Genomic DNA, 72089 nt, shown 5'->3' on the forward strand with positions numbered 1-72089 from the left:
TAGAGATTTGTAAAGCACACACGGATCTGAAAGGTTTAGACCCGTTGACTATAACCTCTCTCACAAGCATAACATGATCAAACCCAGAACTCATCGAGTGTTAATCACATGGTAAATGTGAACTAGATTATTGACTCAAGTAAACTCTTTGGGTGTTAGTCACATGGGGATGTGACCTTGAGTGTTAATCACATATCGATGTGAACTAGATTATTGACTCTAGTGCAAGTGGGAGATTGTTGGAAATATGCCCTAGAGGCAATAATAAATTGATTATTATTATATTTCCTTGTTCATGATAATCGTTTATTATCCATGCTAGAATTGTATTGATAGGAAACTCAGATACATGTGTGGATACATAGACAACACCATGTCCCTAGTAAGCCTCTAGTTGACTAGCTCGTTGATCAATAGATGGTTACGGTTTCCTGACCATGGACATTGGATGTCGTTGATAACGGGATCACATCATTAGGAGAATGATGTGATGGACAAGACCCAATCCTAAGCATAGCACTAGATCGTGTAGTTCGTATGCTAAAGCTTTTCTAATGTCAAGTATCATTTCCTTAGACCATGAGATTGTGCAACTCCCGGATACCGTAGGAGTGCTTTGGGTGTGCCAAACGTCACAACGTAACTGGGTGGCTATAAAGGTACACTACGGGTATCTCTGAAAGTGTCTGTTGGGTTGGTGCGAATCGAGACTGGGATTTGTCACTCCGTGTAAGTGGAGAGGTATCTCTGGGCCCACTCGGTAGGACATCATCATAATGTGCACAATGTGACCAAGGAGTTGATCACGGGATGATGTGTTACGGAACGAGTAAAGAGACTTGCCGGTAACGAGATTGAACAAGGTATCGGGATACCGACGATCGAATCCCGGGCAAGTATCGTACCGCTAGACAAAGGGAATTGTATACGGGATTGATTAAGTCCTTGACATCGAGGTTCATCCGATGATCTCATCGTGGAACATGTGGGAGCCAACATGGGTATCCAGATCCCGCTGTTGGTTATTGACCGGAGAACGTCTCGGTCATGTCTGCATGGTTCCCGAACCCGTAGGGTCTACACACTTAAGGTTCGATGACGCTAGGGTTGTAAAGGAAGTTTGTATGTGGTTACCGAATGTTGTTCGGAGTCCCGGATGAGATCCCGGACGTCACGAGGAGTTCCGGAATGGTCCGGAGGTAAAGATTTATATATAGGAAATCCTGTTTCGACCATCGGGACAAGTTTCGGGGTCATCGGTATTGTACCGGGACCACCGGAAGGGTCCCGGGGGTCCACCGGGTGGGGCCACCTACCCCGGGGGGCCACATGGGCTGTAGGGGGTGCGCCTTGGCCTACATGGGCCAAGGGCACCAGCCCCAAGAGGCCCATGCGCCTAGGGTTTAAAAGGGGGAAGAGTCCCACAAGGGGAAGGCACCCCTAGGTGCCTTGGGGGGAGGGAAACCTCCCTTGGCCGCCGCCCCCCCCCCCTAGGGGAAACCCTAGGGTGCCTCCCCCTTCCCCTTGTCCCTATATATAGTGGGGAGGGAGGGCCTCTCAAGACACACCTTTGCCTTTGGTGCATCCCTTCCCTCTCTCCCAAGTCCTTCTCCTCTCCCGTGGTGCTTGGCGAAGCCCTGCAGGATTGCCACGCTCCTCCACCACCACCACGCCGTTGTGCTGCTACTGGATGGAGTCTTCCTCAACCTCTCCCTCTCTCCTTGCTGGATCAAGGCGTGGGAGACGTCACCGGGATGTACGTGTGTTGAACGCAGAGGTGCCGTCCGTTCGGCACTTGGTCATCGGTGATTTGGATCACGACGAGTACGACTCCATCAACCCCATTCACATGAACGCTTCCGCTTAGCGATCTACAAGGGTATGTAGATGCACTCTCCTTCTCCTCGTTGCTGGTCTCTCCATAGATAGATCTTGGTGACACGTAGGAAAATTTTGAATTTCTGCTACGTTCCCCAACAGCATCTTCACTAGGAAGGCCGGTGAATTGATCTTTCATAACAAGATTCAACAAAGCAGTATTAATTTCACAAGATTCAGCATCGGTAAGAGGAGCAATTGGAGTGCTAAGGAAATCATTATTATTGGTATTGGTGAAGTCACACAATTTAGTATTACCTTGAGCCATCGCGACAAACAAGCAATCTAACACACGAGCAAACAAGAGCAAACAGGCAAAAGAGGCAAAAGTAGAGGGAGGATAGAGAGAGAGGGCGAATAAAACGGAAAGGGTGAAGTGGGGGAGAGGAAAACGAGAGGAAAATGGCAAATAATGTAATGCCAGAGATAGAGATTGTGATGGGTACTTGGTATGTTGACTTTTGCGTAGACTCCCCGACAACGGCGCCAGAAATCCTTCTTGCTACGTCTTGAGCTTGTGTTGGTTTTCCCCGAAGAGGAAGGGATGATGCAGCAGAGTAGCGTAAGTATTTCCCTCAGTTTTTGAGAACCAAGGTATCAATCCAGTAGGAGGCCACGCTCAAGTCCCTCGTACCTGCACAAAACGATAGCTACTCGCAACCAACGCGATTAGGGGTTGTCAATCCCTTCACGGTCACTTACGAGAGTGAGATCTGATAGATATAATATTTTTGGTATTTTTGATATAAAGATGCAAAGTAAAAAGTAAAGGCAAAGTAAAAAGCAAAACAATATTAAAGTGATGGAGATTGATATGATGAGAATAGACCCGGGGGCCATAGGTTTCACTAGTGGCTTCTCTCAAGAGCATAAGTATTCTACGGTGGGTGAACAAATTACTATTGAGCAATTGACAGAATTGAGCATAATTATGAGAATATCTAGGCATGATCATGTATATAGGCATCACGTCCGTGACAAGTAGACCGAAACGATTCTGCATCTGCTACTATTACTCCACTCATCGACCGCTATCCAGCATGCATCTAGAGTATTAAGTTAAAAACAGAGTAACGCCTTAAGCAAGATGACATGATGTAGAGAGATAAATTCATGCAATATGAAATAAACCCCATCTTGTTATCCTCGATGGCAACGATGCAATACGTGCCTTGCTGCCCCTTCTGTCACTAGGAAAGGACACCGCAAGATCGAACCCAAAGCTAAGCACTTCTCCCATGGCAAGAACTACCAATCTAGTTGGCCAAACCAAACGGATAATTCGAAGAGACTTGCAAAGATAACCAATCATGCATAAAAGAATTCAGAGAAGATTCAAATATTATTCATAGATAGACTTGATCATAAACCCACAATTCATCGATCTCAACAAACACACCGCAAAAAGAAGATTACATTGAATAGATCTCCACAAGAGAGGGGAAGAACTTTGTATTGAGATTCAAAGAGAGAGAAGAAGCCATCTAGCTACTAACTATGGACCCGAAGGTCTGAGGTAAACTACTCACACTTCATTGGAGGGGCTAGGATGATGTAGAAGCCCTCCGTGATGACGGCCCTCTTCCGGCGGAGCTTCGGAACAGGCCCCAAGATGGGATCTCGTGGATACAGAAAGTTGCGGCGGTGGAATTAGGTTTTTGGCTCCTGTTTTGATCGTTTGGGGGTACGTAGGTATATATAGGAGGAAGGAGTACGTCGGTGGAGCACCGAGGGGCCCACGAGGCAGGGGGCGCGCCCTAGGGGGGGCGACTCCACCCTCGTGACCTCCTCTTTGATCCCTTGCAGTAGGGTCCAAGTCTCCTGGATCACGTTCGGTGAGAAAATCACGTTCTCGAAGATTTTATTCCGTTTGGACTCTATTTGATATTCTGTTTCTCCGAAACACTGAAATAGGCAAAAAAACAGCAATTCTGGGCTGGGCCTCTGGTTAATAGGTTAGTCCCCAAAATAATATAAAAGTAGAAAATAAAGCCCAATATAGTCCAAAACAATAGATAATATGGCATGGAGCAATCAAAAATTATAGATACGTTGGAGACGTATCACATACTCAGGGAGAACACTTGTACTTTGATAATTTAGTGAGGGATCATCTTATAATGCTACCGTCAATCAAAGCAAGATAAGATGCATAAAAGATAAACATCACATGTAATCAATATAAGTGATATGATATGGCCATCATCATCTTGTACTTGTGATCTCCATCTCCGAAGTACCGTCATGATCACCATCGTCACCGGTGCGACACCTTGATCTCCATCGTAGCATTGTTGTCGTCCCGCCAATCTTATGCTTTCACGACTATCGCTACCGCTTAGTGATAAAGTAAAGCATTACAGCGCGATTGCATTGCATACAATAAAGCGACAACCATATGGCTCCTGCCAGTTGCCGATAACTCGGTTACAAAACATGATCATCTCATACAATAAAATTTAGCATCATGTCTTGACCATATCACATCACAACATGCCCTGCAAAAACAAGTTAGACGTCCTCTACTTTGTTGTTGCAAGTTTTATGTGGCTGCTACGGGCTTAGCAAGAACCGTTCTTACCTACGCATCAAAACCACAACGATAGTTTGTCAAGTTGGTGTTGTTTTAACCTTCGCAAGGACCGGGCATAGCAACACTCGATTCAACTAAAGTTGGAGAAACTGACACCCGCCAGCCACCTGTGTGCAAAGCACATCGGTAGAACCAGTCTCGCGTAAGCGTACGCGTAATGTCGGTCCGGGCCGCTTCATCCAACAATACCGCCGAACCAAAGTATGACATGCTGGTAAGCAGTATGACTTATATCGCCCACAACTCACTTGTGTTCTACTCATGCATAACATCAACGCATAAAACCTAGGCTCGGATGCCACTGTTGGGGAAGGTAGTAATTTCAAAATGTTCCTACGCACATGCAAGATCATGGTGATGCATACCAACGAGAGGGGAGAGTGTTGTATACATACCCTCGTAGACCGGCAACGGAAGCGTTGACACAACATAGAGGAAGTAGTCGTACGTCTTCCCGATCCAAGTACCGAACATACGGCACCTCCGAGTTCTGCACACGTTCAACTCGGTGACGTCCCTCGAGCTCCGATCCAGCAAAGTGTTGAGGGAGAGTTTCGTCAGCACGACGGCGTGATGATGGTGATGATGTTCTACCAACGCAGGGCTTCGCCTAAGCACCGCTACGATATGACCGAGGTGGAATATGGTGGAAGGGGGCACCGCACACGGCTAAGGAACGATCACGAAGATCAACTTCTGTGTTATGGGGTGCCCCCTTGCCCCCGTATATAAAGGAGGGAGAGGGGGAGGTGCGGCCGGCCCAAGGGGTGCGCCTGGAGGAGTCCTACTCCCACTGGGAGTAGGACTCCCCCCTCTTGCCTTGTTGGAGAAGGAAGGGGGAAGGGAGAAAGAGGAAAGGGGGACGCCGCCCCCCCCTTCCTTGTCCTATTCGGACTAGGGGGGAGGTGGCGCGCGGCCTACCCTGGCCAGTCCTCCTCTTCTCCCTTAGGGCCCATGTAGGCCCAATAACCCCCGGGGGGTTCCGGTAACCCCCCCGGTACTCCGGTAAAATCCCGATTTCACCCGGAACATTTTCGATATCCAAATATAGGCTTCCAATATATCAATCTTTATGTCTCGACCATTTCGAGACTCCTCGTCATGTCCGTGATCACATTCGGGACACCGAACAACCTTCGGTACATCAAAACACAAAAACCCTAATTACGATCGTCACCGAACTTTAAGCGTGCGGACCCTACGGGTTCGAGAACTATGTAGACATGACCGAGACACGTCTCCGGTCAATAAACAATAGCGGAACCTGGATGCTCATATTGGCTCCTACATATTCTATGAAGATCTTTATCGGTCAGACCGCATAACAATATACGTTGTTCCCTTTGTCATCGGTATGTTACTTGCCCGAGATTCGATCGTCGGTATCTCAATACCTAGTTCAATCTCGTTACTGTCAAGTCTCTTTACTCATTCCGTAATACATCATCCCACATCTAACTTATTAGTTGCAATGCTTGCAAGGCTTGAGTGATGTGCATTACCGAGAGGGCCCAGAGATACCTCTCCGACAATCGGAGTGACAAATCCTAATCTCGAAATACGCCAACCCAACAAATACCTTCGGAGACACCTGTAGAGCACCTTTATAATCACCCAGTTACGTTGTGATGTTTGGTAGCACACAAAGTGTTCCTCCGGTAAACGGGAGTTGCATAATCTCATAGTCAAAGGAACATGTATAAATTATGAAGAAAGCAATAGCAACAAACTAAACGATCAAGTGCTAAGCTAACGGAATGGGTCAAGTCAATCACATCATTCTCCTAATGATCTGATCCCGTTAATCAAATGACAACTCATGTCTATGGTTAGGAAACATAACCATCTTCGATCAACGAGCTAGTCAAGTAGAGGCATACTAGTGACACTCTGTTTGTCTATGTATTCACACATGTATTATGTTTTCGGTTAATACAATTCTAGCATGAATAATAAACATTTATCATGATATAAGGAAATAAATAATAACTTTATTATTGCCTCTAGGGCATATTTCCTTCATTCATCTCCCATACTCCACCATCGCAGGTGCTTGCTCTAAGTTGATAGTGTGATAATTGGTTTCATGTTGCATATGTTGTCTAGCCTGTATTTCTTCTTTTGATTAAATTGCACATGCTGAGTTTATACGTTATACATGTTCATATGACATGGCGTTCTGTGTCTAGAATACACTGTATCTATCTATCATACCATGTTCTTACATCAAAGTACTGTTGTTGTGTGCCTGCATCAGTCACTCGTGATTGGATGCTTTTAACATGGCAGTTTGATAGTGGTTGCATCTTGCATTGGTTTCTACGTTGTACTGCTTCTAATTTTTCGAATTGCCACTTATGACAAGACACTTTTAACTTGGCAGAGTAATATTGGTTGCATCTTTCATATGGTGTCTAGCTTGCGTTACTTCTATTTTCTTGAAAATCCTTCTGCTTAGTTTACACATCATAGATGTGAATATGTCATGCCGTCCTATTTTTCTTACATATTCCATCCTCATACGGTTGTCTTACATCAAAGTATTGCTTGTCTGTATCATGCATCAATGAGTTCTGAAGAGCGATTTTATTCTTTTGTGTTGTGGGTATGACTTGACATGGCAAAGTCAAAGAAGAGCAAGGAAAACAATATAGTAGGGAGTGGTGTTACTCATCGGGTGAAACGGAAAAGGATTTGCCGTCCAGATTCTGCTGGTACTTATAGTGCAGTAGAAGGTCCAAGTCCACCGGCTAAATCTACAAACACAGTATCACCTGCTCCACCAGCTGCAGCATCCGCTTCAACTGTACCAGCATCTCAACGAGTTACTCGTTCGTTTGCTCCGAAACTGGCCAGTTCCCAAGCTGCCTTCACACCTAACACTACTTCCGAAGCACTGCTGACACAACAGGACTTGGCAAGATCAGATGAACCTCATGAGCATCAACACCAAGACGGTACCTAACCGAGTCAAGTTGTAGTTGCATGCTCCTTTATATGTACTCTGACAGATTGATGTACACTAACACTTTCCATATTCTTTGTTGAACTAGCACCACGGCGCAAGCGGAAATAGACATCAGGGATAATGCTTGTCAGATTAACAAAATCTAAAGGAGGAAAAATGGAGATCCATTTTGAGGTAGGTTTAAAAAGGCCACTTGATGCTACAGAGTCAGCCAAGTTAGTATCAGAGGCAGCCGTTGCCGTTAGGTGTCATGCACGTATCCTCCCAACGTGGATCCAGTACGGGAATGAAAAAGACAATACCCAGTTTAACACCTTCCTTGACCATTTATCCGTAAGTAATGTTATTCATCGCAATTAGTAATATTGTCTTGCTCTGTCCCATAATTTCTAGCTTCCTCCTAATAAGACTCACATTCTTTTTTCAACATATGAGGTTCAAATTGGATCCGAAAGATGATGCAACTAAATAAGCATGCACTCATGTTTTTCAGTCTGCTCTGTGACAGTATCGGTGCCACCTTAGAAAATCTCACTTTAAGGCAAGGCTAACAATGAAATCGCCCAAACATCTCCAGTGGAATATATAACAGATGAAGACAGGACAACCCTCGTTAAACACTGGTCTGATCCAAAGTATCAGGTAGGCTATATGTAGTTGATCAGACCACATATTGAACTTGTATTTATGTATGTGCCTTACAAGTGTATCTTATTCTAGGCTAACTGTTTGAATAACAAGACCAACCGTTCTAAAGTGAAATTCCAACAGACAACAGGATCTCGTAGCTATATTGCACACTGCGAGGCTCTTGTAAATAGCTGCTACTTCCTTCTTTTTTCTGTGCCATATTATCGTATCTATATTGACTTGTTCCAAATACATACGAAAGCCTGTGCGGACCAAAAAGAACCTGAACCGAATGCAGCGCAAATCTTCAAGGATTGCCACACCAGCAAGATGAAGGGCATGAGCACACCAGTTCAAGCCGCTGTTGTAAGTCCTAACTCCTCCTGCCTTTGAACTGATTGGTACTGTGATGTGTTCATTTAACTACTTGGTTTGCAGCCAATGTCAGTTACTCTATTCACTTATATACACAGTTGTCTTAACGTATCATTTCACCTTACATGGTTTAAAAGAGATGAAGGATATTGTTTTGGTCTTGATCTGTAATCTAGTTGTTATGTTCACGTGCGCACATAATGATAAAATAGCCTGTTTGTTTTATATCTATTTGCCCATGATATGAATGATGTCATACTATGTTCATCATACTTTAAACCATGTATCTTTATCCTTAGATGTCAACGGATGTGAGGAAATAGACAATACAATAGGCATGCTACATGGACATATGTCCCGAAAGTGATTTTATTATGTAGTTGGCAATACAATACATGCTAATGTATTACAATAGTTCACCAAAATAAGTTATGTATAAATGTGTAACCTACTTTGTTTGTTTTTGTCTCATTAGTAACTTATCTGGTACACTAATCTACAAGTTCAAACTTTCAGGAAGCTATGGAATAAATGATTGAACAGCCACAACCACCTGAAGGTGACGAGGCTACCACAGGCACAATGTCACCTCTTGTTGTAGTGCGTCAGTATCTCTCCACTAACAGTGCAAAAAGCACCTTCCTGCGTAATTCTGGGTTGGTTGTCAAGGTAACCTCGTCCAAATCGCCTACTGAACAAAATCTTCCTGCTAGACAAAGTGATATATCTGTGCTCCAGACACAAGTCCAATCCCTAATGGACGTCGTTTTGGAAACAAGAATAGTGGTTGACAAATGTCGTCAAGATATGAATGGTTTTGAAACCAGACTATCAGACATTCGCTTCGTTGTTCAAGAGCAATGGCGGAAAAAGGTGAAGATCGGGCTGCTCCATCAGATTCTACAGCCTGAAACATTAGCACTGAGGTTAAATGATCTGTGCTTCTATACATCTGATGGTGCTTTTATCTGTAAGGACTATAAACTTTATGCCAACAGGCCTTTTGTTGTATAGTTGGAATTTATTTTGTTGTGATACAACATTTATGATGCTGCCAAAGGCTGCAGTAATTACGACGTTATTTTTGTATAGTGTAGGTTTATCTTAGTAATGTATTCGGCCGAAAGCTTCATAGGAGCCCAACATGCCAACATTCGTTGGGCCCATTCCAATTGGGCTAAAAACGATTATGGGCCGAAATTTGCATGTAGCCCGCTAAAATATTTGGGCCTAAATCAGCATAAGCTTTCATATTTTTCTGGTAGGCATGTGCCCATAGTGGGCCTTTAACAGGCCTAAACATAATTTGGGCCCTCGGTAACAATAGGTCATTTACATGTGTAAATATCTCGAGCCCATAAAAAACATGGGCCTTTAATAGACCGAAAGTGAGATTGGGCCTGATTGTGCCAAATAACCCACTGGTCTTAGCAGGCCGAAATGGTGGCCCATTTATGATGCGGATCTTTCACAGGCTAAAATTCGGACGGGCCGTAAATGCACCGACCTAATACACGAGCCTTTAACAGGCCGGAAGTTCGGTCGGGCTAGATTATCATCATTTTTATATGGGCCGTTAATGGGCCCGATGTGACGTTGGACCACATATGGCCCATGGATTTCGTCCGACGTTAACAGACCGAAAATCACAACAGGCCGGAAGTGGCCCAAATCTATAGTGGGCCTCTAATAGGCCGAATGTCAGACATGGCCGAATATGACCCAAATCCTTCACGGTCGTTTGTGGGCCGAAAGTTTCAATGACCTGTAAATGGGCCCAAATGAAGCAGGACCTTTAATAGGCGGGAAATACACCAGGCCATAATTCAGCCCATATACTTAGCGGACTATTAATGGGCCAGAAGTGACCATGGGCCGCGATGATGACAAGTTTAGGACAGGCCGTTGACGGGCCGATTTGACACTAGCCATACAGGCCTTAACTGAGAATGTTGGGCCTTTAGCTGGGCCGGCCCATTATGGTCTGCAAAATCTTATGGGCCTTTAGCTGGGCTGGCCCATTATGGTCCGCTAAATCTTGTGGGCTTTTAGCTGGGCCGGCCCATTATGGTCTGCAAAATCTTGTGGGCCTTTAGCTGGGCCGGCCCATTATGGTCCGCTAAATCTTGTGGGCCTTTAGTTGGGCCGGCCCATTTAAACTTTATGGGCCACTTTTGGGCCTGTCCACGTGTCAACATATCATGGGCCCATCTCAACCATTGGATGAGTGACACCTGTGCCAATGCGGAGCTGACGCGTGGTTCCGTCGGCCAACGAGAATTTTACATGTGGAAAATCGGCATTGGTGGTGGCTGTTAGCGGGTTATCGGATTCAAAACCGGACCCGATAGCTTAACGGCGTCCCGTTATGGAGGATGCCACGTGTCGGTCACCCTTGACGAAAGCACTTCTATGACGCGTGATTTATCGTCATGGAAGTGGACACTTCCGTGATGATAGTTTTGGTAATGACATGGAACACTTCTACGACAGCATAGGTATGACTATCTTCATTCTGTCATAAATTTGTCATGGATGTACATGCATGACAGAAAACGTGACCTACTGTGACAAACACGTATCGTCACAGAAGTGTATTTTTTGTAGTGATACAAGAAACCAAAGGATTCAGAAGAACCAACATGCAGCTCAGAGAGACCAAGGCCAAGCCAAAGAAGCAAGATATCGCCAAGAGAAGGGCCTCCTATGCCGGACAGGCGAGCCCGGCAAGGGACAAGGCCACCCCCAGAAGCAGACGACCAAGGCACCCCGGCAGGGCCCTGCCGAGGCTCGTGGAGGCAAAGCCGCCTCACCAACCACTCCAGCACGACCCACGTCATCCATCAGTGCGATGTCAAGCCGCAAGATGATTAAGTGGCAGCCATTCGCCACATGGCAGCCATTTCCTACAGAAGAAACCCTCAGGTGACACCCGTCCTGCGACGTGTCAAGAGAACAGGTGTGGAGCTGGCAAGACAGCCCGACAAGCCTTGCCGGGTAACCAGCGATGTGACACTTAGCGATGCATTTAACGCGCCCTATCAGCCCGCAGAGTTAGGTATGATAGCACTGTTTGCTATCATATCAATGCATAATGACTACTTTGCCATTGTGGTGACCCCTTAATCTATAAAAGGAGGCCCGTGGCAACCGTAGAAAGGGTTGGAAAGTTGATGAACCCACACACCCATACGCGCGTAGTCGCTGCTGCCCTCAGGTGACCCCTACCGGGCAAGTGTACTATGCATCACCATCTCCATTCCACCATCAATCCACCAAAGCAGGAGTAGGGTTTTACACCTCACGGCAGCTCGAAACTGGGTAAGTTGCTTGTGCGTTCTCTGTCGTGCTGTTGTGCGCTGGTCTGCTCTTTGTGCAATGCAACGTCCCCCTGCCGAACCAGCAAGGGGCCTCCTAGTCCCATAGGTGGTCGTGGATATCCCGCGACAGTTGTCATTTGATGAACGAGATCACATCATTAAAGAATGATGTGATGGACAAGACCCATATGTTAGCTTAGCATAATGATTGTTAATTTTTATTGCTATTGCTTTCTTCATGACTTATACATATTCCTCTGACTCTGAGATTACGCAACTCCCGACTACCGGAGGAACACCTTGTGTGCTATCAAACGTGACAACGTAACTGGGTGATTATAAAGATGCTCTATAGGTGTCTCCAAAGGTGTTTGTTGGGTTGGCATAGATCAAGATTAGGATTTTTCACTCCAAGTATCAGAGAGGTATCTCTGGGCCCTCTCGGTAATGCACATCACTATAAGCCTTGCAAGCAAAGTGATTAATGAGTTAGTTTTGAGATGATACATTACAGAACGAGTAAAGAGACTTGCCGGTAACGAGATTGAACTAGGTATGATGATACCGACGATCGAACCTCGGGCAAGTAACATACCGATGACAAAGGGAATAACGTATGTTGTTATTGCGGTTTGACCGATAAAGATCTTCATAGAATATGTAGGAACCAATATGAGCATCCAGGTTCCGCCATTGGTCATTGACTAGAGATGTGTCTTAGTCATGTTTACATAGTTCTCGAACCCGTAGGGTCCGCACGCTTAACGTTTGATGACGATTTGTATTATGAGTTATGTGTTTTAGTGACCGAAGTTTGTTCGGAGTCCCGGATGATATCATGGACATGCGAGGAGTCTCAAAATGGTCGAGAGGTAAAGATTCATATATTGGAAGGTAGTATTCGGACATCGGAATGGTTTCGAGTGGTTCGGGTATTTTACCAGAGTACGAAGGGGTTACCAGAACCCCCGGGGGAAGTATTGGGCCTACATGGGCCTTAGGGGAGAGAGAGGGAAGCCCGTGAGGGGTGACGCACGCCCCCCTCCAAGAGAGTTCGAATAGGACAAGGAGGAGGGGGCGCGACCCCCCTTTCCCTCTCTCTCTCCTTCCTTTTCCCCTCTGGTAAGAAAGGAAGATGAGGGGGGGATCCTACTAGGAGTGGAGTCCTAGTAGGACTCCCCCCATGGCGTGCCCCTCCTGGCCGACCGCCTCCTCCTCCCCTCCTTTATATACGGGGGCAGGGGCACCCCATAGCACACCAATTGTTCTCTTAGCCGTGCGCGGTGCCCCCTCCATAGTTTACTCCTCCGGTCATAGCGTCGTAGTGCTTAGGCAAAGCCCTGCGCGGATCACGTCCCATCACCGTCACCACGCTGTCGTGCCGATGAAACTCTCCCTCAACCCTCTATTGGATCAAGAATTCGAGGGACGTCATCGAGCTGAACGTGTGTTGAACTCGGAGGTGTCGTACGTTCGGTACTTGATCGGTTGGATCGCGAAGACGTTCGACTACATCAACCGCGTTAACCTACCGTTTCCGCTTTCGGTCTACGAGGGTACGTGGACACACTCTCCTCCTCTCGTTGCTATGTATATCCTAGATAGATCTTGCGTGATCGTAGGAATTTTTTTGAAATTGTATGCTATGTTCCCCAACAGTTTATCCAAGACGGTAGTTCGGAACATGAAACATGATCCCTATCAATTGATCTGGGTGAATAACACAAACTTCTGATTATTAGTGCATACTCAAATTTAAAAGTATAATAGGAAGAAATAACATTATTCATTGTCACTAATGATTTCACATCCTAAATAGATTTTATGCCATGCAACTTGACATCATCGGTCAAACATAGTACATGCTAAATACATCATTGATTACTTTTTAGGCATCTGGATAGTGGATATTGCTCGAATATGTCAAACTATTGTTTTTATATTAGTGGACATTCTAAAAAATTTACAAGCTTACTAATAGGCATGACAAGAGTAATGCAAACTTTTTTGTAAAGAAAAGCAGCAACATAATCTTTTCGTATTTCAAAGAAAGCTAGATTTCATCAGCTTGAAAGTGGACGGCGTTTCTAGATCGAAGCCGAACATGAAAGCTTTCATCGATATCGCTCTGCTCCAAGTCTTTTGTTCTACTCCGAGTTGTAGAAGGACGACTCGCTCTACTCCAAGTCCTAGATGAATCAGTTTTTCACATGAAAAATATTAAAATCAGAGGTGTTTTTGTAAGAACTAAAGGACCAAGGATCGGTGGTCAAGCAGGCTCATAGTTGTGCATAGGGGCGCGGCCGCACCGCCACTGCTGCAAGCTCTATATTTCCTTTTCTTCAAGACCAAATATTTCCTTCTTTGAATTCAATTCCATTTGCTTCCTAGTTACCTATCTACTGTTTGATTCTTTTCTTTTGCTTTCAGCAGCCGGACTCAATCTATTTCCTTCTTCAAGACCTGAAATCCCTCTTTCCTTTCTTGGATTCAATTTCATTTGCTTCCTTATTTGCCTATCCACTCTTTCCTTTTTTCTCTCTGTCACACAGACTTGAAATCCCTCTTTCCATCCTTATTTCCCCCTCTTTTCCTTACTTATCGGGACAACTTATTTCCTTCCTTATTGGTTCCCGAAACTGCTCCTTGATACCCAGGAAACTCGAAGACCTTCTTAAATTACGAAGTTTGGGTTGAAAGAAGCAATGTGGGACCATTTGAAACCTGAATGAACCTTCTCTTATACCATAGAGAGAGGTAACCTAGTTGGTAGTATCAAAAGTTGTAAGACATGAGGTTGTGCTTTATTTATTAGGTAAAGTTTTGATACGAAAACCGTTGGTACCTGGCAAAATACATCCAATATGTGTGATTGTAATATAATGGTTGGGATCCCGAGACAATTGAATGGGTAAGATACCAGTATGCATAGTCGCCGTGTGCTCCTAGGAGTATTTTAGAGCATATGCAGTTAAGCCACCTTATCGTCTCAATAAATTACTCCCTTCGTTCCGAATTACTTGTCTTAGATTTGTCTAGATACGGAGGTATCTAGCACTAAAATGAGTCTAGATACATCCGTATCTAGACAAATCCAAGACAAGTAATTCGAAACGGAGAGAGTACAAATTAATGACATGAATGCATGTGTCCTTTATACCAATTTTTCCTCTCTCCCATTTGCTTCGTGCTAGTAGGTACCTGAGTGCAAATATTATGTGATAGGTGATATGCTATATTCCCCACAAAAAATAATAATATGCTAATATTTATTAATTTAAAAATAGAATCAAATCTCCCTCCGTCTCGAATTGCCTGTCTAGACAGTCTATGAAGCAGTAGTTTCTAGTTTCCCATAGGAGCTGCGGCCGAAAAGTGCTGGCCAGCCTGCATCCCAGTCATCCGTTTTCTCGCCAGTCGATCCCCTTCGTCCATCCACTGGCGCTTCTTCCAATTCCCCTCTTCCTTCCAATCCCACCCGCCTCGAGTCGCCCGCTCGAGATCCGCCCCGCCGTACTGCGACATGCTGACGCGGGGCCGCCGCTCGTCTTCCGACTCTCCTCGTCCTGGCCGCGATTGAGTCAGGCAGACCAGCGCCGACAAACGAGCGGATCCGAGGGAGTCCGACGAGGATGGAGGCGGTGGGCGGCGCCGCGGAGGAGCGGTGGGCGTCGCTTTGCAACTGCGTGGTCAACTTCCTGCTGGAGGAGAAGTACCACCTCACGGCGCTCGAGCTGCTACAGGAGCTGCAGGAGGACGGCCGCCACGCGCAGGCGCTCCGCCTCCGCTCATTCTTCTCCGACCCCGCCTTCTTTCCCCCCGACCTGGTCGCTCGCGCCTCCTCCTCACCGCCGGGTACCACCATTTGCCCGTTCCTGTTCTGTCCGAGCTCCCGGTTCTTTTCCCCACCCGACGGAAGATCACGCAGTGTGTCTCTGACTCGCGTGCCTCCGCTGCTCGCTGGCTGGATCTCGCGGGTGTTTTGTAGTAATTGCGACCTTGCCTTCTCTGACAGGCCCCCCTTCTCTATGATCGGGTTTGAGATGAACTTACTTCCTTGTTCTTGCGCGGTGTTAAATTTATCCTGTAGCTCTGTTATGCAATGTACCTCCGCAATCAATTGGCATTCTTTGCAAGGAATATTATCTGCAGTGGCGTATTATATAGTAGTACCAATAAACTTTTTAGTGAAAAAGAAACTATAGAACAAAACATTCAGTACATTGGTAATTTTTTGAGATGGTGGAAGTTAAGTGCCCGCTTTCTCTCTCACCTGCATGCCTTGATACTGACATGTCACTTGTGTTGAACAACAACACATGTATTGGGTTAGATCTCGTTACACCCAGACGTTACTTCTGTATGTGTCACAATAAGGTCTGAGGAATGCGATGGATGAGTAAAGTGAAGTAGTTACTTGTCTAGACTCTTAGTGTATTATAATATTTCCTCTGATACCAAATGTTTGTCCCTTTAGAATCTGTGCCAGGAAAAACATTTTCACGTTTGACTACCAATATAGAACAATCACCAACACCGGCAGCATCATATTGGGATCCATCATAAAAATATACTTTTATCATATGTAGACAGTGTACTCACCTTTATGTGAAACAATGTATTTGTAGAAATTGATGGTCAAAATATCACCTTTGAGATTGTCTCAGTGTCTGAAAGGATTTACATTGGATTCAGAGGGAATCCAGTTTAATCCATTGGCTCATTTTTTGTGATACTTATCCAGGCACATATAATTGCAAGATACCAGCTGTATTAGCAGGTCTGTGTGATGAATCATGTCTGTTCTTTTTTACAGGTGCTGATCCACAGAGTTTGCTAGAAGAGAAAATTGCAGCAGAAGAAAAGTTGGCACTCACTGAGTATGATCTCCGACTAGCCAAGGAAGACCTTACATGCTTGAAGCTTGAGTTGCAAAAGCAACAAGAATCATCTCCTGATAATACAATTGGTTTGTCTCTTTGGAAATGATAGATTTGCTTGCTATTGCTTTTGATGTTGTAGCATTTGTCGGTCTCCATGATGCCACATTGCATGTGTCGTCAACTGGAGATATCTATGAATTTATATAAGAACGTGATAATGCTATAAAGAGATGAAAAAAATATCCTAGTGATGGCAGGTTATTCAAGATTCCAAGAAAGCACAAACATCTTTAATTCCTTGTTGGATGAAAACTATAGTTTAGATAAAACGAGAACAATTACATACAATGAAAATAAAAGGCAGATCTTAATATATGAAACTCATGCTTTTGAGTATTCAAGAAAAAAAAGGCAGATCCGCAAAACTTAATAAGCATTCCGCCTGGGCTGTACTGGAGGCGTCCGTAGGAGCTTTGATAATACAGATTTTGCTAAACTGTAATAATTGATTATGTGTTGTCTTTTTTCAATGTCCACACAACCTCGCTTGAGACCTGTTAATTTGATTAAACGAAAAATGTAACACTTTCTTCTTGAAGAGCAGGTAGGTGATCTGCTGGTGCCAGTGACTCTCGTTAGATTGTATTGGCATCATCTATTGCATTTTGGCTATTCCAAAGTGAGCCATTGTATTCGCTAGGAACTGTTGTAACATACATATAGAATAACAAAGGGAAAGTCCTAGTGATAGCGTGCATCAAACCCATATCTATTATGAGATATAAGACTAAAACATAGAACCAATTCTCACCTCTTGATGTGACATGGGCATTGGACCAGGACATATACCTGCTTTAAAGTGCACAGTTTGACTTTTGCTAGTAACCATGTGCTGGTAAATGTACACAGGCTTGCCCACTGGTTCTCCTGTCAAAATCCTTGCATGGTGTTCCACCAATTAGATAGCTTATATTCACTCATTTCATTTTCGTTTATTATTTGAACTCCACGAGAAGGTAGATTATTTCCGTGACATATAAGCTTTGGTGCTTTCACGTTTCACTTTGATGCTGTAGAGCAAACAATTTAATTTCTTTTGGACTATGTAAATAGTACTGCTGACAGGGCCTCTTTCAGATGCTTCTGCACATGAAGGATTCAACCAACAGGACCAACGAGATGTCAAAATTTCAGCATTAGGCCCTCTGAAAGATAATGAACGGAAAGATCTGAACTGTGCTGTAAAGGAATACCTGCTTTTGGCTGGGTATCGACTTGCAGCCATGACTTTCATTGAGGAGGTCTGCATTATCTGTGTCTCAGCGTTTATCTTCATGCTGTAACTTCCTCAGTTTTTAATTTGTGTTTTCAGTTATTTTTAAAATTCATGGAGAATGGTATTTAATGTTACACAACTACTTATGATCTATTTGTCATGGCAAGGTTGATGATGCTAAACTGTCATAATGCTTATTAGCTTGCTGTGAGAGAATGAGAGATTCTTCATTGCTATCCAAACAGGGAAAACAGAAAATTTTAAAGTATATATGAATGATGTCACTTATTGTTAGAAATCAACTAAAAGTGGAAACTGATGCAAATCCACTGGAGTTGCATTTGCATGCTGCCATTACATGTAGTCAATGCACTTTAGACGTGCATATTTCATTGGATTTCTTATAATATATTAATCTTAGAAGTTATCCATGCAAAGTAATTATTTACTTTCTCGTAGATGATCATATCCTTTTCCTATCTTCTTTACTTTGGAATGTAAAGTCTGTTTATGATTTGCTCAGTCATCATTTGCAGGTTCTTGATCAGGATCTTGATGTTTGGACTAACAGTTCAGCTTGTGTGCCTGATGCCCTTCGTCGTTATTACTACCAGTATCTTTCATCTACCACTGAGGCGGCTGAGGTAATCATGTATATCAAGTTGCTAAGTAACCCTATAAAATGTTGCTAATCTTGTACTATTAGCTGCGCAAGTGTGCATGTGTAATGCACGCGGCAACACCTGTCTATTTTCTCTGAAGGAAGTCATCATCAAGAAAGTTTGTTCCAAGATTCAAATTTTCACATTAGTAATCTAAGGCAACACCTGTCAAGTAGACCATCTCCACTCGTCCCCCAACAGGCCCCCCAAGCCCCTTTTCTATCGCCGGTGTGAAAAAATCAGCCCAGTTGCGCCCCCAGAAGCCCATTTTTGCCAGTTAGAGCCGAATTTGGCGCCGGCGGACCCAGGCCGAACCCGGCGCGCTGGCGGGCGCCCCGGGGAAATGGTTTTGGCACGAAATCATGTGGACCCGCCGAGTCAGCGACAGGGCGCCTTCGTCGTCCTCATTGCTTCGGTTTCCCGCGGGAATCAATGTGAAGGCTGCCGCCGGTCAGCCTTCCATTGATTCCTCATGGGTGGCACGGTGAAGGCGCATCGACGCGTGTCCCGCCCCCTCCCGCCACGCGTACACACGGCTGCCGCCCGCCCGCCGCTATAAAAGCCGCCCCTTCCTCGCCGGAGCACGCGTGGCAGGAGCCGAGGTACGCCCCCGACAGCCACATGCTGTGGACGGCGTACTTTGACCGCCGCCACGCCGACCAGCTGTCTGCCATGAACGGTGACGAACCGCGCGGGCGCCTCAACTCCAAGGGGCGGCGCCAATGATGAGGCGTCCCCGGGCGGACCCTCGAAGCCGTCCTCGAGTACATCGAGGGTGGCAACTCGCTGCGGCTGGAGTACCCGGCGCCTCCCTCCTCTCGCCGCCGCGGCAGCTCCTGGACGCCGAGGCGAATGGAGACGTCGTCGTCGTCCTCGTCGGGCTCCCGCTCCTCCGGGTCGCCGGCGCTCCTCCCCGTCAAGTCGGAGCCGCGGGAGACGCCGCTCAGGCGGCGCACCCGAGGTGGCGCCCTCATCATCAACGAGGGCGGCCGTGGCCCTTCTCCCTCCTCCCGCCTCGTCAAGCCGAAGGTCGAGCCGGCGCTCCTTCCCGTGAAGGAGTACGAGGCCATGGCCGTCGACGAGGAGACCGGCCTCCCATGGGCGCGGGACGACTATGTCCGGCAGGAGATGGAGCGCCAGCGCCGCACCCTCGAGGATATCGTCGCGCCCTCAAGGAGATCATCGCCTGGCGCTGCGGCCGCGAGGAGGGCGGTGTCGTCATCCACAACGACAGCGACGACGAGACGCCCGAGCCGTCCAACCCCATCCGCCACGACGACCCATGGCAGGGGTGCAACAAGGACGGCGGCGATGGCGACGGCGGTGACTACACCAACTTCTACAGGCTCCTTGGCATGTAGAAGGCTCGGGCGGCGGTGGGCGGCGTAGTTTTTTTATGTTTTATTATGTCTTCTTTAAGTATGTACAAATATGAATGAAAACCATCGAATATTAGCCGAATTCGTGTCTTTTTCGTCTAATTTTAGCCGAATTTTAGTTCAAATAACGGCGTCTAGGGGCCGACCTGGGGCCGTGATTGGGAACCCGCCCCCACGCCGATTTTATCGCCGGTTGGCCCCCAGGCGGCGCTATTTCAAGCCCCTAGGGGGCCGAACGGCTGGAGATGCTCTTAGCCCTATACCGCTCACTTTACGGCAATAATGTATGAAACTAGAGAAAATAAAGACTAATTAAAGTTGTATAACAAATCCAACTATACTTTTTAGGAATTTTAGATTTGTAGTTGTATAACTAGTACAATACAACTCTAATGTTATACCATTTTGCATCTAGCTGTGCATTTATGTGGGATTTTTGGCGAGTTATGTTCTAAATACAAATTATAAACTTTCATAAGCAGCTTAATTAAGTAGAAAAACCATAAATAAAATAAGAATAAAATGATACTCTTTTAAGTACAGATAAATAAATAGAATCGTGTATTCACAAGTGATGGCGACACTGATGATTATCCAAAAGGGCATCCTGGTGCATGTAGCTCCCACTTGCGCAGGGTCGAGGGAAGGGTCCGACCACTTTGGGTCTTTTGTACGCAGCCTTTCCCTGCATTTCTGCAAGAGGCTGTTTCCAGGACTCGAACCCATGACCTCATGGTCACAAGGCAACAGCTTTAGCGTTGCGCCAAGGGTCAACTTTGAATCTTTATCTTTTTATTTTCATGATGGATGAGGTCACAAGGGATATACGGGATATACAAGGAGATATTCCATGGTGTATGCTCTTTGCAGATGATGAAGTGCTTGTTGGCGATAGTCAGACGAGGGTTAATAGAAAGTTAGAGCTGTGGAGACAGACTTTGGAATCGAAAGGTTTTAAGCTCAGTAAAACTAAGGCCTCCTTTGGTTTGTAGGATTTTTGTAGGAATTCTATAGGATAGGATTTGCAAAGGAAAAATTCCTTTAAAGCCCTTTGGTTTGTAGGAATGGATTCCTATTCCTATGTAGGATAGGAATCAATCCTTCACGTTTTGGAGGAAAAAAACATTAGCCTAGACTCAATGGAAAAAATCCTATCCTATGCACCAAATGACATCTCTTTCTCTATAGGAATTGACATGCATGTCATCTCACTTCCTATGATTTTCCTATTCTTATAAAATTCCTATCCTATGAACCAAAGAAGGCCTAAGACTGGGTACATGAGGTGTGTTTTCAGTACTACTAGGCACGAGGAGGAGGTTAGAGCATCTCTAGCAGATCCCGCAACCCGTTGTCCCATATAAATTGTTTATGATATCCCTAGGACGCCGGGCGCGCAGTCAGAACAGATCCGCCATATTGATACTGCAAATTTAAACATACTAGTTCGCGCTAAAACATCTCGCCGGAGTTCATCACACGCATAGCATAGCATAGGGGAGTTCATCACACGCATAGCATAGGGGAGTTTTTAATAATACAAACCGAAATGAAAACACTATCATAGATCTACTCATTGTCGGAGTCGCTGTCGTCGCCGGAGTCGTTGTCACTGCCGTCGCGGGGCGGGGGCTCGTTGCTGTGGAGGGTGTTGTAGATGAACGTGCTGGAGAGGGTCGCTGCGAGCTGGTACTCCTCCAGGAGCGCCGGCAGGTGCGAGCCGCAGCTGCATCTTCAGTTGCGACAGCTTGCTTCGCCTCAAACCACGCGGTCTCTGCCACCCTACGGCGCTAGAGGGCTGGATCGAAGAGGTTGCCAAAGCACCGGAAGCTCGCCCACGCTTGCGAGCAGGCGCTTCGGGACTTCGCACTGCGGGTGCGCGCCGCCTCCCTCTGCCTGCCCGACACGGGAGGGTGGAGGTCGGAGCCGCCGGCCTTGTCGTCGTTGCGGCGCTTGCGGCTTCGGCCGCCATGGCCCCCGAACCCCCCGCGGCACCCGAAGCCGCCGCGGTCGCCAAACCCGCTGCCGCCGCCATGCCCCGCACCGACGGACGCCATCGCCACCAAGATCTTGTGGAAAACTAGCCGCAAAACGTTGCCGGAGCGGGCTTGATTTCTCGCCGGAATAGATGATATGCGGCGGAGGGGTAGAGGAAATGGTGGATGGATACCCTAAATCGCCCGGATGCCGACTTATATACCGGATTGGAGGGCGGTTTACGGGCCTCCCGTATAGTTTTTACTGGCCGGGCCTTTTTTGGGGGATCTGCTCGGGCCGATTTTTTGGGCCATCCCGCATAACGGCCCGAAAAGCGTAGTTCGCCGCGCTTTTATGGGATCTGCTAGAGATGCTCTTAGCCTTGATGGGCAGAAGGTACCTCAGAAGGACAACTTTTGATATTTGGGGTCAATGTTGTAGAAGGATGGTGAAAGTCGCGAGAGGAGTCGGGGTAGAGCGACAATCACCTTGTGCTGATGTCGCGAGGGGAGTCGTTGAGAGTGACCAGCACAGCCTGCGGAAGATGCTGGGAGGGGATGGCGTCACAGGCGGACGAGCACCAAGCACCGAAAGACGACGCATGTGCGAGACAGGATCAGTGTAGGTCAAGAGTCAGCGGGCAGCAAGAAAGATGCATACCCGATGAAAGCATTGTTTTTTTAATTGATCTTGGTCACGTCGTCAACCGCCGGGCATGTTGGCGGAAGGCACGAGCGTGTTGGAGAAGGTAGGAGGGTCTGGCGGAAGGCAGCAACACCCGGGTGGAAGATAGAGCCGAGCAGCTGAGTGTATGAGGGAGACCTATAGGCGGGCGTGCTCCAGTGGGCAACTAGCTTGGTGTAACACCCACGATGTGGCTATATCTCCCACGTGTCGAGGCACGACTTAGAGGCATAACCGCATGGTGGTTTATTCGCAAGAGGGGTAATCTTCACACAATCCCATGTACTGAGGCTTACAATCGCCACTTCACACAAATAACAAGTTAAATATACAAACCCTACAATCAAATAGATTGTCCCAAGGGCGCCATATTCTAGGAGCCCAAGTTATGCTATTGAAAATTCATTCCTCTAGCAGTTCCGGTTTGAGCATTCCGTTCCCTTTTTCAAACTCCACTTCTTTTCATATAGCAATCCCTGATCAAAGAGAGAACAATATCCATTTCAAAACATTTCTAACAGATTCCTTAGTTCGGACCGACCATCCAGAGTACAATCAAGGTCCGACTACAGAACCAAAATAAAGGAAGACAACCCCAAATGTAGATCCCCGATCGTCCCAACTGGGCTCCACTACTGATCATCCGGAAAAGACACAAAAACCACGACTAAAATCTTCATCGAGCTCCCACTTGAGCTGGGTTGCGTCACCTGCACTGGTATCATCGGCACCTGCAACTGTTTGGAAATATCCGTGAGTCACGAGGACTCAGCAACCCATGAGATCAAGACTATTTAAGCTTATGGGTAGGAAAATGTAGTAAGGTGGAGCTGCAGCAAGCGCTAAGCATATATGGTGGCTAACATACGCAAATAAGAGCGAGAAGAGAAGCAACGTAACGGTCGAGAAGTTAGAAGTGATCAAGAAGTGATCCTGATACTACTTACGCACAACCATAACACAAGAACCATGTTCACTTCCCGGACTCCGCCAAAAAGAGACCATCACGGCTACACACGCAGTTGATGCATTTTAATTAAGTCAACGAAGGATATTCCTTCTCCCGGGAAGACCCATCGGAATCCCGGTTATAAGACATTTCGACAATGCTAAAACAAGACCAGCAAGACCGCCCGATGTGCTGACAATCCCGATAGGAGCTGCACATATCTCGTTCTCAGGGCAACACCGGATGAGCACTCCGTACAACTAAAACCAGCCCTCAAGTTTCCCCGAGGTGGCGCTGCGAAGGACTCTAGTTCGGACAAACACTTAGAGAAGCACTGGCCCGGGGGGTTAAAATAAAGATGACCCTCGGGAGCGCGACTCCCAAGGGAAAAATATAGGTGATGGTGAGGCAAATGGTAAAACCAAGATTGGGCCTTACTGGCGGAGTTTTATTCAAAGTGAACTATCAAGGGGTTCCCATAACACCCAACCGCATAAGGAATGCAAAATCAAGGAATATAAGTATGACGGAAACTAGGGCGGCAAGAGTGGAACAAAACACCAGTCATAAGGCCGAGCCTTCCACCCTTTACCAAGTATATATATGCATTAATTAAACGATATTTGTAATTTCCCAACGTTCTCACCTTGTCGATAGATCCGAACGAGTTCGATCGGCTCCAGCGCTCCATCTTTCGCCCGCTTTTCATTTTTCGCAAAAAATTGAGCAGCGGTGGGATTCGATCCTTGCACCTGCTGCGCGCATTCTGCTACCAATAACCAGCCCAGCTAACTCTTTCATGTGGTTAAAAATATGTTACACTCGCTTTTATCGTATTACTACTCCTTTGCATCTACAACCAAAAAACTAGAAAATAAATTTGATATGTGTGGGGGGTGCCTTTGGACGCAGACCTCTGAGTCTCTCGTAACTAAGCTCCGGCCCATTAACCTGCTCACTTAATTTTTTTTTGTTGTCTTACCCCCTAATTTTATGCTTTTAAATAGCCCGTTGGTTACAGTAGGCAGTTGTATATATAGTATTAAAAGTGCTATTGTCTCTCTTCATTGTGGTAGTATGTCTCGTTGTCTTGCTCCCATTTCTACCTTGTCCGAGAAATATAAATAATGGGCTGGAAAATTAAGAGGATTGAAATGGGAGCACACAATCCTTGCTTCCATTATGGTAGCATGTTTCTCTCCATTTAAAGACCAGAGCACACAACCAATACATGTCATCGGGCTCCTGAACTTGATAACTTAGGTACAGAAACCACAATAACTTTGCCCTCATGGATAAAAGTTGTTGAAAGCCTATCACCGATAACTTCTTTGTAAATAGCATGATAATATACACTTCCGGACTTGATAACTTAGGAATAAACACCACGATAACTTTCACCCGTGGAAATAACTTGTTGAAAACATACTCCGATAACATCTGTGTAAATACATGGTAATATAGGCTCCCGAACCTGATAACTTAGGTACAAACACCATGATAATTTTGACCCAGGAAAAAAGTTGTTGAAAAAATACTCTGATAACTTTTTTGTGTGTAAATAGCATGATAATATCGGCTACCGGTCCTGATAATTTGGGTACAAACACCACGATAACTTTGATCCCATGAAAAAAATTGTTGAAAACATACAACCGATAACTTCTTTGTAAATAGCATGATAATATACACTCTCGGAATTGATAATTAAGGTATAAACACCATGGTAACTCTGACCCGTAGAAAAAAAGTTATTGAAAACATACTCCGGTAACATCTGTGTAAGTAACATGGTAATATAGGCTTCCGGACCTGATAACTTAGGTACAAACACCATGATAACTTTGACCCATGAGAAAAATTCTTGAAAACATACTCTGATAACTTTTTGTGTAAATAGCATGATAATATAGGCTCCCGGTCCTGATAACTTAGGTACAAACACCACGATAATTTTGACTTGAATTTTGTTGTTGAAAACATACCATTGATAACTTCTCATATAAATAACATGAGCCGATAACATGAAAAAATGTTGTTAAAAATACCTCCCAATAACTAATGTGTAAACAACCTAATAATACACGCACCTAAGAGCTGATAACACATATACAAATATTGTGGTAATTTTTTGACCGAGGAAATGAAAATTGTTGAAAAAGATACCCTTGATAATCTTTATGCAAGATGGTAATATACACAACAAAGCTGATAACTCGTTGCAAACATCATAATCACTTTTTGACCCCTGGGATAAAAGTTTGTCGAAAACATACCCCCCGAACTTTTGTGTAAATGCCACGGTAACTTATGTATGACAAACGTGATAACTCACGTAGCTCGGATGTGGTAATTTTTGGTCCGAAAAAAGTCATCAGAACATATCAACATGGGATCTAGTTTTGAGGATCTCATCGAGACGCTTTTTTTTGTGAAGATGGTTTTTTAATCGGGGTGATGGTTTGAGCTACAAAACATTTTGAAGTTTGAAAAAAGGAAAGAATCTAGAATGACATCAGCTTTTCGTCCTTTAGTGAATATATGCATGTAATTAGAGGGAGGAATGCACGTGAAAGCAAAATTAGTCATTCTAATGCATGCATGTATATAATTAGAGTGAAGTAAGGATTGTTCTTGCCTCTTACTAAAATCCGAACGCTTGGTAGTTATAAAAGTCTTTAATTAAAATAAGAGATATTGTGATATTCCAACATATCCATGTTTTAACATGGAACAAACTTTAACTTCATCTGCAACTAACAACGCTATAAGAGGGGCTGAGCAAAAGCGGTAACATAGCCAAACAACGGTTTGCTAGGAAGATGGGTTAAAGGCTATGTTTTTAAAGCGTCCCCGAGGCAACGCCTAGGCGTCGAAGCGCTCCCCCTCCGCTTTGGAAAATCGACCGCTTTGGGTGCCTAGGCGTCCAAAGCGCCCGCCTAGGCGTCGCCTAGGCGCCAAAGCGCCCCCCCTCCCTAAGCCAGTAAGGCGTCGCCTTAAAAACATAGGTTAGAGGCTTGACATGGCAATATGGGAGGCATGATATAGCAAGTGGTAGGTAGCGCGACATAGCGATAGAACGAACAACTAGCAAAACAAAGATAGAAGTGATTTCGAGGGTATGGTCATCTTGCCTGCAAAGTTCTCAGAGTTGTCGAAAGCTTGATCCTCGATAGCGTACTCAACAGGTTCCTCATTTCACGAACTCATCTCCCGGCTCTACCCAAGGCAAGAACACAAGCAATGGAACAAACAATCAATCACGGTGCAATGCACAAACAACATGATGCAAGACATGGCATGATATGCAGGATATGACGTGCAATGCATGTGCGAACTCAGGAAGGGAATGAATGATCAAGGCATCAACTTGGCAAACCAAGTAGGCCGCTGGAAAGATGAGGTGATTTCGGTCGAAATCGATATGAGGATCACCGGAAACGGATGCACGGTTTGCAAATGGCAAGCAAAACAAGAATAACGCAAATCTGCGATTAACAGCACGATGACACTTAGAATGCAACAAGAAACTAAGCTACTGCACTCCAACATAGCAACAAAGCATATGGTAGTGATGTACAAAAGATGCTCGACAAAACATGAACACTGAGCTACGGCTAAAACACACTAAAACAGGTTCAAACAAGCATGGCAAAAGTGCAAAAGATATCAGCTTCACAGACTTAGTGAAATACTAACATGTCAAAAACAACATCAGGAAGCACTATTTAGAGCTAGCAAACAACATGCTATAGGAATATATCATAGCAAACAAAGGCATGGCATGATTATACTAAAAGCATAGAACAAAAGTCCCTTACTGAACATGAGCCAAAAAGGCACAGAAGATATGATGACACCCATGTAAACATAGCAAGTTTTATTAACAGTTTCAGACTTAGAAGAAAAACAAGCATGACATAAACAGATTTATGATAGCTACTTTGCAAGCTCATGCCACTCACCACAAAGCATTACATGACAACATAAGCATACCAATAACAAGAAGACATGTTCATGAAGCTAAACATGGCAAGAGCAAGTTCCTAGGGTACATGCATCACTAGCAACAACCATGGCAAAATTGATTAACATGTTAACAATCTGCCAGGAACATTTTATAGCAAAAGTAGAGCAAAAAAATGACATGCTAGGGCACTCCATAATTGCAAACAGGGGCATGAATGGATAGAGCATAACCACATGTTCAAAACATCCTTAGTGAAGTATCCCAAAATAAGCATGGATCTCAATGTAGCATCAAGTTTACATGACATCAAAATAACAGCAGGAAAAAGACAACAAAATCCTAAGTCCCTGAAAACGGCAACATCATGGAGCCCAGTTTGCATGCTTGTGCTAGTCACCACATAGCTCACAAAAATACATGACTTGCACCCATGTAAAGATGGCATGATATAGTTCAAAACACATGTAGACCTTATGCTCATGTGATGCACACATCAAAAGCAACAAAAATGACAAATCACCATGTTCTGATAAGCACCAGCAGTTAACATTTTATAGCACTCTTGCAACAATGAAAAATGCATCATAATGGACAGTAACATGCATGGAAATGCTGCTAACATGAAGAGCTCAACGAGACGAACATTTTGACATATCATATGCATGATTCGGAGCACCGAGCAACAAGATGTGGCATGATGAAGTAGGCATGAAAATGTCACAGCTTCGGGACTTCGAGCAAATTTGGACCTCCGAAAGTCAACGGGACGAGGTGGATCCGGGACGGAGCGAATCGGGACGGGGCGCCGTGTTTGGTTTGTCGACGTGGTGGATCTGGTCCATCTTCCATGGATCCGGCCGGCGAGGGTTCCGACGACTCCAGCGAGGGCGCGGAAGCCGAGGTGGTCTCGGGGACGAGCGAGGTCGACGGCGACGGAGGAGACGCAGCGGCCGGCGGGGTCAGGCACGGGACGGCGGGGCTCTCGACGACGACGAGGCTCCATGGCGGCGACGAGGCGGAGATGGTCTGCGGCGGGGTCGCCGGAGCATGCGGGTGGAGGAGCGGCGCGGTCGGATGCGGTGTAGGGGACGACGGCGGAGGCGAAGCCGGTGGCGGGGCGGCGCGCGGTGACAAACGGGCGGCGGAGGATGCGCGTGGGCGGCGGCGCAGCGGGATCCCTGTAACGCCCACGATGCGGCTATATCTCCCACGTGTCGGAGCACGACTTAGAGGCATAACCGCATTGTAGGCATGTCGCAATAGGGGTAATCTTTACACATCCCATGTACTGAATAAGTAAGAGGTACAGAGTTGGCTTACAATCGCCACTTCACACAATACATGAATATATCACTACATCATCCAGATACAATCAAGGTCCGACTATGGAACCAAAATAAAAGAAGACTACCCCTGATGCTACAGATCCCCGATCGTCCCAATTGGGCTCCACTACTGATCAACTGGAAAACGAAACAACACAAAGAACGGGGTCTTCATCGAGCTCCTCCTTGAGCTCGGTTGCGTCACCTGCACGATATCATCGGCACTTGCAAACTGGTTTTGGAAGTATCTGTGAGTCACGGGGACTCAGCAATCTCACACCCTCGCGATTAAGACTATTTAAGCTTATGGGTAGGGAAAAGATATGAGGTGGAGTTGCAGCAAGCACCAGCATATATGGTGGCTAACTTACGCAAAAGAGAGCGAGAAGAGAAGGCAAGGCACGCTCGTGAACTAGAAGTGATCAAGAAGTGATCCTGAAACTACTTACGTTCAAACATAACTCCAAAACACCGTGTTCACTTCCCGGACTTCGCCGGAAAGAGACTATCACGGCTACACACACGGTTGATGCATTTTAATTAAGATAAGTTTCAGGTTTTCTACAACCGGACATTAACAAATTCCCATCTGCCCATAACCGTGGGCACGGCTTTCAAAAGTTCAAATCCCTGCAGGGGTGTCCCAACTTAGCCCATCACAAGCTCTCACGGTCAACGAAGGATATTCCTTCTCCCAGGAAGACCCGATCAGACTCGGAATCCCGGTTACAAGACATTTCGACAATGGTAAAATAAGACCAGCAAAGCCACCCAGATGTGCCGACAAATCCCGATAGGAGCTGCACATATCTCGTTCTCAGGGCACACCGGATGAGCCAGACGTCGGGTTGGCATAGACCCTGGTTGCCCAGGGGGCGCCGGACATCGCTCAGGTTGGACCAACACTTAGAGAAGCACTGGCCCGGGGGGGGGGGGGGGGTGTTAAAATAAAGATGACCCTTGAGTTTGCAGAACCCAAGGGAAAAAAGGCTAGGTGGCAAATGGTAAAACCAAGTTGGCCCTTGCTGGAGGAGTTTTATTCAAGGCGAACTGTCAAGGGGTTCCCATTATAACCCAACCGCGTAAGGAACGCAAAATCAAGGAACATAACACCGGTATGACGGAAATTAGGGCGGCAAGAGTGGAACAAAACACCAGGCATAAGGCCGAGCCTTCCACCCTTTACCAAGTATATAGATGCATTAATTAAATAAGAGAGATTGTGATATCCCAACAAATACATGTTCCAACATGGAACAAACTCCAATCTTCACCTGCAACTAACAACGCTATAAGAGGGGCTGAGCAAAGCGGTAACATAGCCAAACAACGGTTTGCTAGGACAAGGTGGGTTAGAGGCTTGACATGGCAATATGGGAGGCATGATAAAGCATGTGGTAGGTATCCCGGCAAAGGCAAAGCAAAAGAGCGAGCAACTACCAAGCAAAGATAGAAGTGATTTCGAGGGTATGGTCATCTTGCCTGAGATCCCGCAAGGAAGAAGAACGAGTCCATGAAGAAGACAAACGGTCGTAGTCGAACGGATCCTCACAAACGCAACGTTATCGGAACCAACCCGAAGAAGCAACACCGGAAAGAAGCAAACAACAAAGTAAACAACCAACACATAAACATGGCATGATGCACAACCAAGTATGATGCATGTCCGGTTTAAATATGCAAGGCATGGCAAAGGGCACAAACAAAACTACAAGTTAAGTGGAGCTCAATATGCAAATTGCATATTGACGGAACACCACATTCAAGTTATTTAGTTCGATCTCGTTTATGTACCCAACAATATTAAATGTTGCTAAAGATGGCAAGAGGTGAAACATGAGTAGAAAACATCGTTAGGCATTTTAAATGAGGCCGGAAACAACAACAACAACAATTCCGGAAAATCCTCATATGCATTTAGCAAATTAAAGCAAACAACAATCTAACCATTTTAAATGTTGTTATCATGATGCGGATGACATTGCAAGTTTTATGCAATTTTTTATTAAAAGTTGACAAGAGCATTAAGAAGCATTTGTCACCGTGGTGGAAAGAAAAAGGGGCCACGGCAACGAATCCGAAATGATGCCATGGCAACATAACGGTTCCGGTAGCTCATGAAAATACCGGTGCAAAAGGAAAAGTGACGGGAGCATGCAAAAGATGGTGGGTTGATCCCGGATTCCGGGTTCCCACGGATGGACGGCATGGCAACGAGGAGGACCGAGCAAGTGACATCTCGGACATGGTGCAAACATAGGGTGCAACTCATACATCGCAAGCATTCATCCACGGGCGTCGTCTCGATGGTTATACCTTCGAAGCGTGCGTTATCGGAGGGGTTCAAGTTCGATGCGGTGTAGGGGAAGTAGACGTTCTCGGGACGTTCGGTAGTGGAAGTAGGGGTACATGACGACGGTAGAGGTACTCGTGATCTTGGCGGCGGTAGTCGTTCACGTTCTTAGTTGCACAATTTTCCGTAGATGTTCGGGATCACGGCGAGGGACTTGACGTCCACGGAGGCTTCGAGGGTCGACGGTAGTTGTTTCGAAGATGTTCGAGCCATCGGTAGCGGGACACGTTTTGGAGGGGAAGTAGAGGTTCACGTTTCGTAGTCGTTTGGGGTAGCCAATAGTTGTACACAGTCGTTGTTGGACTTGACGGATCCGATGCCTCCGGATGTAGTGGTACATGTTCGTTTTTCGGAGAGGTACATGGCGTTCTTCGGTCATAGGTACTTGACGTTTTGCTACCCGGGTCTTCGGCGACGGTCGTTGTACACATGACGTTGGGGTACTTGTCGGTCCGGTCTTGACGGAGTAGATGTACACGTTGTCGGGGCTTGTCGCATCACCGGGTGTAGTCGTACACGTTCGGAGCGGAACTTGGCGTGTTCGTGTACTTGGCAGTCTCTGACTTCACGAAGATGCAACAGAACGACGACGGTAAATGCATTGAGACTCCGGGTCTACCGAGGCTTGGGATGAACCAAATGAAGCAGCGCCACGTCTAGGTCTTGGCGGTCAACGGAGAGGGCCGGTCATGCCTCGGTCTTGCGGGCAGCGAGGGAAGGAGCAGGGGCTCGCTGGGACTTGGCGCAGGCTGCATCCCGCAATGAAGCAGAGAGGAGACGAACGGCGCTGCGGGGTCGAAGCAAAGGACGTAGTCAACGCGGCCGGGACGAGCAGTGAGGTAGAACGTCGCAGGCCGGCGCGGCAGAGGCATGAGAGGGCGTCGTCGGGCGCGCAGGTGGCTGTGGCCGGACGGCATCGCCATGGGAACGGAGGAGGCGCGAGCGAGGAGACAAGGACGACGCTCCTGCTCGGGGTCCTGGGCGCGCGAGGCTGCAGCAGAGCATGGAGGAAGAGCGATGGCTGCGCGGGGGAGAAAGAAGGCCTCGAAGGAAGGGGAGGGGATCGAGAGGGAGAAAAAGGTCACGGGCGAGAGGAGGGGTCGAGCGCCGTGCCTCCTCTCCTGGCGGCGCGAGGGAGGGATCGAGGGGGAGAGGAGATGGCGGGGGCCTGGTGGAGCTCGGCGGCGACGTCGCAGGCCGGCGCGGCAGAGGCATGAGAGGGCGTCGTCGGGCGCGCAGGTGGCTGTGGCCGGACGGCATCGCCATGGGAACGGAGGAGGCGCGAGCGAGGAGACAAGGACGACGCTCCTGCTCGGGGTCCTGGGCGCGCGAGGCTGCAGCAGAGGATGGAGGAAGAGCGATGGCTGCGCAGGGGAGAAAGAAGGCCTTGAAGGAAGGGGAGGGGATCGAGAGGGAGAAAAAGGTCACGGGCGAGAGGAGGGGTCGAGCGCGGTGCCTCCTCTCCTGGCGGCGCGAGGGAGGGATCGAGGGGGAGAGGAGATGGGCTCTCCCTGCGGTAGGGTTAGCTGTAGGTGGGCTGAGGCTGCCTGACAGGTTAGGTGGGCCTTAGGGCAATTGGGCCGCCTGGCTGGGATGGGCTCTCTCTCTCCCTCTAACTCTTCTCATTAACAGAAGAAAGAAAAGAAAGAGAGGAAAGAAAAAAAGGAGAGAAGAAAATGGAATAACAAAGAATCTGGGCAGAGGGATTATTTTCACGGACTCGTAAAAGTGTGCACGGTCCACGAAAAATAGGAGATGCAAGATTGGAAGATGTCATTCAAACTCATTTGAATTTAATTCAAATGGGTTTGAACTAGGGCTTGGTTATAGAAGTGTCTAAAAATGTTGAGAAATTAGGTGGAGCTCCAGAAAATGACGAAAGGACATGTGGCAAAGTTAGAGGCCAAGAGTTGAAATAACAAAAGGCATTGGGATTTTTGCAAGTGTGTTATGGTGAATTTCAAATTAAAGAAAATATTGAATATAGCTCCCTACTATCGGGAGGATATGTTTTAAAAAGAAACCACCATGTGAATTCCCTCGATTTAAATAGATCGAAAGATCTATGCAATTTATTTAGTTGAGTAGAGATGCAAAGATTGATGACATGATGGCATGATGACATGATGCAATGATGAATGCAACAAACCAACAACTCACAAGACGAAACCCGGAAAACATGGAAGGCGTCTGAAGCTCCGGTCTTGGGGCGTCACAACACTCCACCACTACGAGAGGATCTCGTCCCGAGATCTAGGATGACACCGGAGGGAAAATGGAAGAGAAAGAGAAGAGGTAAAACTAAGTTGCTTCTTTGACAAACGAGTGAAACCAAAGAACCTTGAGAGGTTGAGCAAAATGAAAGAAATAATACAACGAAGATGAACAAAGTTGAAAACATACCGGTAGAAAAGAGGAACAATGAACATTACGAGAACCTTGTAGGTTGAAAGACATAAGAAAAAAGGTTACAATGGATAAGAAGTACATGCAAGCACTCCGATAGAAACGAAATGTGCAAGGAACGATAAGATCAATTACGACAACACTCCGGTTAAATGGATAAGCTAGAAAAGAATATGATCTTGGCCAAAAATGAGTTGATGGGACGAAGAGAGTAATAACACAATGCCTCCGGAAGGAAGAATAGAAGATATATCATTGGAATAACAAAATGGAGAAGAAAATGGCAACTTCTGCCACAATTGAGCTTGGAAAGGCATCCTTAGGAGAAGGGTCGAACGGAGTTGTTGAAAAACCAACAATGAAAAGAACAAGGTTGTAGTGGACTTATAGAAAACATCTCAAACTAAGAGGTGAAAATTCTGCCACTAACGGAAAACAATAGATTGGATTGATAACACCAAGGAGACGAGAAACTTATTCACCTGGAGGATAAAAGAAGTTGGGTCATTTATAAGCACCATAATAGCAACAATCCTTAGAGAATGCTTTAGGTGAAACATGACACAAGATAACTCCAACGAAGAGGTTGATGGATTTAAAATAACTCATTCTTAACAACATGTGAATCATGAAACATGAACTCAAATTATCAAGAATGACATAATACCACCTCCAATGACACGGAAGAAAGAATTGCACTCCGGATTGCAAGATGAAGAATGCTTGAGCTCCTCTGAAAAGAATTTCAAAGAACACTTTGAAAAGGAATTAAATCCTTGATGAACCATCGTGTAGAACCTCCATGAAGAACTCCGGTAACAAAATGATGATAAAAAGAAAGAGAAATTGACAACACAAAGTGAAGCCTTATAATGATTTAGATGGATCTCCGTGGTGATATAATTGCGAGAGCTTGGAACTCCGGGAAAGAAAAGATGAAACAATTAAAAACCGAGAACTTGATGAGCCTCCGGAATAAGGAATTAATCCCTTGGATGAAACAATAATAAGAATTACGTTATGCGTGTCCTTCATCAATTTAAATTAATGACATTCTACGGATTTGGCATACCTCTTATTCTCATAGAAAAAGGATTGAAAAGAGATATAGCGCAAACTTGAGAAAGGTCTCCAACGATCCATCGGTAGGATTGAAACAACGAATGAATTGATATGATAACGAATGAAGAGAACTCTTGACCGAACCACCGTAAAAATTGAAAATGAACGAAGGAAAAGATAGAGAAACACCGAGAAGAATTAGCACATGAACGAAGATGCTTGAGGGGATTTTGATACAAGTGAACGAAAAGATCACGAGCTGATTAGAGAAAACTTGAATGATGCATAGGTAAGATTTAGAGAATGATAGCTGAAAGCTGGAATGGATAATCCCGAAATGATGGCCTTCGGATAAACAAACTGAAAGACTCTTGAAATGCTCCGGATGGATGAAATGAATTTCCACAATCAAAACAATTATGAGAGGATGGCCTCAAACTAGAACCACGAATCTCTGAGAGAACGGATAAGATATGGAGGAAAAACTCTTCTTCGGTCTTCAAAATCCGAGAATGATGACGAGAAACACCACCAAGAATTGTTGAGGCACTCCGGAATTAAAATTGGAAAGGTTGAAGCAACGATGAAAAGAAATTGAAAGATCTTGGAGAAAGACATTTGACTGATGACAATTCATTCTTACGTCAAACTTCGAAAAGAATTTGAAAAGCTCCGGGAGAATTAGAAGAGTCAGGTAAGATCCTGGGAAAAGACCTGTGGGTTAGGGCCCACTCAAAAGAAACACCATTGAAACGATTGCTTGAAAAGAGAGATTGCACCGATTGAATTAAATGGTTTGAATGAGATAACATCCTCGAAAGAGTTTGAACGAAAGCAGAGTGGAAACACGAATCTTCGAGATATTTTCAGCACTCCGGAACAATTCAATAGCGAGAAGTGAATGATTAAGAGAGTCTTTGGTAAGGACTTCCAACATGGAAAGCATGTGAACCAATGAAAAAGATATGATCAATACCGAAAGCTTGCATTGAATCCACCGGAGAAGGAAAAAGAAACAAAGAATGATGAACTTGAAGCTCCATTAGAATCTTCATGAGAATCACCGGATAAGAACATTGATGGAAAAGGATTGGAGAGGCTTCCCATCAATAAAATGATACTTGAATAAGAAATCTGAGTCCTTGAAGAAAAAGTGTGGAAGGATGGGAAAACAACGACAACTTGAAGACGGATGCAACAAACAACGTTGAGAGGATTTGAGATGATCTTGCGGATGTTGAAAAAGATTGGATCCACGTGAAGAGAAAACACACCGGTTGAAAAGGATTGACATGACAATCTCGATTATCATGAAGAATTAGTATTTACATAGAAATATGAGAACACCATTTAGGAAAGGTATGGAATCAACATTTGACTTTGAAGCAACTTGAATACCACAACTGAAAACAAAAACAAAGGATTGGCTTGCAGAAAAAGCCGGAACAAACATATGATAGAGATTTCGTCCGAAGTTTTCGTGGTGGGGCCTACACGGGCTCGATCGTACAGCACCATCATGTACAAGGCAGTGCACATGACATACGAAGCGTCCCCGAGTCAGCATAGCCAAGGACTTTTTAAGACACAACGAGACCACTATAAAACCAACCGTGGATAGACGGACCACTAGACGTTGAACTCCAATCTCATATCATACATCTGTTGGAAAGATATCCTAAAAGCTACTTGAATTCCCACTTATAAACTCCCGAAACTTTTCGGTTATGCAATCAGGTGTTGGGGATACAAGGGAAGCATAATATCTCACCCAAAACTAGCAAATCCTACATCCAGCTGTATCCATCCTTCAACACATAACCAAGAGACCTTCGGAAATCATTTACCTCAACCTTCGAAAAGCATCCGTTATACAAGTTATGGCAATACTCCCGAACTCCCGCCCCAGTACTGGGTGGCGTCGAGGTTATCTCACCAACAACTGCATAAAGGAGATTTTCGATGTCGGTGAAACTCAGGTATTCCAGAATTGTAACGATAAAATTGAGACGACAACACCTCGGAGCTCAACTCCCCGGGACACTGCCACAACCCCTAAATGTCATGAGGCATCAAGAACAATGTTCTCGTCACAAAACCATCGGAACGATTCCAAGATACCTGCGTGATCCTAAATTTTTTTTTAGTGAAATTTGAGAAGAGAAGAGTCAAAACTCTACGTCATGATGCCTCACCAGAGCGACAAAGGGACTGAGGAGTAAAAAGAATCCTACTCTCTGATATATATAATCCTAAATGACTCAAAACATTTTTCTAGACTCAACAACGCCAGCGATTCGATCAAGCAGATTCGATCAAGCAGGGGGCTCCTAAGTCGGGGAGGGCTCTGATTACCAACTTGTAACACCCACGATGCGGCTATATCTCCCACGTGTCGGAGCACGACTTAGAGGCATAACCGCATTGTAGGCATGTCGCAATAGGGGTAATCTTTACACATCCCATGTACTGAATAAGTAAGAGGTACAGAGTTGGCTTACAATCGCCACTTCACACAATACATGAATATATCACTACATCATCCAGATACAATCAAGGTCCGACTATGGAACCAAAATAAAAGAAGACTACCCCTGATGCTACAGATCCCTGATCGTCCCAATTGGGCTCCACTACTGATCAACTGGAAAACGAAACAACACAAAGAACGGGGTCTTCATCGAGCTCCTCCTTGAGCTCGGTTGCGTCACCTGCACGATATCATCGGCACTTGCAAACTGGTTTTGGAAGTATCTGTGAGTCACGGGGACTCAGCAATCTCACACCCTCGCGATTAAGACTATTTAAGCTTATGGGTAGGGAAAAGATATGAGGTGGAGTTGCAGCAAGCACCAGCATATATGGTGGCTAACTTACGCAAAAGAGAGCGAGAAGAGAAGGCAAGGCACGCTCGTGAACTAGAAGTGATCAAGAAGTGATCCTGAAACTACTTACGTTCAAACATAACTCCAAAACACCGTGTTCACTTCCCGGACTTCGCCGGAAAGAGACTATCACGGCTACACACACGGTTGATGCATTTTAATTAAGATAAGTTTCAGGTTTTCTACAACCGGACATTAACAAATTCCCATCTGCCCATAACCGTGGGCACGGCTTTCAAAAGTTCAAATCCCTGCAGGGGTGTCCCAACTTAGCCCATCACAAGCTCTCACGGTCAACGAAGGATATTCCTTCTCCCAGGAAGACCCGATCAGACTAGGTGGCAAATGGTAAAACCAAGTTGACCCTTGCTGAAGGAGTTTTATTCAAGGCGAACTGTCAAGGGGTTCCCATTATAACCCAACCGCGTAAGGAACGCAAAATCAAGGAACATAACACCGGTATGACGGAAACTAGGGCTGCAAGAGTGGAACAAAACACCAGGCATAAGGCCGAGCCTTCCACCCTTTACCAAGTATATAGATGCATTAATTAAATAAGAGAGATTGTGATATCCCAACAAATGCATGTTCCAACATGGAACAAACTCCAATCTTCACCTGCAACTAACAACTCTATAAGAGGGGCTGAGCAAAGCGGTAACATAGCCAAACAACGGTTTGCTAGGACAAGATGGGTTAGAGGCTTGACATGGCAATATGGGAGGCATGATAAATCATGTGGTAGGTATCCCGGCAAAGGCAAAGCAAAAGAGCGAGCAACTACCAAGCAAAGATAGAAGTGATTTCGAGGGTATGGTCATCTTGCCTGAGATCCCGCAAGGAAGAAGAACGAGTCCATGAAGAAGACAAACGGTCGTAGTCGAACGGATCCTCACAAACGCAACGTTATCGGAACCAACCCGAAGAAGCAACACCGGAAAGAAGCAAACAACAAAGTAAACAACCAACACATAAACATGGCATGATGCACAACCAAGTATGATGCATGTCCGGTTTAAATATGCAAGGCATGGCAAAGGGCACAAACAAAACTACAAGTTAAGTGGAGCTCAATATGCAAATTGCATATTGACGGAACACCACATTCAAGTTATTTAGTTCGATCTCGTTTATGTACCCAACAATATTAAATGTTGCTAAAGATGGCAAGAGGTGAAACATGAGTAGAAAACATCGTTAGGCATTTTAAATGAGGCCGGAAACAACAACAACAACAATTCCGGAAAATCCTCATATGCATTTAGCAAATTAAAGCAAACAACAATCTAACCATTTTAAATGTTGTTATCATGATGCGGATGACATTGCAAGTTTTATGCAATTTTTTATTAAAAGTTGACAAGAGCATTAAGAAGCATTTGTCACCGTGGTGGAAAGAAAAAGGGGCCACGGCAACGAATCCGAAATGATGCCATGGCAACATAACGGTTCCGGTAGCTCATGAAAATACCGGTGCAAAAGGAAAAGTGACGGGAGCATGCAAAAGATGGTGGGTTGATCCCGGATTCCGGGTTCCCACGGATGGACGGCATGGCAACGAGGAGGACCGAGCAAGTGACATCTCGGACATGGTGCAAACATAGGGTGCAACTCATACATCGCAAGCATTCATCCACGGGCGTCGTCTCGATGGTTATACCTTCGAAGCGTGCGTTATCGGAGGGGTTCAAGTTCGATGCGGTGTAGGGGAAGTAGACGTTCTCGGGACGTTCGGTAGTGGAAGTAGGGGTACATGACGACGGTAGAGGTACTCGTGATCTTGGCGGCGGTAGTCGTTCACGTTCTTAGTTGCACAATTTTCCGTAGATGTTCGGGATCACGGCGAGGGACTTGACGTCCACGGAGGCTTCGAGGGTCGACGGTAGTTGTTTCGAAGATGTTCGAGCCATCGGTAGCGGGACACGTTTTGGAGGGGAAGTAGAGGTTCACGTTTCGTAGTCGTTTGGGGTAGCCAATAGTTGTACACAGTCGTTGTTGGACTTGACGGATCCGATGCCTCCGGACGTAGTGGTACATGTTCGTTTTTCGGAGAGGTACATGGCGTTCTTCGGTCATAGGTACTTGACGTTTTGCTACCCGGGTCTTCGGTGACGGTCGTTGTACACATGACGTTGGGGTACTTGTCGGTCCGGTCTTGACGGAGTAGATGTACACGTTGTCGGGGCTTGTCGCATCACCGGGTGTAGTTGTACATGTTCGGAGCGGAACTTGGCGTGTTCGTGTACTTGGCAGTCTCTGACTTCACGAAGATGCAACAGAACGACGACGGTAAATGCAGTGAGACCCCGGGTCTACCGAGGCTTGGGATGAACCAAATGAAGCAGCGCCACGTCTAGGTCTTGGCGGTCAACGAAGAGGGCCGGTCATGCCTCGGTCTTGCGGGCAGCGAGGGAAGGAGCAGGGGCTCGCTGGGACTTGGCGCAGGCTGCATCCCGCAATGAAGCAGAGAGGAGACGAACGGCGCTGCGGGGTCGAAGCAAAGGACGTAGTCAACGCGGCCGGGACGAGCAGTGAAGTAGAAGAAGCAGAACTCCGGCTACGAGGTGCAGCAGCGGAGCTTTGAGCTCGGCCAGAGGAGGCTAGGCGGAGGTGCGGCGGCGGCTTGAAGGTCGAGGTCGCCGGCGGGGACCTGGTGGAGCTCGGCGGCGACGTCGCAGGCCGGCGCGGCAGAGGCATGAGAGGGTGGCGTCGGGCGTGCAGGTGGCTGTGGCCAGACGGCATCGCCATGGGAACGGAGGAGGCGCGAGCGAGGAGACAAGGACGGCGCTCCTGCTCGGGGTCCTGGGCGCGCGAGGCTGCAGCAGAGGATGGAGGAAGAGCGATGGCTGCGCGGGGGAGAAAGAAGGGCTCGAAGGAAGGGGAGGGGATCAAGAGGGAGAAAAAGGTCACGGGCGAGAGGAGGGGTCGAGCGCGGTGCCTCCTCTCCTGGCGGCGCGAGGGAGGGATCGAGGGGGAGAGGAGATGGGCTCTCTCCCTGCGGTAGGGTTAGCTGTAGGTGGGCTGAGGCTGCCTGACAGGTTAGGTGGGCCTTAGGGCAATTGGGCCGCCTGGCTGGGATGGGCTCTCTCTCTCTCCCTCTAACTCTTCTCATTAACAGAAGAAAGAAAAGAAAGAGAGGAAAGAAAAAAAAGGAGAGAAGAAAATGGAAGAACAAAGAATCTGGGCACAGGGATTATTTTCGCGGACTCGTAAAAGTGTGCACGGTCCACGAAAAATAGGAGAGGCAAGATTGGAAGATGTCATTCAAACTCATTTGAACTTAGGGCTTGGTTATAGAAGTGTCCAAAAATGTTGAGAAATTAGGTGGAGCTCCAGAAAATGACGAAAGGACATGTGGCAAAGTTAGAGGCCAAGAGTTGAAATAACAAAAGGCATTGGGATTTTTGCAAGTGTGTTATGGTGAATTTCAAATTAAAGAAAATATTGAATATAGCTCCCTACTATCGGGAGGATATGTTTTAAAGAGAAACCACCATGTGAATTACCTCGATTTAAATAGATCGAAAGATCTATGCAATTTATTTAGTTGCGTAGAGATGCAAAGATTGATGACATGATGGCATGATGACATGATGCAATGATGAATGCAACAAACCAATAACTCACAAGACGAAACCTGGAAAACATGGAAGGCGTCTGAAGCTCCGGTCTTGGGGCGTCACAATCCCGGTGAGGTCCGGCAAGGTAGCGCGGGCGGCGGCCGACGGGAGCGGGCGCGCGCGGGCTGCGCGGCGGCGGTGCAGGCCCGGTTCGGCCCACGAGTGGGCTCGCGATGGGCTCCGGCGGGTCTGGCGGGGTGGGAGGAGAGAGAGAGAGAGAGTGAGGTGGCGGCTCCTGGTCGGCTAGAAGCGGCAGCGGGGGTGACGTGTCATGCTCGGATTGGCCGAAGGGGCGTGGCGGCTGGACATGTCCGGTGGTGGGAGGTTTTGTCCGGCGGCGCGAGGAGCGGGGCTAGGGTTTCGTCTGCGCGAAATTCGGAGGGGATCACATATTTATAGGTAGATGGAGGTAGGAGTGTCCAAATGAGGTGCGGTTTTCGCCCACACGATCGTGATCCAACAACGGAGAACATGGAGGTGGTTTAGATGGGTTATTGGGCTGTTTTGGAGGGGTGTTGGGCTGCAACACAAAGAGGCTTTTGCGGTTACCCGGTTAATCGTTGGGGCATCAAACGGCCTTCAAATGGAACGAAATTTGACAGGCGGTTTACCAATGGTGTACCAAGGCCACTTACAAATCTCGGTCCATTCCGAGAACGTTTTTCTCCCGCTCATGAAAAGAGACAAGAGGGGTGCGCCGGGTGCATGTGGGAGTGTCGGATTGCGAAATGGACAACGGGGAAAATGCTCGGATGCATGAGACGAACACGAATGCAAATGCGATGCACATGATGACATGATATGAAATGCATAACATGAACAAAATGCAAAACGAAGACAAAAACCCAACCACGAAGGGCATCTCATAACATAAAGTCGAAAATGGCAAGAGTCGGAGTTACAAATATGAAAAGTTGTATCTGGGGCGTTACACTTGGTGAGTTGACCTATGGGCGTGGAGGGGAGCGGCGGCAGCCAAAGGAGAGGTGCTGCAGGCAGTTGCGAGTTCCTGGGCGAAGTGGCCGGTGTCCTAGGGGGAGCTGGACAAGAGAAGCTCGAGGCAGTGGCTGCCTGTTGGGGAGTCAGGGGAGACGACTTTCACATGGAGTAAACGATCCGATCGACGAAGAGATCAAATTGAAGGAGAGATAAAAAAAAGTCTGATCGAGGACGACAGATTGAGATTGAGCGTGGAGTTGCGGCACGTGGGAGGAGAGCTAAACCCATGCCGTTTCTAAAGATTTGGGGCCCCGGGGCGAAATCTAATTTGGGACCCTAAAATTTGTATAGTTCATATGACATATCGGTTTCATAGCTTGAGATTAAAATGGAAAGGATCGCTCACATGCATGTGTGGTTGCTACTTGCTAGAGTCGATCTAATTAATTAGGTTATATTTGTATCCATCCTCATTATTTCTAATTATCTGATATGAACTGGTTAGTGTTGGTAGTCTTTTCCAGTAGAAACGGGATTAGCTAGCCTAGTTGAAAAAATCGATTAATAAAGAACAATTCATTATTATAGCAACAAGAATAATGTGATGATTGAACAAAATCTCAATCCACGTTTTTTTTCCTGATCTACAACTCGAAGATAAGTAAAGTTCGTGCAACAAATCAAATCAGATCAGATCGACTTACCCTTTCTTGTTCTTGTCCTCACTATCGCTGCTGCATATGGCCGTCTCCTCCTTGCTCTCGTCTTCGCCCTAGCCCACCTCCTTCATGCACTTCCCGGCTTCCTTCTCCTTTCCGCCTCCCAACACCGGACTCGCTCGGCGTTGATGACATAGACAGGCTGTGCGGGATCAGCAACGCCATCCTGCCCGGTTCGCCGCCAAGCACTTCCATGATGACGGCACCGGCACGATCAGTTACGACTTACGATAAAAAACTCAAAAAGGCAGACGGTGATCAGCAGAACAGGTAGGCAACGTGCGATTGAGCGAAGGCATTTTCTTTTGAGCAATAGAGAAGGCATCTGAATTCGATCGGTTCTCAATAGATTATTTTGGGCCTTCTCTTTCCTCCCTCTCCCTCGTTAAAAAGGAAACCTTCTCTTTCCCTGATTAAAAATGGAAACTGCACATATATTACAGGCTGCCTAATACCTATTGATGTGGGCCCCCCAAATTTTGGGGGCTCTGTGCGGGCGCCCACCTCAGCCCTCCTCATCAACGGGGCTGCCTAAGCCTAGGCTCTGAGACCATGTTATGGATGTAACTTGATTGTATTGCGGCTAGGAGACTCCATTCTACTACCGGGTGTAGCTACACCCATTTCTCATAGACTATCATGTGGTAGTATATACTCTACTTTATTATTTTTAGTATGTTCATATACTATGTATTTTTTGAGTATGTACTCAAGCATTTCATGCCGGGGTATGTAGTAGTAGAGAAATAATTGGGTATGATAAGTTCTATGGATATATGTCCATGCAAATACATGGGCACGAAACCTATTGTTTTTTTGGTATATAGTCGCAAATACATTATCTAAAATTCCACAAGGAAAGGTATGAGACATAGAAATCAATAAAAGGAAGCGTATTGATTTAGATAATTTAAAATGTGTCTTGCTATTTCATACATGGAAAGTCTGGAACGCAAAAAAAGAAACAAATCAGATGTACTAACGGGTTGGACCCGATCAAGGTGCCCAGGCACCTAGGTGCCCCAGTTAATTTACCCCAGGCTCCTTGCCTTTTCACCACTAGATTGCATTTAGATGTGTGCTATTATAACGGGTATGTTTGTTAACGGGTTATTCCATTGTAAATTGCTGATCAAAATAATTATGACATAATTGCTAATTTAATGCCATGAATATGGCCCTACGCATTATGAATGGCAAGATTGCTTTCGTGGGCAACAGAAAAGTACCATGCATGACAACATTCAATGTAGATAGACGTAATAAGAGAGAGAATTAATTCATCATGATTAATTGCCTATTAATTCTTGTCATGTTTTATAGAAACTCGTTAGGAATACTGAAAAACTATTTGTAAATAGGAGGGTATGCATGTTCCACATTTTGATTGAATTACCAACACGTACACATGGGTATTCTTGAGTATGTGTATATTTTTATTAGGTATAATACCTAGAGTTGTGTATATTCTAACTACGTATAACACTCACACATAAATATTTTTGTTAGTATAAAACCCAACAACTACATGCCTGAAATATTTATGGATATGTGGAATTGAAATTACTTAATATATTTTTTAGGTATGTGCATACTCACAGTATTTCATACATTATCTAAAATTCCACAAGGAAAGGTATGAGACATAGAAATCAATAAAAGGAAGCGTATTGATTTAGAAATACCTTTCCTTTTATTTTTTAGGACTCCTAGAACTTATCATACCCAATTATTTGTGAACTTATCATACCCAATTATTTGCCATTCATAATGCGTAGGGCCATATTCATGGCATTAAATTAGCAATTATGTCATAATTATTTTGATCAGCAATTTACAATGGAATAACCCGTTAACAAACATACCCGTTACAACAACACACATCTAAATGCAATCTAGTGGTGAAAAGGCAAGGAGCCTAGGCACCTAGGTGTCCCAAACAGCCGTCCTATATATATATATATTCCTAACAAGTTGCATATTCCTAACAACCTAGAACTGCAGCTGCCAGTAGCTCTTCGACTTGATCTGTCACTGGCCGTTCCCACTACCTTTATCCCCTCCTTAATGCCAATGAACCCTAACCCTGGCACTTGGTGCAGCTTCATGAAAAAGATGCCTCATGCATATAGGTTGGTTGCCTGCTCTCTCTACCAGGAAGCAATACTTGGGCCTTGGCATCCCATCCACCCTGCTCCAAACACTGAAAACCTGGTGCCAGATCGCGCATGTGTAGACACAGCCGAGAAGCATATGGCCTAGTGTTTCACTGTGTTGGTCACAGAAAGGGCACGCCTGGTGATGGGGGAGGCAATGCTGTGCCAACCTGTCTGAAGTCCAGCACCGGTTCTGGGCAGCGAAAGCGCGCAAGCTCCATATTGCCTTGGCCGTCAGCACATCTGCCAAACCGGCAAAGAAGGCTCTATATGCCGATCTAGTTGAGAAAATTCCTTTTTTCTTCCATGACCAACAAGGCATGTCTCTGATCCCAGCAGTTGGCTCGAAGAAGAGCAGTCTGGTCCACACCGAAATGAACTCCTGTAATGCCTCTGGGCTAAGGTCAGACCCAACGTCTTCAATCCAGAGGCCTCTGACGTTCGTCTCCGCCACCGTGTGGTTCGTCTTGAGGCGTGGCTGAACAGATGCACAAAAGGTTAGGAGACTCGTACTGCAGCCTATCGCCATCCAGCCAACGGTCCAACCAAAAAAGCGTTGCCTCGCCATTGCCTACAACAGATCTACCCTCAAACAGTACCCTGGACTCCTGTGTCACTTGCAGATTAAATTCCTTCCAGGGATTCGAAGCACCGGGATGCTTCAGCCAAAGCCAGCGCGAGCGCAGGGCCATGTCCAGCCATTTCAGATCAGGCAAACCTAAACCACCAGCCCTCTTCGGCGCGCAGACTGCACGCCGGGTCACCACAGTGCCTGCCCCTGGCGTCGGCATGATCTTTCCAGAGGAATTTTGTTTATCCCTTCCACCACCTTAGCTGCTAGGTCAAGCGACATCTTGGTGTAGATTGGGGATGCGCACAGAACTCTCTTCACAAGGACTAGCCTCCCCCCTTTGGCCATGGTAGAGGCCCTCCATGAAGTCAGTCTGTTTGCCATCTTGTCTAATTCCCCTGGAGCTGTGCCGCCGACTGCTTTCGGATGCTTAGTAATGGGCCCAGGTAAGTGCAAGGAAATGCTTCTTCCGGACAACAGAGATGGTTGGAGATCAGCTGAAGATGCTCCAGCTGGTGCCTGATCGGTAGGGCAGCACATTTATTCAGATTGACATGCAGCCCCGATGCAATTCCAAGATCCTCCAGCATGACCAAGTACGCACTGATGTCAAGCTCCAAGTGTCTCAAGAAGATCATAGCATCGTCCACAAAGCAGGAGGGCCATTGCCACATACCTGTGCGTGCTAGCGGAGAGCCCGAGACAAAGCTCCGAGATCCGCTGCCTGGAAAAACAGGTGATGAAGAACGTCCATAAAAAAATAAAGATCATGGGCAACAACGGCTCGCCCTCCCCCAAGTCTAATCTGTTCCATAAGGTATCTCCTGGCGATCTATTGAGAAGAATCCGACTCGAGGCCGTCGAGAGCAGGCTACAAACCCCCGTATCCAGTGGGAACCAAAACCTATCTTCCACACAGCACCTCCAAAATGAATGGCCAATCGATGGTGTCGAGTGATTTGGGTATATCCAGCTTTAGCAGCATGCCAGGTTGTTTCAAAGAGTGCAGCCATTGCTCCGTGCACTGGACGGGCATTATTGTGGAGGCAGCGTCCATGCACAAAGGCACTGTGATCTTCGCCAGATCAGCCGTGTGTCTGTTAGCTATGGTTTAATTGAAAATCTTAACCACCCCGTGGATAAGACTCACTGATGGCAATCCCACATGAGTAGATGACTCATTTGGTTTTGGTGCACTGCATGCATTTTCAAATAGAACAGTTGAACAATCAATCAGTAGCCAAATTTACCATTCAGCAATACCTTTGCCTTGAACAATGTTCGTATCTCTGTTGAGTTTTAGATTTTTTTCCCCCTGAGTTACTTCACATGTCGGATTATCCTTTTTTCCCCTTGTAAGCCCAGAAGTTCGAAGTAGTATTAACTTGATCATTGATATTGCGTATTGAAGGAAAAAATATCCATTCTTCGCGAAAACGAAGCACTAAAGAAGGACAGTGAAAGGCTTTATGCTGAAAAGGACTCCTGGATGAAGACCAGTGAATTGGCTAATAATCAGGTTGCAGCTTTAAGGAAATCTTTGGATGCTGCTCACATGGACATAAAAGAGAAGGAGAAAATGGTAATTCTCTTAAGAATCATCCGTATGATTGATATGTTAACTTGTCTGAACTTCTAACATAGTTGTTTTGTGAAAGGTTCGAGACTTGAAGCAATCATTGGATGTCCATAGGAAGGAGCTGAATGACTGCAGAGCTGAAATTACAGCCCTTAAGATGCACATTGAAGGGACTCAATCAAGTAAACAAATGCCTGTTGGAGATACTGATGGTTTTTCTACCCAGTTAAATGCTAATTCTATGGGAGAAGCAGCAGCATTGATCAATGAACATGAAAACCTCAAAGGAACTGAATCTATAACTATTAAGCTAGTATCAGCAGCGGCTCTGACTGAGGACACAAGGAAAGATCATAAAAATACCGAAAGTACTATTGAAGGTTCCCCAGATTCAGAAGCACCAGTTCCTTGCTCAACTGCTGGGGGCGGTGGTTATGGTACTTCAGGATATGAATCTGGCACAGATACTTCTCCGGAAGGTATATCTGTTAATGGCACTCAGCATGGAGCTGGTAACAGCCAGGGGAATTCAGGCAGCATATCAGTTTATGTATCGGAAGATAAAGTTAACACTGAGATAGTAGAGAGTCCAAGTATACATAAATCGTCATATAAGATGGTTAGTGGCTTGATTTGTTCTGTTTTCATATGGTATTTAGTGGCTTGATTTGTTCTGTTTTCATATGATTGTTGAGTGGCTTGACTTGAGCTGTTCTTGTTCAATCCTGTAGGCCTTGGAAACTATCAAGATAGTTTCAGATGCTCTTCCAAAGATAGTTCCATATGTGCTCATAAACCATCGCGAGGTTCATCTGTAACCTTTGTAATTTGTGTCAATATTTATTTTAATATAACTAGTGTTACATGCTGCTACATGGTTACAGGAGCTTCTTCCATTGATCATATGTGCTATAGAAAGACATCCAGATAGCGACGTACGGGATTCGTTGACTCACACATTGTTTAATCTGATAAAACGGCCTGATGGACAACAGAGGCGCATCATAATGGATGTATGTTTTTGACTATTGCTTGATACGGATCAATCTGGGTTTCTCATGATGTGGCTTGCAACTTATTCTACAAGTGCACACTTAATATTATTCTTATCATGTAAATTACCATTTTGTATTTATTCGCTCGCTACCATGCAGGCTTGCGTGGAATTAGCCACGAGTGTTGGGGAGATGAGAACAGAGACTGAATTACTACCACAGTGTTGGGAACAGGTATTTCAAATTTTCTGATAAGTCTTTTGGCCATCTTCATTTTGAGATCTTATTTTAGTTAAATTGCCCGGTGTTTAGATAAATCACCAGTATGAGGAGCGTAGGTTGCTTGTTGCTCAGTCCTGTGGAGAACTGGCAATATATGTTCGTCCCGAGATACGCGATTCCCTTATCCTATCTATTGTGCAACAACTTGTCGAAGATTCTGCAACTGTTGTAAGGGAGGCTGCAACACATAATCTGGCCTTGCTGCTTCCTTTGTTTCCGAACATGGATAAATATTATAAGGTCAGTTTAAGTCTCACTAATTCTCAGAATCAGTAAAGGAGTGGAAATTTTATTTCAGTGTATTAGCTAAATGCCTGCTTTGTTGTTGGCTAATATTTGGTTACGAGAGCTTAAAATCACTGAAAGATAATACTCATCTGGAAGTTGCTTAAATTTCTGTTTGTTTGGTAGGTTGAGGAGCTATTGTTTCAGTTGGTCCGTGACCCTTCTGGGGTAGTGGTGGATGTTGCTCTCAGAGAACTTGTTCCTGCAGTAGTAGGATGGGGAGGTAAACTGGATCAGATATTGAGAGTGTTACTGTCACATATCCTGGCATCTGCTCAGGTATGCATGGTTTTGAATTTGGGGACCTTATAGTTTATGAATTGTAATACGTGTTCTGATAGAACTGTTATATTTCAGCGTTGTCCATCCGTTTCAGGGGTGGAAGGTACAATAGACTCTCATCTCCGTGTTTTAGGAGAACAAGAACGATGGACCATTGAAGTGCTCCTTCGGATGCTGACTGAGTTGTTACCATTTATTCATCAGAAAGCTATAGAGACTTGTCCATCAGTAGACCCCTCAGAAAACTACATTTCAGAATCCAGCCTAAAGCTGTATGCAACGTAAGCTGTTTGCATATGTGATGTTGTCTTTTAACTAACCAATTACGATAAACAAAAAGAAATACTTCTCTTTTATTGATCAATTGCATCTTGGGGCACTACAGAGGTGAGACAGAATGGTCAGCATTTGAGTGGATGCACACTGAGTGCCTGCCGGATTTGATCAAGCTTGCCTGCTTGTTGCCTGCAAAAGAGGATAGCTTAAGAACAGTGATCACAAAGGTAAAACATACAAACAACAACATCTCCTATACCGATCCTACCATCTTTAAGTATAATTTATGATAAATTATTTCCTGGAAAAATTCAGTACCTGTTGGCCGTATCTGGACGCTATGGAAAAGATTATCTCGAGCACATTATGTTACCTGTATTTCTTATAGCAGCTGGTGATATTGATAGTGGTGATTTTATCTATTTTCCTCTGTCAATCCAGTCCAAAGTTCGTGGTAAGAATCCATGTGTTTAAATGGCGGGTCTGCTTTGCTATAGTTTTTTTGTTCAGACATATTGATTGTGCTGCAGGTTTCCGTCCGAAAACTTCTGTTGCTGAAAAAATCGCTATCATTTGTGTTCTTCCATTGTTATTGTCTGGTATTTTGGGTTCTCCTTCAAGTCGTCAACAGTTAGAAGAATATTTAAGGAAATTACTTATCCAAAACACGAAGGATGGTTCATTTTCTATGCATCACACTGCCGAGATCATTGACGCGATCCGGTTTCTTTGGTTTGTACTTTGTCTAAACATGCAGCAAATATCATGATGTTGTTGAATATGCACTATTTTCATGTATTTAACTTATCATGTGTAGCATATTTGAGGAGCACCATGGAGTCATCTTTCATATTCTGTGGGAGATGGTTGTGAGCTCTGATACCAATTTAAAAACCAGTGCTGCAGCTTTACTGAAAGCACTTGTAAGTTTACTGTTACATGAATGAATCAGGCGTATGGTATGTTTTGTTCCTTGCAGTACTATTTATTGCTTTTACACACAGGTACCCTATGTTGGCGTGAAAGTTGCATCGACTCATGTTTTGCCAGCACTCATTACTCTTGGTTCTGATCAAAACTCGGCTGTAAAATATGCTAGTATAGATGCATTAGGAGCTGTTGCTCAGCATTTCAAAAGTGACATGGTATTGAAGCATCATTTTCTAATATTCCTTTATACATTACAATAGTTTTTGCAATGCCCTTACTCCATGACTGCACTGCCAGGTTGTTGACAAGATACATATTCAAATGGATGCCTTTCTTGAAGATGGATCACATGAAGCTACTATTTCGGTCATTCGTGCACTTGCAGTAGCTGTGCCGCATTCAACAGATAGACTACGTGAATATATCCTACTCACTACATTTAATATATACATTTTGACCAAAATTTGCATGTTTGATTCGCTCACTCGTGTGTTCACACATCTTCATATCAATCTGTTCCTCTGTTTCCTTTGACCTTGCATACATCTTTTAACCAAGATATTTAGACTTACAAGTGCCCCACCTACTGAAAATAATGTTGAACGGCGTCGTGAAAGAGCAAATGTATTCTGTGAAGCGCTGCGTGCTTTGGATGCTACAGGTTGACCTTTATCCGAAATTGTCAGTGTTTCACATATTTAATAGCAGAAGCAAACTTTGTATTGAGTGTGCCTCTTATCTTTATCTGTAGTGCTGCCTGTGCCTTTTGTTTATAATCTCAGTATAATTTTTGTACTTATTTGCTACATCATTCACAACCTGAACAATGCCTAGGCAATAGAAACTGCATTTGGATTCATATATGGACTGTAGTATCTAGCTAGTAATAGGTTACTGGCACATCCCATTTGTCCTACATATCAAAATTGTACCCGACAATAGAACAAGCCTTTATGTATGCTTATGCGTTTCTATTTCCCTTTTTCCTTTGCAGATCTTCCTGCTTCAAGTGTACGTGATCTACTTTTGCCCTCTATACAGAACTTGTTAAAAGATGTGGATGCTCTAGACCCTGCACACAAGGAGGCACTAGAAGTTATAGGCCGGGAAAGGTCTGGAGGTACGCTGGAGAGCATCGGCAAGGCAATGGGGGCACACCTTGGGATCGCGACCTCTGTCAGCAGTTTCTTCGGCGAGAGCAGTCTGCTTGGGAAGAAAGAGGGTGGAGAGCAGCACGACCCTGCTGCTGCTTCTGTTCCTCCCCAGGTGGGCTTACAAACTCAGCAGGAGAACACGAGGTTTGGTCGCATAATGAGGGGTGGATTTGGAGACATGTTGCGAGGCAAAGCAAAGGGTGGTGATGAACCCAGCTGATATTATCAACGTTGTCAATCAATACAATATTTTCCAAGCTTGATTTCGGTCGTCACAGCATGAATAAGTTAATGTAGAACAACATGTTTGTTCATTGTTTGTACTTTGTAGTGAGATGGTATCCAGGAGGATGCTGCGCTTTCCCTAGCTAAGCGATCCAAAACTAACGAGGTGTAATCTCAGACCAAACATATTATATACGTACATGAAGGTAGCAAGTCGACAGTTTCTGGGTCGACAACTATTCACACCCGCCCTCGCAAAAAACCTTGCTGGTCACGAGTGAGGTAGTTGCATTTCAAGCCTTTTTTTTAACACAGTACAGACACAAACGCTCATATACACGCGCATACACTTAACCCTATGAACGCACACACGAGCATCTCTGAAAGACTGAGCTAGCATATCATCTTGAAATTTACGAAGTCACCGTAGGCACCTCGTCGTCGACGGGAACCTCCTCCCGTTGAATGTGCTTCGTTGGAAATTCTAAAATAAATTCAAAAATAAATACGAGCATCAGAACTTGAACTCTGATGGGCTGAGGATGATTCGCTTGCATTTCAAGCCTTGCTACGTGTTAGAGTGGCGCTTCTCTTCAGGAATGTTTATCTTTGTGAAACGAGCAGCAGCGATCGCCCGCGAATGGACACCAGCAGCTGTCCCAACAATAAAATTGACTGATTACTAATGTCGATGACAGGTAAGTATTTGTTTTTTTCTTTGTGAAGTAATTCTTGTATTACTCAACACTCAAGCGTTACAATCACGACCGACAATGACAAGGACTTCCTCCGGTCCAGACTCCAGACCTAAGCCATACTACAGTTCATACTTGAGACCTATCAAAGTTGGCCATATAATGGCTAGCTTAAATTTTGACTACGTATATGAGTAATACAAGAACATACAAGAACTACGTTCCTTCAAATTATCTTTGATCTCCTTAACCAAAAAGGCATATTTAGACCTATTAATTTCTCCACTCTGCACTGCTTCAAGACAATTAGATTCAACATCTATTGAAAGATTGCTTCATTGTGATGTCAGCATAGGACCTTCCTTTATGGAAACACATCATCGCAGGAGAGCAAGTGTCGAAATGAGCCGAAGATGATGCCCCCATCATAATCTCTGAGAATCATATGTGCTCCGACTATTTCATTAGTGTTGACACCAGATTTTGGCACGGTCAAAAATTTAATTAATATGACCTCAAATAAAGAAGTGATCTACATAAAAAAGTTTCGTATTGTCGATATGAACATCTTTGAAGTTTGGGCCATCGCCATCCGATCTCATCTCGCAGGCCGAAATTGTGTTCGAAATACTGAGATTTTGTATTCAGAACACTATTCGGCTCATTACGCCCTCAAGACCGCCTCGTATGGAAAAAGATCTACACGGATTGTCTTCGTCTCGTTGAAACGATCGATTTTGATATAACAATCATCCAAATCCGAGTTCGTATGCAAAAGTTAGAGCAATCGGAGTGCAACCCTGTCATGAGTTGAGATGTGGCGCGCCCTACTAGACGCATGTATGATGGGTAGTGCGAGGGAACAGGTGTTTTGCGTGACAATCTGTTTTGTGTGCGAGCGATTTGACCTTGAAGATGACCTCTGATCAAAAAATGTTCAACACAAAAAGTTGTCCATCTCGTCGAAACGGTCAAGATTGCTTTTGGACCCGTTTTCATCCGAGGTCGTTTACTGCCTCAAACATGACCCGCAAGGTGCAGCCAGGTTGTAAACCGAACCGTTTTGGAAGGTTTGATTCCGAGTTGGACCCAAACTAGGGTTTTGAACGTGAATTGTAACCTTTCCTTGCACAGGAAGTCCATCCGCCTCATATATATCTAAGGGGTGACGGCCGATTGAATAACAACACACAATCGATCAAATCTCTCTACCACTTTTACCTTTACTTTTATCTTCTCCCTTTGTTCTTCTTCTTCCTCGTTCTTCGTCTGTTCTTCTTGTTGCAGGGCGGCGAACCTCGAGGCCCTAGGGGCGGTCAGGCCGACCTAGGGCAGCCCATAGCCGCCGCACGTCCAGACGGGGTCCCTCCCGGGCGCGTGGGGTTTCGGGTCCTCAAAAGCACCCGCCGGATTGCCTGCGTACCGCGCTTCTGGCCAGGTCTCCTTCGACGTGAGCTGCGGTGCATCACCCCCGGCGTCGAGGGTACACGGTGACGTGTTCGTGTGCGAACATATTTTTTGGCGACTCCGCTAGGGAAAAGATCAATCATCATCATCATCCATCATGTCTGGCAACGACAAGATTGCCAAGCCCTCGGAAATCGACGCCGATAACATAATCAAGCCCAATTTTGAGGAGTTATCGGAGGAACATCGCCAAGCTTATGAGGAGTACAAGAAGGCGCGTGAAGAGAAGGAGATGCAGGAGTTCCTTGCTAAGTTCAAAAAGGATCATCAAGGCAATATCATTCCGGTTGGAGAAATCAAGTTTCCTCCTCTTCATGATGAACAGGTTAAACCCCCTGTAAGTAATACTTTCTCTCCTGAGGTATGGGCTGAAATTGATAGTTGCATTACTGATAGCAACAATCTTTTATACCAAATTTTCTTGGAAAATAGTAATGCTAAAAATATTATGCCTCAATCATCTAGTGGTAATGTTGGTGTGCCTGTTACCGTAGAAATCCCTAGTCCAACTTTACCTATTTCATCAGCGCCCCCTGTGCCGATGAATTTTTATCCTAGCTCCACAAATCAAATTGTTGTTGCACCTATTAATCCTATCATGAGTATGCCAAGTTCGGTGGTGACGCCGAACCAAACCCTACATATAAGAGCAAACACTGTTAGATCACTCCGAATTACAATTCGGCATACATGCCACAAATCAGACCTGCAACTACTAACCCTACTCCTCCTATGCCACTGCCACAAGCTTCATCGTCCACCATGGATGATGGTCTAGCTAATCTTAGAGGGGAGATGGCTAAGATGCTCCGAGAGAATTTTGGAGTTGAGTGCTACCTCTTGAGCATGCGTTGGTTTTCCTTGAAGAGGAAAGGATGATGCAACAAAGCAGCGTAAGTATTTCTCTCAGTTTTTGAGAACCAAGGTATCAATACAGTAGGAGACTACGCGCGAGTCACCTCATACCTACACAAACAAATAAGAACCTCGCAACCAACGCGATAAAGGGGTTGTCAATCCCTTCACGACCACTTGCAAGAGTGAGATCTGATAGAGATGATAATAATAAGATAAATATTTTTGGTATTTTTATGATATAAATTGAAAGTAAAGATTGCAAAATAAAGTAGATTGGAAACTTATATGATGGAGAATAGACCCGGGGACCATAGGTTTCACTAGTGGCTTCTCTCAAGATAGCATAAGTATTACGGTGGGTGAACAAATTACTGTCGAGCAATTGATAGAATTGAGCATAGTTATGAGAATATCTAGGTATGATCATGTATATAGGCATCACGTCCGTGACAAGTAGACCGACTCCTGCCTGCATCTACTACTATTACTCCACATATCGACCGCTATCCAGCATGCATCTAGAGTATTAAGTTCATAAGAACGGAGTAACACTTTAAGCAAGATGACATGATGTAGAGGGATAAACTCATGCAATATGATATAAACCCATCTTTTTATCCTCGATGGCAACAATATAATACGTGTTGTTTCCCCTACTGTCACTGGGATCGAGCACCGCAAGATTGAACCCAAAGCTTAGCACTTCTCCCATTGCAAGAAAGATCAATCTAGTAGGCCAAACCAAACTAAAAATTCGAAGAGACTTGCAAAGATAACCAATCATACATAAAAGAATTCAGAGAAGATTCAAATATTGTTCATAGATAATCTTGATCATAAACCCACAATTCATCGGATCTCGACAAACACACCGCAAAATAAGATTACATCGAATAGATCTCCAAGAGAATCGAGGAGAACTTTGTATTGAGATCCAAAGAGAGAGAAGAAGCCATCTAGCTAATAACTATGGACCCGAAGGTCTGAGGTAAACTACTCACACATCATCGGAGGGGCCATGGAGTTGATGTAGAGGCCCTCCGTGATCAATGCCCCCTCCGGCGGAGCTCCGGAAAAGGCCCCAAGATGGGATCTCTTGGGTATAGAAGATTGTGGCGGTGGAATTAGGTTTTCGTGGTGCTCTCCGACGTTTTCAGGGTACGTAGGTATATATAGGAGGAAGAAGTAGGTCGGTGGAGCCACGAGGGGCCCACGAGGGTGGAGGGCGCGCCTAGGGGGGTAGGTGCGGCCCCTGCCTCGTGGCCTCCTCGTTGATTTCTTGACGTCCACTCCAAGTCCTCTGGATCATGTTTGTTTCAAAAATCACGCTCTCGAAGGTTTCATTCCGTTTGGACTCCGTTTGATATTCTTTTTCTGCGAAACACTGAAATAGGCAAAAAAAACAATTTGGGCTGGGCCTCCGGTTAATAGGTTAGTCCCAAAAATAATATAAAAGTGTATAAATAAGCCCATTAAACATCCAAAACAGAATATATAATAGCATGGAGCAATCAAAAATTATAGATACGTTGGAGACGTATCAAGCATCCCCAAGCTTAATTCCTGCTCGTCCTCGAGTAGGTAAATGATAAAAACAAAATTTTTGATGTGGAATGCTTACTAACATATTTCTCAATGTAATTTTCCTTTATTGTGGCATGAATGTTCAGATCCGAAAGATTCAAGATAAAAGTTTAATATTGACATAAAATAAATAATACTTCAAGCATACTAACTAAGCAATCATGTCTTCTCAAAATAACATGGCCAAAGAAAGTTCATCCCTACAAAATAATATAGTTTGGTCATGCTCCATTTTCGTCACACAAGAATGCTCTCATCATGCACAACTCCGATGACAAGCCAAGAAATTGTTTCATACTTTAGTAATCTCAAACTTTTTCAACTTTCACGCAATACATGAGCGTGAGCCATGGATATAGCACTATGGATGGAATAGAATATAATGAAGGGGGTTATGTGGAGAAGACAAAAAGGGAGAAAGTCTCACATTGACGCGGCTAATCAATGGGCTAGGGAGATGCCCATCAATTGATGTCAATGCAAGGAGTAGGGATTGCCATGCAGCGGATGCACTAGAGCTATAAATGTATGAAAGCTCAACAAAAGAAACTAAGTGGGTGTGCATCCAACTTGCTTGCTCACGAAGACCTAGGGCACTTGAGGAGGCCCATTGTTGGAATATACAAGCCAAGTTCTATAATGAAAAAATCCCACTAGTATATGAAAATGACAAAACAAGAGACTCTCTATCATAAAGATCGTGGTGCTACTTTGAAGCACAAGTGTGGAAAAAAGGATAGTAGCATTGCCTTTTTTGGGCCTGTTTTATTTGGCCTTTTTTGTGGACAATGCTCTATTAATGATGATCATCACACTTCTATTAATTTACAACTCAATGATTACAACTCAATACTAGAACAAGATATGACTCTATATGAATGCCTCCGGCGGTGTACCGGGATGTGCAATGACTCATGAGTGACATGTATGAAAGAATTATGAATGATGGCTTTGCCACAAATACGACATCAACTACATGAGCATGCAAGGAAATATGACAATGATGATGCGTGTCATAATAAACGAAACGGTGGAAAGTTGCATGGCAATATATCTCGGAATGGCTATGGAAATGCCATAATAGGTAGGTATGGTGGCTGTTTTGAGGAAGATATAAGGAGGTTTATGTATGATAGAGCGTATCATATCACGGCGTTTGGATGCACCGGCGAAGTTTGCACCAACTCTCAAGGTGAGAAAGGGCAATGCACGGTACCGAAGAGGCTAGCAATGATGGAAGGGTGAGAGTGCGTATAATCCATAGACTCAACATTAGTCATAAAGAACTCACATACTTATTGCAAAAATCTACAAGTCATCAAAAACCAAGTATTACGCGCATGCTCCTAGAGGGATAGATTGGTAGGAAAATACCATCGCCCGTCCCCGACCGCCACTCATAAGGAAGAGAATCAAATAACACCTCATGTTTCAAATTTGTTACACAACGTTTACCATAGATGCATGCTACGGGACTTGCAAACTTCAACACAAGTATTTCTCAAATTCACAACTACTCAACTAGCATAACTGTAATATCACTATCTCCATATCTCAAAACAATCATCAAGTATCAAACTTCTCTTAGTACTCAATGCACTTATATGAAAGTTTTTTCTATATAATATCAAAGGCAAATTACCATGATGTTCTAAAGGACTCTCAAAATAATATAAGTGAAGCATGAAAGATCAATTATTTCTATAAAATGAAACCACCACCGTGCTCTAAAAGATATAAGTGAAGCACTAGAGCAAAAGTTATAAAGCTCAAAAGATATAAGTGAAGCACTAGAGCAAAAACTATATAGCTCAAAAGATATAAGTGAAGCACATAGAGTATTCTAATAAATTCCGATTCATGTGTGTCTCTCTCAAAAGGTGTGTACAGCAAAGATGATTGTGGTAAACTAAAAAGCAAAGACTCAAATCATACAAGACGCTCCAAGCAAAACACATATCATGTGGTGAATAAAAATATAGCTCCAAGTAAAGTTACCGATAGACGAAGACAAAAGAGGGGATGCCTTCCGGGGCATCCCCAAGCTTAGGCTTTTTGGTGTCCTTGGATTTTACCTTGGGTGCCTTGGGCATCCCCATGCTTAGGCTCTTGCCACTCCTTGTTCCATAATCCATCAAATCCTTACCCAAAACTTGAAAACTCCACAACACAAAACTTAACAGAAAATCTCGTGAGCTCCGTTAGCGAAAGAAAACAAAACACCAGTTCAAGGTACTGTAATGGACTCATTATTTATTTATATTGGTGATAAAACTACTGTATTACAACTTCTCTATGGTTTATAAACTCCATTACTAGCCATAGATTCATCAAAATAAGCAAACAACACATGAAAAACAGAACAGTCTGTAGTAATCTGTAACTAACGCAAACTTCTGGAACCCCCAAAATTCTAAAATAATTTGCTGGACGTGAGGAATTTATCTATTAATCATCTGAAAAATAATTAACTAAATAGAACTCTCCAATAAAAAATGGCAGCAATTCTCGTGAGCGCTAAAGTTTCTGTTTTTTACAGCAAGATCAAAAAGATTTTCCCCAAGTCTTCCCAACGGTTCTACTTGGCACAAACACTAATTAAACACAAAAAACACAACCAAAACAGAGGCTAGATAAATTATTTATTACTAAACAGGAACAAAAAGCAAGAAACAAAAATAAAATTGGGTTGCCTCCCAACAAGCGCTATCGTTTAACGCCCCTAGCTAGGCATAAAAGCGAAGATAGATCTAGGTTTTGCCATCTTTGGTAGGCAATTCTTCAATAAGACACCTATAACTCCTAGGAGTTTCTTTCTTTTTATTAATTATAAAACTCCTAGGCACAAAATCGAGAAAATCATTTGTAGCAAAAGGTTCCTTAAGGATAGTGAGAAAGTTCAGGTGAACACTTATGGATTTGAGGTCCGCATCTCCCTTACGAGAAGTTTCACCCTTATTTTTAGTGTAACACCCACAATGCGGCTATATCTCCCACGTGTCGGGGCACGACTTAGAGGCATAGCCGCATGGTAGGCTTGTCGCAAGAGGGGTAATCTTCACACATCCCATGTACTGAATAAGAAAGGGATAAAGAGTTGGCTTACAATCGCCACTTCACACAAAAACAAGTTAAACATACATCATCCAGAATACAATCAAGGTCCGACTACATAACCAAAATAAAAGAAGACAACCCCAATTGCTAGATCCCCAGTTGTCCCAACTGGGCTCCACTACTGATCAACTGGAAACGAAACAACACAACGAACACGAGCTTCATCAACCTCCCACTTGAGCTCGGTTGCGTCACCTGCACTGGTATCATCGGCACCTGCAACTGTTTGGAAGTATCTGTGAGTCACGAGGACTTAGCAATCTCACACCCGCGAGATCAAGACTATTTAAGCTTATGGGTAGGATAGGGTAGTGAGGTGGAGCTGCAGCAAGCACTAGCATATATGGTGGCTAACTTACGCAAAAGAGAGCGAGAAGAGAAGCAATGCAACGTTCGTGAACTAGAAGTGATCAAGAAGTGATCCTGAAATTACTTACGTTTAAGCATAACACAAGAACCGTGTGCACTTCCCGGACTCCGGTGAGAAGAGACCGTCACGGCTACACACGCAGTTGATGCATTTTAATTAGTTAAGTTTCAAGTTCTCTACAACCGGACATTAACAAATTCCCATCTTCCCATAACCGCGGGCACGACTTTTGAAAGTTCAAACCCTGCAGGGGTGTCCCAACTTAGCCCATCACAAGCTCTCACGGTCAACGAAGGATATTCCTTCTCCCAGGAAGACCCGATCAGACTCGGAATCCCGGTTACAAGACATTTCGACAATGGTAAAACAAGACCAGCAAGACCGCCCGATGCGCCGATATCCCGATAGGAGCTGCACATATCTCGTTCTCAGGGCAACACCGGATGAGACATCCTACGAGTAAAACCAAACCTCAAGTTTCCCCGAGGTGGCCCCGCAGTCTACTCGGTTCGGACCAACACTTAAACAAGCACTGGCCCGGGGGGTGGTTTAAAATAAAGATGACCCTCGGGTTGGCCGACCCGAGGGAAGGGTAGGTGGTGGTGAGGCAAATGGTAAAACCAAGGTTGGGCCTTGCTGGAGGAGTTTTATTCAAAGCGAACTGTCAAGGGGTTCCCATAACACCCAACCGTGTAAGGAACGCAAAATCAAGGAACATAACACTGCTATGACGGAAACTAGGGCGGCAAGAGTGGAACAAAACACCAGGTATAAGGCCGAGCCTTCCACCCTTTACCAAGTATATAGATGCATTAAATAAATAAGATATATTGTGATATCCCAACAATAACCATGTTCCAACATGGAACAAACTTCAGCTTCACCTGCAACCAACAATGCTATAAGAGGGGCTGAGCAAAAGCGGTAACATAGCCAAACAGCGGTTTGCTAGGAAAGCTGGGTTAGAGGCTGACATGGCAAAATGGGAGGCATGATATATCAAGTGGTAGGTATCGCGGCATAGCAGTAGAGCGAGCAACTAGTAAGCAAAGATAGAAGTGATTTCGAGGGTATGGTCATATTGCCTGAGATCCCGCAAGGAAGAAGAACGGGTCCATGAAGAAGACAAACGGACATAGTCGAACGGATCCTCACAAACATGACGTTATCGGAACTAACCCGAAGAAGAAACACCGGAAAGAAGCAAACAACATAGTAAACAACCATGAAATCACCATGGCATGATGCACAACCAAGTATTATGCATGTCCGGTTTAATGAAGCATGGCATGGAAAAGTACACAAGCAATCCTACAAATTAAATGGAGCTCAATATGCAACGAGTTGCATATTGACGAAACACCACGTGACTTATTTAGTTCTCTCCCGTTTATGTACTCAACAATATTAAATGTTGGTTAGCATGGCAAGAGGTGAAGCATATGAAAACTACCTATCTAGGCAAGTTTAAATGAGGCCGGAACAACAAACAACAAGTTCGGAAACTCCTCATGTGCATATTTTAGGTTTGGTACTGTTCTGCCCTAAATCATATTTTATAGTTGTTAAACATGCAAAGTAAAGTCACCATGTTAATCTATGCATTTTTCTACCCCATTTACATATAAAGTTTGATTAAAATGGAGCTACGGTTATTTAGTTATGAGTCAAAGCATTTTAACATGTCATTAGGCAAAATAAACACAAACAACATTTTAAACATGTCAAACATGCATGAAAGTGGCATATTATTAATCTACACATAATTCTAAGCAATTTTCATATATAAAGCATTTTAAACCGATGCACGGTTAATGAGTTATTTTATGCATGAAGTTTAGGGACTATTCTGCAAAACTGCAAATCCCTGGAAATTAGCTAAAACGTTCTGCGAAAAAAACATGTCTCGGGCCGAAACTGAAACAGGGGCCGAACAGAGCAGGCGCTGGGGCAGCTCACCCATGGGCTTCGGCCCGGTTGGAGGGGAAGCAGGCTAGGGGTGGCGCGGGGCTTGGGCTGGCGGGCAGATGAGGCAGTGCTGGGCTGACTGCGCAGTGGGCTGACAAGGTCACGGCCCACACGCGGTCAACGCGCACGAGCGGGTGCTGAACTGGACGTAGCCGATGGCGCGGGACGGCGGCAGGAATCGACGGGGACGGGCAAAGCAGCTCCGGTGGCGGCGTTTCGGCGACGCGGGGAACGGCGGGGAGGCCGGGAACAGGTGTGGGGCGACGGACCTGGCCTCGAGGCACCAGATCTGGTCGGCGGCGAGGCCAAACAACAGGGAGGCATGGATCTTCACCGGCGAAGGCACCCTGCGCGGGAGAGAGAGAGGGTGAGGGAGAGAAGAAGAAGAAGAAGAGGAAGGCGCAGGGCGGGGCGCTGCTCACCGGCGGCGGGGATCCAGCGAGGCGGGGTTCTGGCGAGGCGGCGGTGATGCTTGGCGTGGGAGGCGCTGCTCGGGAGCTGGGCGAAGTGAGCAAGGAGGCGATGGGACGGGCGGCGGTGCAGGACGCGGGCGCCTCGGGCCCAGATAGGCCTGGGGCGGGCCTCAGATGGGCCTGGCAGGGCCACGGCGAAGTGGGGCGTGGGGAGGACGCGTGGCGCCTTCCCGTTGGCTGCGGGCGTCTGCATGGTGGTGGCTGGCCGCTAGGACGGCGCCAAGTGGTGGCCAGAGGCTGGAGCAGCACGAAAATGGAGGTGGGGGCGGCGGCTGGAAGGTGGAGGTGGCGGCTGCAGGTTGGGGCCACGGAAAGCAAGGAGGGGAGGAAGGAAAAGTCCATAATTGGAAGGGGGGTCTCCTTTTATAGGCAGGGTTAGGGTTTGGGGGGATTTGTGGGGGGTTTTTGGACCCTCGGATCGCGATCCGACGGCTCCGAACACGAGGAGGGGTAGGTTGGGGATGCGGGTGGGATGTGCAGAAGGGAAATGGCTGAGAGAGGAGAGAGAGGCCCGATAGCAGTTTCGGAGACCGAAAACGTCTGACGTTTGACTGACTATATTGTCGCTATAGTTATCCGTTGGGGCATCATACGATCTCCGAAAGCGATGAAATTTGACATGCATTCTATCTACACTATAAAAACACCGCATGTCGACTTTCAACCCATTCCGAGAACATTTTCCGGCCACTTATAAAATAATATTTCGGACGTGCCGCGGGCGCGTGCAAGTGTGTCTGGGCTCAGAACGGACAACAGACGGAACTGGAAGACCCGGACGGATGCAAGTTTCGAAAACATGCAGATGCAATGCACATGATGACATGATAAGATGCAACACGCAAGCAAATGACATGGCAACGACGGCGAATAACTGGGAGACACCTGGTGCATCGGTCTCGGGGCGTCACAACACTCCACCACTACGAGACAATCTCGTCCCGAGATCTAGGATGGCACCGGAGGGAAATAGAAGAGAAAGAGAAGAGGTAAAACTAAGTTGCTTCTTTGGCAAATGAGTGAAACCAATGAACCTTAGAGGTTGAACAACTTGAAAGAAAGAATGCAACGAAGGGAGCAAAGTTGAAAACACTCAGATAGAAAGAGGAACAAGGAACCTTACTAGAGCCTTGTAGGTTGAGAGACATAAGAAAAGGGTTGCAATGGACAAGAAATAATGCAAGCACTCCGGTAGAAACCAGATGTACAAGGAACGATAAAGATCAATTACGACAACACTTCGGTTGGAAATGGAAGGTAAAGAATATGAACTTGACAAGATGAGAGGATACTTAATGAAATCCACAACACACTACCTCCGAAACAATTGAAAGAATGGCACAAGGGGTAAGAAAGATCTCAAACAACACTCTGGTTGAGAAGGGAGACAAAACTTGATAAGATGAGAGAACTTGAATGAAGGACATGACACTCCGGTTGAATGGATAAGCACGAAAAGAACACGATCCTCGCAATTCGGTATGATGAGTGAAAAGAGCAACATCACAATGCCTCCAGAAGAAAGAATAGAAGAAAGATCATCGGAACAAAAGAATGGAGAAGAAAATGACAACTTCTACCACAAATGAGCTTGGAAAGCACCCTTCCAAGAAAGGTTATAACGGAGTTGTTGGAAAACCAACAACGAAAAGAGTAAGCTTGTTGTCGGCTTAAGGAAAACTTCTCAAAATTGAGGCAAAATTCTGTCACTACGGAAACAAAAGATTGGATTGATATCAACAAGGAGACGAGAAGATTATTTCGCCAGGATAAATGAAGAACTTGGATCATTTATAAGCACCATAAATAGCAACAATCCTTAGGAAAGCTTCAGTTGAAATATAACCCAAGATAACTCCAATGAAATGATTGATGGATTTAAAAAGATGTTTTGAGCGGAGAGAAAATGATGGATTTAGATATGTCACTCTTGAAACTTGTGAATCATGAATCACGAAAGGGAAATTATCAACAATGACATAACACCACCTCAAAAGATGAGATATAAAAGAATTGCACTTCGGAATGCAAGATGAAGAATGCTTGAACTCCTCAAAACAAGACATGTGTTGAAAACCATGTTTAATTGAGAGTACAGCTTGGCGGATCATAACTTCAAGAGAAATCTTAAAGAACGAATGAAGAATGAAAGAAATCCTTGATGAGCCACCATGTTGAGCCTCCATGAAGAACTCCGGCAAAAAGGATGATAAAAGAAAGAGAAGTTGAGAAGAACTCCGGGACAAGGCTTGCAATGATTAGATGGATCTTCGTGATGATGAGAGCTTGGAACTCCGGGAAAAAAGAAGATGAAACAATTGAAAACGAGAATTTACTCATCATGAACAAACTCCGGAAGAATGAATCCATCATTAGTATGAAGCAAGAATAAGAATTATGTTATGCGTATCCTTTACCAATTTAAATTGATGACAAGCAACGGATTTGGCATACTACTTATTCACGTAGAAAGGATTAAGATAGATATTGCGCGAACTTGAAGAGGCCTTCGATGATCCACCGGTAGGATTGAAACAACGAACAAATTGATATGATAACCAAGGAAGGGAACTCTTTCATGAACCACCGTAAGAATTGAAAATGAACATAGCAAAGGCACAATTCACCGGGAAGAATTGGAAAAAACGAATGAAGATACTTTATGGAATATAGATACAAGAGAACAAAGATATCACGATTTGATTAGAGAATATTTGAATGATGCACCGGTAAGATTTGGAGAACGAGAGCTGAAAGCTGGAATGGATAATTCTGAAATGATGGCCTTTGGATGGATCAAACTGAAAAGAATCTTGAATTTCTCCGGATAGGTGAAAAGAATTCTCACAATCAAAAACAATTATGAGATGATGGTATAAAGCTAGAATCACGAATCTTGAAGAGAATGGAGCAAGATTTAAGAGAAACTCTTCGTTGGTCTTCACAAACCCGAGAATGACGTCGAGAAACACCACCATGAATTGTTGAGATACTCCGAGATGAAAATTAGAAAGGTTGAACCAACGATGAAAATAATTTGACAGATCTTGGAGAAAGACATTTGACTGATGACAGATCATTCTTACGTCAAACTTTAGAAGATTTGAGAATAGCTCCAAGAAAAATAGAAGAGTCAGGTAAGATCCTAGGAAAAGACCTGTGGGTTAGGGCTCACTCAAAAGAAACACCGTTGAATGATTGTTTGAAAAGAGAGGTTGCACCAGTTGAATTAAATGGCTTGAATGTGATAACAACCTCGAAATAATCTTGAACGATTGAGAATGGAAACGCGAACCTTCCGAGATATCTTCAGCACTTCGGATATGAACAGAGAGAGATGAACGATTAAGAGGTGCACCGACATGAGAAAGCATTTGAAACGAGGAAAAGGATATGATTGACAAACCTTGAATTGAAACCACCGGAGAAGAAAAATAATGAAGAATGATGAACTTGAAGCTCCGTTAGAATATTCCTGAGAATCACCGGATAAGAACATTGAAGGAAAAGAATGAAGAAAGTTCACATGAATAAAATGGATACTTGATTAAGATATATGAGTCCTTGAAGAAAAGGGTGGGCGGGTGGGAAAAACAAAGACAACTTGGGACGGATGGAACAAATAACGTTGAGAAAACTTTGAGTTGATCTTTGCGGATGTCTAAAAATGTTCGGATCCACTTGAAGAGGAGCACACCGGTTGAGAAGAAATTGAGATGACAAACTCGATGATCAAGAAGGATTGATATTCACATATATGTGTGAGAACACCACTTAGGGGAGGTATGGAATCAACACTTGACATTGAAGCAACTCGAATACCACAACTCAAAACAAAACAAAGGATTGGCTTGCAAAATAAGCCGGAACAAACATATGATAGATCCCATATCATATCATGTGTCTGTTGGAAAGAATTCCTATGTGATACTGGAACTCCAACTTATAAACTCCCGAAACTTTCTGGTTAGGCAATCAGGTGTTGGGGATACAGGGGAAGCATAATATCTCACCCAAACTAACAATACCTACATCCAGCTGTATCCATCCTTCAACACATAACCAAGAAACCTTAGGAAATAATTTACCTCAACCTTCAAAAAGCATCTGTTATACGAGGTATGTCAATACTCCCGAACTCCCGCCCCAGTACTGGGTGGCGTCGAGGTTATCTCACCAACAACTACATAAAAGAAATTTTCGATGTCGGCGAACTCAGGTATTCCAGAACTGCAACGATAAAATTGTGACGACAACACCTCGGAGCTCAACTCCCTGGGACACCGCCACACCCGTAAATGTCAGGAGGCACCAAGAACAATGTTCTCGTCACAAAACCATCGAAACGATTCCAAGATACCCGCGTGATCCTAATTTTTTCATGAAATTTGAGGAGAGAAGAGTCAAACCTCTACGTCAGGAGTCCTCACCAGAGTGACGAAGGGACTGAGAAGTAAAAAGAATCCTACTCTCTGATATATATAATCCTAAGACTCAAAACATTTTGTTCTAGACACCACAACGTCAGCGATTCGATCAAGCAGGGGGCTCCTAAGTCGGGGATGGCTCTGATTACGAACTTGTAACACCCACAATGCGGCTATATCTCCCACGTGTCGGGGCACGACTTAGAGGCATAGCCGCATGGTAGGCTTGTCGCAAGAGGGGTAATCTTCACACATCCCATGTACTGAATAAGAAAGGGATAAAGAGTTGGCTTACAATCGCCACTTCACACAAAAACAAGTTAAACATACATCATTTAGAATACAATCAAGGTCTGACTATGGAACCAAAATAAAAGAAGACAACCCCAATTGCTAGATCCCCGATCGTCCCAACTAGGCTCCACAACTGATCAACTGGAAACGAAACAACACAACAAACACGAGCTTCATCAAGCTCCCACTTGAGCTCGGTTGCGTCACTTGCACTGGTATCATCGGCACCTGCAACTGTTTGGAAGTATCTGTGAGTCACGAGGACTTAGCAATCTCACACCCGCGAGATCAAGACTATTTAAGCTTATGGGTAGGCTAGGGTAGTGAGGTGGAGCTGCAGCAAGCACTAGCATATATGGTGGCTAACTTACGCAAAAGAGAGCAAGAAGAGAAGCAATGCAACGTTCGTGAACTAGAAGTGATCAAGAAGTGATCCTGAAACTACTTACATTTAAGCATAACACAAGAACCGTGTTCACTTCCCGGACTCCGCCAAGAAGAGACCATCACGGCTACACACGCGGTTGATACATTTTAATTAAGTTATGTTTCAAGTTCTCTATAACCGGACATTAACAAATTCCCATCTGCCCATAACCGCAGGCACGGCTTTCAAAAGTTCAAACCCTGCAGGGGTGTCCCAACTTAGCCCATCACAAGCTCTCACGGTCAACGAATGATATTCCTTCTCCCAGGAAGACCCGATCAGACTCGGAATCCCGGTTACAAGACATTTCAACAATGGAAAAACAAGACCAGCAAGACCGCCTGATGCGCCGACATCCCGATAGGAACTGCACATATCTCGTTCTTAGGGCAACACCGGATGAGACATCCTATGACTAAAACCAAACCTCAAGTTTCCCCGAGGTGGCCCCGCAGTCTACTCGGTTCGGACCAACACTTAAACAAGCACTGGCCCGGGGGGGTCTAAAATAAAGATGACCCTCGGGTTGGCCGACCCGTGGGAAGGGTAGGTGGTGGTGAGGCAAATGGTAAACCCAAGGTTGGGCCTTGCTGGAGGAGTTTTATTCAAAGCGAACTGTCAAGGGGTTCCCATAACACCCAACCGTGTAAGGAACTGTCAATCATTTGAACATGGCATTAGGCAAAATAAACACAAACAACATTTTAAACATGTCAAACATGCATGAAAGTGGCATATTATTAATCTACACACAATTCTAAGTATTTTTCATATATAAAGCATTTTAAACCGATGCACGGTTAATGAGTTATTATATGCATGAAGTTTAAGGACTATTCCGCAAAACTTCAAATCCCTGGAAATTAGCTAAAACGTTCTGCGAAAAAAACACGTCTCGGGCCGAAACTGAAATAGGGGCCGAATAGAGCAGGCGCTGGGGCAGCTTACCCATGGGCTTCGCTCGGTTGGAGGGGAAGCTGGCTAGGGGCGGCGCGGATCTTGGGCTGACGGGCAGATGCGGCAGCGCTGGGCCGACTGCGCAGTGGGCTGATGAGGTCACGGCCCACACACGGTCAACGGGCATGAGCGCGTGCTGAACTGGACACAGCCGACGTCGTGGGACGGTGGAAGGAATCGACGGGGACGGGCAAAGCAGCTCCGGCGGCGGTGTTTCGGTGATGCGGGGAATAGCGGGGAGGCCGGGAACAGGTGTGGGGCGGCAGACCCGACCTCGAGGCACCAGATCTGGTCGGTGGCGAGGCGAAATAGCAGGGAGGCGTGGATCTTCACCGGCAAAGGCGCCCTACACGGGAGAGAGCGAGGGTGATGGAGAGAAGGAGAAGAAGAAGAGGAAGGCGCAGGGCGGCGCGCTGCTCACCGGCGGCGGGGATCCAGCGAGGCGGGGTTCTGGCGAGGCGGCGGCGATGCTCGGCGTGGGAGGCGCTGCTCGGGAGCTGTGCGGTGCGAGCAAGGAGGCGATGCGATGGGAGAAGGTGCAAGACGCGGGCGCCTTGGGCCCAGATCGGCCCGGGGCAGGCCTCAGATGGGCCTGGCAGGGCCACGGCGAAGTGGGGCGTGGGGAGGACATGTGGCGCCTTCCTGTTGGCTGTGGGCGTCTGCGTGGTGGCGGCTGGCCGCTAGGACGGCACCAAGTGGCGGCCAGAGGCTGGAGCGGCGCGGAAATGGAGGTGGGGGCGGCGGCTGTGGGTTGGGGGCGCGGAAAAAAAGGAGGGGAGGAAGGAAAAGTCCATAATTGGAAGGGGGGGTCTCCTTTTATAGGCAGGGTTAGGGTTTGGGGGGATTTGTGGGGTTTTTGGACCCTCGGATCGCGATCCGACGGCTCCGGACACGAGGAGGGTTAGGTTGGGGATGCAGGTGGGCTGTGCAGAAGGGAAATGGCTGAGAAGAGGGGAGAGAGAGAGGCCCGACAGCAGTTTCGGAGACCGAAAACGTCCGACGTTTGACCGACTATATTGTCGCTATAGTTATCCGTTGGGGCATCAAACGATCTCCGAAAGCGATGAAATTTGACAGGCATTCTATCTACACTATAACTACACCGCATGTCAACTTTCAACCCATTTCAAGAACCTTTTCCGGCCACTTATAAAATAATATTTTGGACGTGTCGCGGGCGCGTGCAAGTGTGTCTGGGCTCAGAACGGACAACGGACGAAACTGGAAGACCCGGACGGATGCAAGTTTCGAAAACATGCAGATGCAATGCACATGATGACATGATAAGATGCAACACGCAAGCAAATGACATGGAAACAACGACGAATAACTGGGAGACACCTGGCGCATCGGTCTCGGGGCGTCACATTTAGGAACATACATCAATTTGGCAATCTTAGCATTAGAAGGAGTGTTTTTCACGAAAGAAAAGGAAGACCATAGGTTGGTAACAATATCCTCAATTTTATCAATTCTAGTGGAATCTTGATCTATTTTTTCATTAACCATAGGTTCCTTTTCTTTAAATTTTTTAAGAGCAACTCCTACCTTAGATCCGTATTGGGTAATTTGGTTATGGATCTTTCTATCTAAATTTTCAATCAACTCTATGGTGGCAACTTTATTTTCAATAATTTCAAGCCGTTGCATCACATGCTCCAAAGTTAAAATAGTTTCATTAACTAAAAGAGGTGGTGGTCCAAACAAATCTACCATAGCATTATAAGAATCAAAAGTATGGCTACCCAAGAAATTTCCTCCAGTAATGGTATCAAGAATATATCTATTCCAAGGAGTGATACCTACATAAAAATTGCGAAGAAGAACGGAAGTAGATTGCTTCCTAGTAGATCTATTTTGTGCATTGCAAATTCCGTACCAAGCATCTTTTAGATTGTCTCCCTTCCTTTGTTTAAAATTAAGGACTTCATTCTTGGGAGACAAAGGAGTAGATAAAGGACTAGCCATAACGACGAAGCAAGTGATCCAACACATAAGCAAAGAAGCGAAGAAAAAGCGAACGGAAAGAGAGGGCGAAGGGAAAAGAGGGCGAATAAAACGGCAAGGGTGAAATGGGGGAGAGGAAAATGAGAGGCAAATGGCAAATAATGTAATACGAAGGATAAGAGTTGTGATGGGTACTTGGTATGCCTTGACTTGGCGTAGATCTCCCCGGCAACGGCGCCAGAAAGCCTTCTTGCTACCTCTTGAGCATGTGTTGGTTTTCCTTGAAGAGGAAAGGGTGATGCAGCAAAGCAGCGTAAGTATTTCCCTCAGTTTTTGAGAACCAAGGTATCAATCCAGTAGGAGACCATGCGTGAGTCAGCTCGTACCTACATAAACAAATAAGGACCTCGCTACCAACGCGATAAAGGGGTTGTCAATCCCTTCACGACCACCTGCAAGAGTGAGATCTGATAGAGATGATAATAATAAGATAAATATTTTTGGTATTTTTATGATATAAATTGAAAGTAAAGATTGCAAAATAAAGTAGATTGGAATCTTATATGATGAGAATAGACCCGGGGGCCATAGGTTTCACTAGTGGCTTCTCTCAAGATAGCGTAAGTATTACGGTGGATGAACAAATTACTGTCGAGCAATTGATAGAATTGAGCATAGTTATGAGAATATCTAGGTATGATCATGTATATAGGCATCACGCCCGTGACAAGTAGACCGACTTCTGCCTGCATCTACTACTATTACTCCACACATCTACCGCTATCCAGCATGCATCTAGAGTATGAAGTTCATAAGAATGGAGTAACACTTTAAGCAAGATGACATCATGTAGAGGGATAAACTCATGCAATATGATATAAAACCCGTCTTTTTATCCTCGATGGCAACAATACAATACGTGTCGTTTCCCCTACTGTCACTGGGATCGAGCACCGCAAGATTGAACCCAAAGCTAAGCACTTCTCCCATTGTAAGAAAGATCAATCTAGTAGGCCAAACCAAATTGAAAATTCGAAGAGACTTGCAAAGATAACCAATCATACATAAAATAATTCAGAGAAGATTCAAATATTTTTCATAGATAATCTTGATCATAAACCCACAATTCATTGGATCCCGACAAACACACCACAAAAGAAGATTACATCGAATAGATCTCCAAGAGAATCGAGGAGAACTTTGTATTGAGATCCAAAGAGAGAGAAGAAGCCATCTAGCTAATAACTATGGACCCAAAGGTCTGAGGTAAACTACTCACACATCATCGGAGGGGCCATGGAGTTGATGTAGAGGCCCTCCGTGATCAATGCCCCCTCTGGCGGAGCTTCGGAAAAGGCCCCAAGATGGGATCTCTTGGGTACAGAAGGTTGCGGCGGTGGAATTAGGTTTTCGTGGTGCTCTCCGATGTTTTCAGGGTACGTAGGTATATATAGGTGGAAGAAGTAGGTCGGTGGAGCCACGAGGGGCCCACGAGGGTGGAGGGCGCGCCTAGGGGGTAGGCACGCCCCCCTGCCTCGTGGCCTCCTCGTTGATTGCTTGACGTCCACTCCAAGTCCTCTAGATCACATTTGTTCCAAAAATCATGCTTCCAAAAGTTTCATTCCGTTCAGACTCCATTTGATATTCTTTTTCCGCGAAACACTGAAATAGGCAAAAAAAAACAGCAACTTGGGCTGGGCCTTCGGTTAATAGGTTAGTCCCAAAAATAATATAAAAGTGTATAAATAAGCCCATTAAACATCCAAAACAGAATATTGTAACATCCACAATGCGGCTATATCTCCCACGTGCCGGGGCACGACTTAGAGGCATAGCCGCATGGTAGGTTTGTCGGAAGAGGGGTAATCTTCACACAATCCCATGTACTGAATAAGAAAGGGATAAAGAGTTGGCTTA

At 45.2% G+C, this 72089-nt stretch overlaps 1 protein-coding gene across 2 annotated transcripts; it reads left to right on the forward strand.

Moving 5' to 3' along the window:
* The first annotated feature begins 15168 nt into the window (after window positions 1-15168).
* On the forward strand, window positions 15169-51831 carry LOC125543867 (HEAT repeat-containing protein). 2 transcript variants are annotated; one of them, XM_048707361.2, is made up of 20 exons: window positions 15169-15619; window positions 16581-16733; window positions 17785-17948; window positions 18460-18567; window positions 46992-47162; window positions 47239-47778; window positions 47891-47965; window positions 48044-48172; window positions 48314-48388; window positions 48467-48676; window positions 48848-49000; window positions 49079-49284; window positions 49389-49506; window positions 49595-49733; window positions 49810-50011; window positions 50097-50202; window positions 50284-50424; window positions 50507-50630; window positions 50754-50870; window positions 51251-51831. In XM_048707361.2, exons 1-20 carry the CDS (start codon window positions 15397-15399, stop codon window positions 51568-51570), a joined length of 3474 nt encoding a protein of 1157 aa, XP_048563318.1. In that variant the 5' UTR covers window positions 15169-15396; the 3' UTR covers window positions 51571-51831. The 2 variants fall into 2 exon arrangements, with proteins under 2 accessions (XP_048563318.1, XP_048563317.1); XM_048707360.2 differs by having other exon boundaries at window positions 15171-15619; window positions 51204-51831.
* The last annotated feature ends 20258 nt before the right edge of the window (window positions 51832-72089 follow it).

The sequence above is a fragment of the Triticum urartu genome, chromosome 3A, assembly GCF_056163025.1.
Source record: "Triticum urartu cultivar PI428250 chromosome 3A, HENAU_Tu73, whole genome shotgun sequence".
NCBI classification, from domain to species: domain Eukaryota; kingdom Viridiplantae; phylum Streptophyta; class Magnoliopsida; order Poales; family Poaceae; genus Triticum; species Triticum urartu.

Excerpts from the sequence above, each read along its gene's own strand:
- LOC125543867 (XM_048707360.2), top strand. The coding sequence starts at position 15,397 with ATGGAGGCGGTGGGCGGCGCCGCGGAGGAGCGGTGGGCGTCGCTTTGC. Across the intron at positions 47,966-48,043 it reads TGCTCATAAACCATCGCGAG|GAGCTTCTTCCATTGATCAT; the intron begins GTTCATCTGTAA and ends ACATGGTTACAG. Across the intron at positions 49,285-49,388 it reads AGCCTAAAGCTGTATGCAAC|AGGTGAGACAGAATGGTCAG; the intron begins GTAAGCTGTTTG and ends GGGGCACTACAG.